The 72089-nt window shown below is 44.6% G+C and overlaps 2 protein-coding genes across 2 annotated transcripts; both read right to left on the bottom strand.

Annotated features, from left to right (window-relative positions):
- Positions 1–3163: 3163 nt before the first annotated feature.
- On the bottom strand, positions 3164–4417 carry LOC133899646 (HMG-Y-related protein A-like). Its single transcript, XM_062340674.1, has 2 exons — positions 4167–4417; positions 3164–3926 (listed from the first exon to the last, which is right to left on the bottom strand). The coding sequence occupies exons 1-2, from the start codon at positions 4215–4217 to the stop codon at positions 3423–3425; spliced, it is 555 nt and encodes a 184-aa protein (XP_062196658.1). The 5' UTR covers positions 4218–4417; the 3' UTR covers positions 3164–3422.
- A 39142-nt stretch (positions 4418–43559) lies between these two features.
- Positions 43560–49171, bottom strand: LOC133898399 (uncharacterized protein At1g66480-like). The gene is made up of 2 exons (XM_062339079.1): positions 48427–49171; positions 43560–44094 (listed from the first exon to the last, which is right to left on the bottom strand). The coding sequence occupies exons 1-2, from the start codon at positions 49054–49056 to the stop codon at positions 44047–44049; spliced, it is 678 nt and encodes a 225-aa protein (XP_062195063.1). The 5' UTR covers positions 49057–49171; the 3' UTR covers positions 43560–44046.
- Positions 49172–72089: the final 22918 nt, after the last annotated feature.

A 72089-nucleotide genomic window follows, 5' to 3' on the forward strand; every position in this document is an offset into this window, starting at 1 on the left:
TTCGGAGGATCAACAAGTTACCGGCGAGTCACCAAAACTCTAAGGCGCCGGTGTACCTCTCGATCACAGTTGGATCACTCTTTGATCGACTCTCTAGGTTGCATCACCTAGCAACACTTCTCTTTAGGTCTATAAGCACTAATCACTCTCTAATCTTATGCTTAATCGCCTTGGATGAACACTTTAATCACTATAATGGTTTGGATGTCTTCTCAAGTGTGTATAAGGTTCTCTGGACTTCAGCACCTTCAAATGACTGAGTGGGTGGGTATATATAGTCTCAAACCGCGAACTAGCTATTGCTCTAACGGCTCAACGTTATTGTGAACACCGGATGATCCGGTGATAACAATGGTACAAGCACCAGACCATTCGATGTGTACATCAGTGGATACTGGTCGTTGGAACCCCACTCAAATACATTTTGAACACTGGATTGTCCGATGTAACCTTCACTTCATAATCAGATTGTCCAATGTGTTGTCTTGCGCCAAGCTGAGCCACTTCTTCTTTGTGCAATTAGTCTGGTGTGTTGATCTTCATCTGCTTTGACATCTTCCTAAAAACACTCTGATGTGTTGACTTCTTTATCATCGGACCATCTGGTGTATTGAAATCTTATATTTTTTTCATTTGCACAGCTTTTGTTAAATGTTCTGGTGTTCACACTCTTTAACACTGGATCATCCGATGTACTTAACTTCAATTTCCTTCGAAAATCAACTATTCTGTTAAATACTCTATTGTGTTTTTGCTCCCATCATCGAACCATTCGGTAAGGTCAATTTACTTCTAAACAGAAAATTATACCCCGGTGAGTACAAACTCCTCTACACCGAACTATCTTGTGAGAACAATTTCTCTAGGACTTCTCCAATTCAATTAAATTTTGTTCTGTTTTCGATGACTTTTTTTATGTATTACATTCATGAGACCTACTAACATATATTCTTAGCAAATATATTAATTCAAATAGTTATATAATCATTAATCATTAAAATCATAATCATAATCTAATAAAACTATTTTCACTACACCTAGACCAACATAGGCCATGACCGCCTTTACTCTCAAGACATTTGATGAAGACACGTTACTCTCAAGACATTTGATGAAGATGTGTCTAATTTCTTCAACAATTCAATATTGTACCGCGACGCTGAGAGTGGGTTGGTTCCCAGCCTAGCTAAGCCGAACCTTGACAACCCGGGCAAGCCGAATTCGCTCGCTCGCTGTAGCGAAGGCAAAACGATGCAAAACTTGGCAGCGTAGGCCACGAGGAGAGCCCGCCTCTCGCCTCGCCTTGCCCGCACGGGTAAGCCAAACCTTGCCCGGGCGGGCAAGTCGAATTCGCTCGCTCGGCAAAACGATGCAAAACTTGGCAGCGCCAGGACCCTGAGGAGAGCTCACCTCGCAACCAATCGCGTTGCCAGCTCTATCCTCAGTAGGCGAGGCGCAGGGTGAATTCACTTTTTTGGCGCATATATGAAAGAAAAAACTGAGGTGTTCCTTAGATAGGAGTTGAGCCCCTCAAACATCATCTTGCGTTGCTGCCGGCGAGGCGAGGCCACCTTTGCCGGAGGAACCAAGCACGCCCTATATCCGCTCAGATCATTCTTTCTTTCAAGCTGCTATCCAAGCTTCACCGCTGCGATCAGTGCCCACTGACTCCAGGTCAGTCCGTCAGTGTGGAACCGGTCGTACACCTGCTCTACCGAAGCCCGGTAGGCTAGGCTTTGACCTGCGTGCCTGTCGGCAAAACAAGCAGCATGCGGCACCCGGACCGCAACGGCCACCGCCGAACTCCAACCCAAGCCAGGCAGGTGGCCCGGCCGGACATGGATTCGCCGCCCATTAGCACTAGTGCCCAGCTCAGCGGCTTGGACCAGCAACATACACACACATCCTTGCGATTTCCTGGCGAAATGAAATCCAGCAGATACCTCGCAGCCAGCTTTCCCCGTTTCTTTTGCAGAAAACAAGTCCAGTCAAACTGATTCGCAGGACTCCTAGTAGTAGTATTTAACAAAGATCATGATGCACAGTAACACAGGCATTTACAGCTAACCCATACCAATATTTTAGGCTGCATGCAGCTCTCCCAGGCTGTAAAGGGGCCGCTTGCCCTTTAGTAAACTGCACCGAACATGGGCTGATGAGAATCACAAGCATTGAGTATGTGACAGTGAAAATGGTGACTAAACCTAGTACTAATTACTCGCGATTCCTAGTGTGAAGACACTTGGTGGCACTGCGAGTAACACCAGCATGAGCAGGCATGGACCAAATGCTATCACTATCATCTCTTCTCGTCATCACACCATGTATGGGAGACCTTAGCTGTTGCTCAGTCTACTTATCTACTATAGGCTAAACGTATTGTTGTTGTATCTGCACTTCGCAACAATTCAAGTCTTCATTTAGAACACAGGAACTTTACAAGTTACCCACCGGAACTAAAACGTTTTGTGCGAAATTCCTACCGACCAAAATGTCCCAAATACTTCCAAATTCCTACCAACTAAAATACGCCGCCAAAACCAGCACACGTATTTCTGACGAATGCCATGAACAAGCTACTTTAGAGAAATTGTAAGAGCATTTCTGACGAAACCAAAACCCCCTAGGCATTGCACAATGCAAACCCAGAACAAGGTCACCTGCGCCGGTGGTAAATATGCACTTCACTACTTCAGCAAGGACCGTTCCTTGATCCGGCACCAGCAGCACCATCATCTCCAACCTGCACGCCATTGAATCGATCATCGGTCACTCGAACACCAACCTGCCCACCTGAACGATGACATCCGCCCTCATCACTCACCACCTCACAGGCCACCATCAAATGCAGAGATACGCGAGATGAGCAAAGCCCCCTCCTGCTCCGACGCAGCTGAAAGCACAGCGCACGCGGCCCGCAGGCTACGCGACAAAACCGGCAGCACAGCACCAGCACGATGCAGGCACACACTGGTGGACTGGCAGGAGCAGGGAACGGACGAGCTCGCCAGTCAAAGCCAGCTGGATAATGACGCTCATTAGCAAACAAACGCAATTAGCACGGCACGATTAGCAGCGTAGGGACAAATTTGGGGCCACTTGGAACCCTTAAATCGTCGTCACATATCATCATCATCCGCTAATCAAATTGTACACATCCACATTAGCTTAATTAATTAATTGATTAACTCTGCAGTTCGATCCCTAGCTCAGCTTAGCTTACAACACCACACCAGCGACGGTACAACAGCACAGCACATAAAATCCTCATAATTAATCCACGAATTGATTAAACGACTAGATTAACACCAGCAGCGACAATTAGAGGAAGGAACCGAAGCGAAGCCTACGATTAACAACACAGCACCAGTTGAAGCACGGACCCGGAAGAAACGACCCTCGCGACGGAGGGACGGAGTCGGTCAAGCGGCCGCCGTCTCGCTCGGCACGGCGGGGCGTACCTTGGGGGGCCTGCCGCGGCCGCGCTTGACGGGGGCGGAGCCGTCGCCGGCAGGGGCGGCGGGGGCCGGGGTGGTCTTGGCCTTCTTGGGCGGGCGGCCGCGGGCCTTGGGCATCCCCGCGGTGGCCTGCGCGACGGCGGCGTCGAGGGGGTCCTTGGTCTTGGGCGGGCGGCCGCGGGGGCGCGGGGAGGCCGGCTTCGGCGCCGGCGCCGGCGCGTTCGAGTCCCGGGGCTTGGGCGGGCGCCCGCGCCCGCGCTTGGGAGGGGCGTCGGGCGCGTCGGCGCGGAAGTAGTTATTCTTGAGGAAGATGAGCTCGCCGGACTCCTTCATGCGCGCAAGGTGCGCGGTCAGCAGCGACGCGTGAGCCGGGGGGAGGTCGCCGTACTTGCCCTCGATGTACTTTGAGATCGCCGACTTGTTCGACCCGTTCTTGTCGTTCAATACCTCGATCGCCGCCAGGATCATCTGCCAACCCAAGAAACACGCACAACCGTCAGCTCACAAGAATCTCACTCCACGGCAACTCCAGGAAAAAACATTTTTTTTCAACAAAAAACCCCAATAACAAAAAAAAAACTCCATCAAGCACCTCCAAACGACAAATCCAAAACCATCCCATCCGAGCACAGAACAGACTTTTCGCCATAACCAACACAAGAACAGCAAAAAAAAAAAAAGCAAAAGAAACGGCGGAGGCAGGGTTACCTCGGGGTAGGGCGGGAGCGGGGACGGCTTGGCGGCATCCTCGGCGGCCATGGCGACGTCGTGGCGGTCCGGCGGGGGAGGGAGACCAGATGCGGTGGGGAATCGTTTTCGTCGGAGGATGATATAAGAAGCGAGGAGGATTTGGATCAGGGTAGATAAGAAATGTGATGGCGAGGGAGATGGATGGGCTCGCTCCGTTTCTTTACTATTTTCCCCTCTGTTTTTCGGCCGTGTGTGTCTCTGTGTGACTGAGGGAGTGTGAGATGGGATCAGATCGGGATGCGGAACGGACCAACGGCTGGGATTTCTCGGGCCGGCGAGATCGGGCGGGGCGAGAGAGGGGAGCACGCGGATCGGTGACGTGGCGAGGGTGGAGTGTTTGGGTGCGCTCGATCGCTTTAGTTTTTGTAATGCTTTTGTCCGGGCCTGCGGCGGCTTTAGATGGGGAGGAAATGACCGGGATGACCTCCCGTTTGGCTTTCTTGGACTCTTTGGTTTTGCAAGTAGATGGCGGTGGTCTGGAATTTTTTGAAACGGAAATTTGGGTCGTTTGGTGGTCTCAACTTTCAGATGCGTGGATGTTTAGCGCCTACGGCTGCGTTTGGTTAGACGTGTTAGCCTCGTGCTAGATAGAATCGTTTAAGATGAGTTCTCGTTTCTATGTTTGCTTTGTTGTATTAATTAAAATATTTTGTACATTGTGGTATAGATTGTAGAAATATTCTATTTAAATACTGAACGGTTCTGTAAAAAAAATCGGCCAAACAATTATGTACAATTTCTGTCAACTCTACTAATCACTTATATTAGTGAATATCAGTGGTTATTAAGGGTTTTTAGTTAAATATTAGTTATAATTAGATATTATTAACCCTAACTAATTATTATTGTGGGTATTTGGTGATGATTATTGACAACTTAAATTATTATTAACTCTTAATAATGATTAGTACTAATTAGCATAATATATGGATAATAACAAATATAAAATTATTATTTTATAAAATAATTAAGTTATATATGGATATCATACATAACACTTAAGCAGTTAAAAATGTTCTCGTATCATCTTATACATCTAACCAAACACATTCTCATATCATCTCATATATCTAACCAAACAACCTACTTATATCATCTTATATAGGATCATCCCGTCCAAGACTATACTATCTAGAACCATCACATCCAATTCAACTTCTTCAACCAACCAAACACTACCTCAGTATGGTCGCAGGAAAAATCTATATAGAGTAACCTTACTTATACTGGTGACCAATATTCATACATATATGATGATTGAACTAAGATTATATTTTGGATCCGGTGATTCCCGTGGAGCTTTGCGCAAAAAAAATGTAATTCCGACAAACCATTTTACAAAATTCCCTTGTTCAAAATGGACTCTAGACCAATTAAGTCTAATGCGGGAAAAACGATAACTTGCTAGCTATATTAACTTTAAGGTCTCTATGAGCTTTAAGATGGGTCCATATGTGCTGGTTTTCGATTGATTTCTTGGGGTTCTTTCTGATACTTAAAATTTCTCTCTAATGTCAAAAAATTATTTGTAGGATCGAGAATGGCGACTATAAGGGGTGAATAGGCGTCTCAACAAATTTTTTACAAAACCAATGACTTTCTCCTATTTGGATTACCCAACGCAACTCAAAACTCAAGCAAAAATAAAAATAGAAAGAAGTTTTAACAAAAGAAAATCGAAGTAATATGATTCCATGGATGGTATATGAACCATAGGTTCTATTTAAGATCAATTCATGTATCTTAACACTCAAAAGATCACAATTTGTAAAAAATAAGAAAAGATGAACACCGAGCAATAAAACTCTTCAAGTTTGACCTTAACAAGAATTTGGTAAGTTGCAACACTGTAATAACGGTCATGCAACGAGCTTGATTTTCTTGATGAGAGATTCCGCTAAACCATTTTAACTATAGACATATGAGACTGAGTGATGAACCTGAATCTAGATTCATATGGCCATATAATAGTCGTTGAAAGCACATAAGAAGAATTTAGTAGTATGTCTATTCAAATGGATTGAATTCGATGGTCAGGATAATGCGTTCGTAATTTAATAATATGAGCAGTTATTTTGGCAAATGCATGGTTGAACAATTGCTTGTGGATTTTTAATAATGTGAGCAGTTATTTAATAATAAGTGTATTGCGGGGAAAACGAAAACTTGCTAGCTATTTTAACTTATACAAATTTCTAGGATTGAACAATTGCCTGTGGACTTTTATTGCAACCATGCTTCTTTTAGACTTGGCATGATTCGGTATTTGGAAAAAAAACTAATTTGTCACTCTTAATAAATGTCAATTTGCCTGCTGAAACTGACATGTGGATCAGTTTGAATCTATACAACTAGGCCTAGGTGACAAATTAGCTATCGTTTAGTATTAAAAATAGCAAATTTGTAAATCACTCATTACATTCGAGACTCATATGAAACTCTAAGGTAGGTTCCATTTAAAAATAAAAAATCTTCACTACTCTGGTTAGTATTGGTTGGTAGGTGATGAAAAGGAGAAAGGAGAATATGTAAAAACTATATTTTATTATTCAAGACCTGATCTCAAGCTTAAAATGGCCATACCAATATAATCCTTAATGTTCCTGACTTCCTTATTGTAATATGTAAAGTCGGGTCTTAAGTCCATTTTTTCCACATATTATGGATGCCCTAGTAAAAGTTACACTATTTTCAACATATTCATGTTAATTTGTTGCGCTCCACACGAATCTGTGGGCGGCAAAACACGGTCAACTGAGGTCGTTACTCGGTCATTTACTGATGCATGCAGTTACTGCGGTAAGGGTAGAACCGTCACTGCGCAGCGTCATCGAGTACACACCCTCGGCTTCGAAATTTGAAATGTATGGCAATGCTGAGCTGTGCTCACTCGAAGAGGGAAGCGCAAAAAAAGCCTTTGTTTTTCCCGTTCAGTTCCAGGCCTACCCACGCTTCATTCAGGCCGCATTTTCTTCCGCCAAACGCCACCCGTCCCGCGATCCTCTCCTCACAAAACTGCTACGGCGACACCCCGCGACCTGCTCGTCCGACAGGTCACGCGAGGACCACTTATGGGTCCCACCCTCAGTGTATGTACTCTCTCGGCACGTGCTCCGTGTGCGCGAAGCAAATACGTCGGGGAGCCGGGTCTGCATGCTGCAGCTGCATGCTTCAGACAGCAGGTCGAAGGCCACTAGGCCAGGACACCGCTGAACCGACACGTGCTCTCCCTGACCTGCGGGGCCAAGATGCTTTTGACCCCACATGTCGGGAGGACGGCGCCAGCTGTAAGCCGTAGCTGAGCGCCGGGGGCTGCTTTTACGAGCTTCTTTTGGGCACGGGAGTAAAGGCTCCCGCCTCGGTGACCGGTCCCCTACACTTGGCTTTTGCTCTGCACTCTAGAGGGACCAGGGACATTGAAGAGCGAATTATTGTCAGCTAAAAAAAGAAATTTTTGGTTTCAGCTTTTATTATTGCTTTTATAATTATTTGGTTTGTGCCACTAATTTTAAAAACTTGTTCAATCCTTACTTATTAATTGGCAGTTAGATCGAAAAACTTGTTTGATTATTACCACTAGTTCCGTACAAGTACAACTATTAACTTGAGCCTAACAAGTTTTAAAATCAATGATATGATTCGAAATATTAAAAATGATGGCAAATGTCAAAATTATAATTGATGCAATAATAAAAACCTAAATTTCCGTAAAAAATGGATCTACGGTGTCCCTGTTCTTTATGCTATGAGGCTCCGTTTGAAACCTGATTTCCTACTTTCGTGGCGACTGGAACTTTCCAAAAGAACTATTTTGTTCTAAATAGTAGAGCCTGAACGTGCGTCTTTCCTACGACTCGGGGCTCTTTTGGCCCAAAAGGAATTTTGAGGAAAAAAAAAGGGAAGTTGCATCCGAAATGAATTTTGAAGAAAGGGGTGTCTGGGACGAGGTTAGCGTCATTTACTGGTATATTTCGTTTGGAAGGTTCGTCTTTCCTATGAATTTAGAGGGAAGGGGAAAATGAGGTGAGACATTGTGAGAAATTTCAATCGATGTTCAAATACAATCGACCCTGTCTCCCTCTGACTGGTGTTTAAATTTCCTTTATTTTCTTGCTACAATCATCCGAACACCGACACATGCAATTTTTCCTTGCATTTAGTATTTGTGAGTTGCATTGATAGCCCTTTACTTCGATTTTGCTATAAACAGACCATCAACTCTGCCAGACAGTACAATTGAAATTGGGCTTAACACGTTTGGGAAAAAAAGTGAAATTTGCCTTAAAATTTTCTTTAGGACCAAGATTATTGTTGAGCAAGAGTTTATCTTGCCTCAGTAAATATGGTGAGAGTTTCTTCTAAAAAGGCTTGGAGACGAAGTTTAGGAGGAATGAACACCACAAATGTATTGATGGTAGAAAAAATGGATCGATCCGGTAGGAGTATCATAGCGTGATTTGATGTATTTTCACCTCTGTATCTTTTTTACTGTCTCACTCGCCCTGCTATCCCAGGCGACCAGGGCTCCTATTTATAGGACCATGCGTAGCTTGGCGTACAAATTATCATAATGTACAAATATCTGGGACCTAACCGAATTACTGGACCTTATCCCGAATAACTACTTTCTACCCTATCTGGGAGACAAATATCCACCACAGTAACTATCGTGGTGCTTGCCCCTTGAAGGCTGTGAGCCGATCGCTAATTGCAGCCTGACGCCGCACTGTTAGAGGTGTCAGGATAGCCTCCATTACGCCGGAGTGTTAGAGCGGCGACCATCAGCCTAGGCATTTAATGCTGGTCACTTCCTTGCAGGCAAAGCATGAACGGTGCTCCCCTTCCGGTGGAACTTTTCTAAGGCCTGCTGACTCACCTTGTAGCCTTCGGGAAGTCGGCCCGAGCAGCTGGAGACAGGGGCCTCGAGAGGCATGGCTCTGGGAGGCAGGACTCCAGAAGGATGGGGCTTCAGGAGGCCGAGGCTTCGAGGGACCGAGGCTTCGGGAGGCCGAGGTCTCGGGGGGCCGGGCTTCGGGAGGCCGGGTTTTGGGAGGCTGAGCCCTCGGGAGGCCGGACCGGTTAAGCTAAGGGAAGGCTGCGCAGGTACGAAGAGGTATCGCGAAGGGACCTAATGACCTCGGAGGTCGAGCCTTTAGCTAAGGGTCCGAAGATCAAGGTTCCGGACGGACCTGGATACTAATCTTCAACCATTATTCTCAGGCTAGTTTATTTCCCCCCAACAGTACCCCCTCATTCTCGGGCCCTGATGTTTCAGAGGGGGAAGAGGATGTAGCGGAAAACCAACCCCAGCCTGGTATAGTATCAAGGATGCCTGATAGCAATTCCCTGTTCTTAAGAAGTTTTTTTATTGGGAACCGTAGGCGTCGATGGCGAGGCCCAAGGCTGATGGCGTACTGGTGGTGGCGATCAGCTCCGGAGCTTGTTGGAGTTGACATGCGCGGTGTTGGGACCCCGTGCCAGAGGAGCGTCGATGGATGTGGTGTACTCCGGGGTTCGTGCCGAGGCCGATACAGGTTATCCGGATTCCTTTGGCATGGTTCTTCCTGCCTTTTGAGGTCGCCAGAGTAGAGGTTACGTGTTGTATTGGGGGACCCTACGTGTTTACCTAGCAGGATGAGACATTCCACTGTCGCGTTCTGACTGGATAATGCGGGGGGTCATTTAGGGTCTTGTGCCCACGCCCTTATCACGCGCCGAAAGGAGTCTGGGTTATTAATGCGACGGGACATCTGTGCGAGAAAATGAGGCATTCGTCGTGGAACGCTGCCACGTGCTGGCGGAACGACCGGGGAATGGTCACGATCCCCTCAGGCATTCAATCGGGGACACCGCGGTGTTGGTTCCACTTCATCTTCCGGGCTTACGCGGCTGCTTGGCCTGGGTATAAAGCTGGGGTCACCCAGCTGGATTCTCCACAGCCCTACGAGCGAGCAGTTATCCTTGACTTGAGTATGGCATCGTCTTCCTCCTTATCCTCTTCGGAGATGTCGATGATCTCGATGGCTTCTTCGAGAGCCAGATCGTTTCGGTCATCGGTAGAGGCACTGATGGCAACACCGCTTCCATCTCTGTAGGGGAGGCGGCTGCCTGTCGCTTCGGCCCGACCCTTGGCTTGGGAGGCCATGCCCGTTGAGATCATCGATATCTCCGATGACGATGAGGAGATCGACTGGGATCTCCTGCAAGGGGAGAGCGAACAGACGTCTGTGGAGATGACGGCGAAGGAGGAGGCCGAGAGAGAAGACCCCGCCGGTGATCTCCTCGGACTCTTCTTCATTCTTCGACAGCTCGGGAGCCGGCTACTGTATCAGCTTCTGTAGCGGCAAGCCACAGATGAGGCGCATACGCTGTCCCATGCGTGGCCCCTGCCGGGACCCTTAGGAGGTAAAGGCGGTCTCCTGGAGGGAGTTCTTGGTGAAGTCGTGAGGCATCTATGTCTCATGGTCAACCATGGCCTTACTGTGGGCTCATGGCTTGACTTAGTCACCTTGTACTCTTTCTCACCCTATTTTGCTCTGTCAGTGCCTATCTTCTTTGTAGCAATTTCTGTACTATCGCTTTTGTATGTGTCCTATGGATGTACTAGTTGTTTAATAATATAACATGGATCTTCGGGGACGGTCGTGTCTCTTTCTGTATCGGAGTGCAAGGGGATCTTTCGAACAGGTGACCGTATGTGTGTGTGCCTTCGTGCCTTCGAGTTGCGCTTCTTTGTCCCCTTCGTAGGCGATGCCTAGTTTTCCGGATGACCGAGGTACCGAGCCTTCGCATAGATCATCACCGGTTTCGCTCCTTCTGTGGGAGAGGTGGCCTCGGGAATCTAGTGACGGTAGATACATAGGGTAACTAAGGACGGTCGGGTGAAGCAGTGGCGACCTCATCATTCCCGGTTATTGTGTACTCTTGAGGCTTGGCACTGGTAGGGCCTTCTTCCAAATTTGTTTCAGATTTCTGACTTAGCGAAGTCCATTTGAAACCTTTGGAGTCAAGCTCCAGAGGTGGTCCTTGACCCTTCGGGTTCGGGAGAGGTGGTCCGCGACCCCCTCGGCCCTTAGCCGCTTTCCCTGTAGGGAGGGGAATTTTATACCCCTTTGATCTATGTATTGTGCCCTTTGGAGGCCAGCGGGTTTTGTACCCCTTCGGCATGGAGGAATTTGCCTTCAAGATGCTGAGGTACTCTTCCCGTTAGGTCCTTTCAGAACCTTTCCGCCCGGAGGAGTTTTCAGAAAACATTCCCATTTACGGGGTTTTTTGGAAGTCTCTCCGTTTTGGCGGAGGTTTAGTAAATTCTTTGTGGTGCATAGGTTTGATAAAGCTCTCCGTTTTCGCCGAAAGTTTTGTAAAACTCTCCATTGTGCTGAGGTTTTTGGAAGTCGCTCCGTTTTGGTGGAGGTTTGGTAAAGTTCTCTGTTTTTGCCGGAGGTTTGGTAAAGCTCTCTATTTTTACCGGAGGTTTTGTAAAACTCTCCGTTGTGCGGAGGTTTTTGGAAGTCGCTCCATTTTTGTCGGAGGTTTTGTAAGATTCTCGGTTTTCGTCGGAGGTTTTGTAAAATGCTCATTTGTGCGGAGGTTTTGTAAGATTCTCCGTTTTGTCGGAGCTTTTGTAAGACACTCCGTTGTGCGGAGGATTTGTAAGATTTCTCCGTTTTGTCAGAGGTTTTGTAAGACTCCTTGACATGTATTAATGCCAAAGGCCCTACACACTATCGGAGTTACGCAATACCTTCCAGGAAACCAAGGAATTCTTGCCTTCTAGGTGACCTAGGCATGCTACGCCCGTGGTGTGTAGACTTTTCGTGCTTCCGAGGAAACGTCCGGGGTGCACTGCAACACTGTCCACCAAGGATGTGCCCTGGCTGTGGCATTTATATAACCGAAGCTATGCAATACATTCCAGAAAACCTAGGCTTGATGCCTTAACGGTGACCTAGGCATGCTGCGCCCGCGGTATATAAGCATGTCGTGCAACGAGAATTCCTTACGACAGCATTTCTCAGAGCACCTCATCCTCACATCAGGGTAGTCCATATGCGGCGTCCACACACTATCGAGGCTACACAATACCTTCCAGGAAACCTAGGCAGTCTTGCCTTCCAAGTGACCTAGGCATGCTACGCCCGCGGTGTGTGGGCTCCACTGCCTACCAAGGCAAAGCCTACCCTCTGGGAAACCTTTTCAGGTGACATTGGGTTTAGTCAAGCAATGCTTACTAGTGTGTGGGCTTGTCATGCCTCCGGAGAAATCCCCTAGGGGCACCGCAACTACATTACCAAGGAAGTCCCGTGATAATCGTCATCTACACACTATCGAGGCTACACAATACATTGCAGGAAACCTAGACAGTCTTGCCTTCCAGGTGACCTAGGCATGCTACGTCCGCGGTGTCTAGGCATGTCGTGCAACGAGGATTCCTTGCGACAGCATTTCTTAGAGCACCGCATCTCCGCCACCGAGGACATCCCCCGGGCGTGGCATCGACACCCGAGGCTATGCAAATGCCTTCCAGGGCACCCTGGGCATAATCTGCCTTCCAGGTGACCTAGGTATAAGCGGCACCCTGGGCATAATCTACCTTCCAAGTGACCTAGGCATAAGCGGTGCCCGCGGTGTGTGAGCCTCGCTGTCTACCGAGACTATGCAATGCCTTCTAGAAAATCTATGCAGTCTTACCTTCCAGGTGGCCTAGGCATGCTACGTCCGTGGTACGTGGGCTTGTCACACCACACGAAGATGTCCTATGGGTGGCGCCGCAAAACGGTCTATCAAGGAAATTCCTTGATACGTGGCAACTACACTTCCGAGGCCGCACAATGCCTTCCTAGAAACCTGGGCAGACACGCCCCCCAGGCGACCTAGGCACGATGTGTCTGCGGGAGTGTAGGGATTTTGCATGGTTATACTAGCTAAGTTTTGCAGTCTAGTGTTGGCAATAAGAAGCTGATTGTAGTATAAAACATAGCTAGGTTATATAACTATTCATGCTAAATGAGGATGTAATTTAAGTTCTACTGCTTCTACCTAGTGGCTATTTATTGCAAAAGACTTCTAACAATAAGGTTGGAGGCCTCCAACATACTCTAACCTTGCTGTATGAAAGACGGATTACTAGGTAAACTACTGATAGTTAACAATCAGCGTACCTTTGTAGGAATAAGGCCTCTATTGTGAGGCTTGGAGGCCTCGAAGCCTGTGGCTAGGCCGAGAGAGGCGGTGCTTGACCCCCTAAGCCCTTGGCCGTTGCCCGGCTCCGGAGGTAATCCGTCTGGAGCCTGATGATGGCATGTTGGAGGTGTAGTCGAAGGATAGTTGATAGATGTGGTCCTCGACCACCTCGGCCCTTAGCCGCTGCCCGGCTACAGACGTACTCCGTTCGGAGCCTGGCGATGACATGTCCCTGACTCAGTTCTCGTTGCTGGATATGGTACTGTTGGTAGTAGTGTCGGTAGTGGTGGTGCAGGGTTGAGGGGCCAGGGCTTTGTCCGGGAGTTTGCCCCAGGCCTCTGAACCCTGCGTCGTCCTTAGTTGGCTCCTTCTGCGGCTAGGTATTCTACTTTTCTTTCGAGGTATTCTTCTCAGAAGGTCATGAGGGTGCGCTAGTCGTTGGTGTTGTGGCCGCGCCCTGGTCCGTGCAGGATGCACCCGGGTGCGTCCGGGGGCACCAGAGCTTGGAGTTGTCATTGGGGTCGCTGCCAAAGGCGGTGTGTCCTGGAGCCTGTGGTTTCCCCAAGGTCTCCTTCCCCTTTGGGAGACCGTTGAGGCTGTCTGATGAACCGGCTTTTGGAGTCGAAGTGGTTCTGACTATGCCTCCCTGGACGAGGTGGGCTTGGGCTTCCCTGCGCGTGGTTGGCGTTGCGAGGGCGACATCAGAGGCACTAGCGGGGTCCACGCACCCCGAAGCCCTTCGTCTCCTTGGAATCCTCTTTCACCTGAGGGGCCCAAGGAGGGCACTAGGTGGATAGACTTTCCGAAGATGTTGGCTCGCTCGGGGTATCCCAGGTGTGGTCGAAGGGGATACTTTGGGACTAAGCCCAGGCGAGAACACTCCTGGGTTGGACTGCCCAGAACCATTGGAAAGCGGCCTGCTTGGCCATGGCTTTGGCCGCGTCCTCTCCTGAGGCAGCGAGGTCTTTGTCGTGCAAAGGCTGGAAGGCCTCCGTGCCGTCTAGAGTTCCTGTACCGACCCAAGGTTCTGGATTGGCCAAGGTCAGAGGAACGCCGTCCCATATGGCAGCGGAGATGGAGCATGCATACGGTGCGCATGGCTGAGACAACCATGCATATGGTTTCATGCTCGCTACAGTGGATATGGCAGTTTTGGCTAGTCCTTTGGTGGTTTTCCTGGTGGATTCCTACCTCTCTTAGCACTTCTGTGTTCAAATCCCCACGGACGGCGCGCTGTTGAGCAAGAGTTCGTCTTGCCCCAGCAAGTATGGTGAGAGTTTCTTCTAAGGAGGAGACGCAAGCTTGGAGATGAAGTTTAAGAGGAAGGAACACACAAATGTATTGATGGTAGAAAAAATGGATCGATCTGGGAGGAGTATCACAGCGTGACTTGGTGTGTTTTCACCTGTGTGTCTTTTTTGCTATCTCGCTCGCCCTGCTAGCCCAGGCGACCAGGGCTCCTATTTATAGGGTCATGCGTAGCTTGGTGTACAAGTTACCATAATGTACAAATATCTGGGACCTGACCGAATTACTGGGCCTTATCCTAGATAACTACTTTCTACCCTATCTGGGAGACAAATATCCACCGTAGTAACTATTGTGGTGCCTTCCCCCTGATGGCGGTGAGTCGGTCTCCAATTGCGGCTCGACGCCGCACTGTCAGAGGTGTTAGGATAGCCTTCATCATGCCGGAGTGTCAGAGTGGCGTTCATCAGCCTAGGCGTTTAATGCCGGTCACTTCTTTGCAGGCAAAGCATGACCGGTGCTCGCCTTTCGGTAGATCTTTTTTAAGGCCTGCTGACTCACCTTGTAGCCACCAGAAAGTCAGCCCGAGCAGCTGGAGACAGGGGCCTCGGGAGGCATAGCTCCGGGAGGTGAAGGCTTCGGGAGGCTGAGGTCTCGGGGGGCTGGGCTTCGGGAGGCCTTGTTTTGGGAGGCTGAGCCCTTGGGAGGCTGAACCGGTTAAGCCAAGGGAAGGCTTCACAGGTACGAAGGGGTACCGCGAAGGGACCTGATGACCTCAGAGGTCGAGCCTTTAGCTGAGGGTCCGAAGATTAACGTTCCGGAGGGACCTGGATAGTAATCTTCAACCATTATCCTCTGGCTGGTTTATTTTCCCCCAACAGTTATGATATGAATAATAGTCTATACATGGTAAGACTAGTGTTAACCTGGATTTATTTTCTACTCAAATGGGGAATCCAATTCCAGTGAAGAGCTCACTACTATAGAAAATGTCATCATTGCTGGTTAAAAAACTACATTACTGCCGATTTTTGAACCCAAAGTGAATAAGAGGCAGTGATAATTCTGCATTCTGCAATTAGAAGCAATTGTATATATCATTGCTAGTTCATTACATGAATTGGTAGTGATACAAATTATCATTGTCGGTTCTTAAGCTTATTCTGCCGCTTTGTATACTAATCACTACCGGTCCTAATTATGAATCAACAGTGATACTCAATCCAGGGAAAAATAAAATAAACTTTTTAAACAGACAAACAATAATTTAACCTAGTTTTATATTAGTAATCTTCAGAATTAGAGCTTTATATCATACTAATATATAATTAAGTCACCAAATCCATCATTGTACACTAAAAATAAACGACATGCACGGTCGCACGCAAAAAACCCTAATCACACGCGTTGCGTCTATTGGTTGGCCACGACAATGAAGAAGTAGTAGTCGTCGTCGTCGTCGCCAGCCTCCTCCTCCTCATCCGAGCTCTGAGCCCTCTCCTCCTTCTACTCGTTGAGGAAGTAGTCCCACACGTCGTTGAAGGAGGGGGACCTCGCCAAATCAGTGGAGTCCGAGCTCTGCACCTCATTCGAGCTCTCTAGCAGGGCCTTCGCTTCATCGTCGAACAACGACACGGGTGTGGGTGGCGTGGCCGGAGAAGGAGGCGGTGGAGGCAATAGTGGAGTAGCCAGAGCAGGAGAAGAAGGTGGCGTATCCATTGAGGCGGCGTCGGTGGTTGTGGAGGGGATAGGGTGGTTGATCGAAGATATGGAGTGTGAGAGTGAGAACGATCAAGTGAGAGCGAGTGAGAGCAATCGAGTGATTTTAAAGGCGTTCGGGAGAAGCTGAGCAAATGAGCACAAGAATTCGTATGGATTTTTGGATATCACTGTCGGTTCGAAAATGCAACCAACGGTGATAGCTATTATCATTATTGGTTATTAAAGGCATGTCTTTTGATAAACTAATATCATTGTCGGTTCTAGCGAAGAACCGGCAGTGATAATTTGAATATCACTACCGGTTCATGTTACTAACTGGCAGTGATACACAATGATGTATCACTACCGGTTCATAGCAAGAACCAACAGTGATAATCACTATTATTGTTGGTTCTTACTGGCCCGGCCTTTTATGTTCACCTTGAGCTTATAAACCAACAACGATATATTATCATTGTCGGTTATTACTCAACCGGTAGTGGGATGGGGACAAAAATGACCCCTTTTGTAGTAGTGTCTCTGTTCTACCTCTTGGCATGATTTGATTAGACAATTTGTGCATGCATGCAGGGATCAATGGTTTTTTATGAAAGGGTATGACTATTTTTTAGGATATGTGAAATTTCAAAAAAAAAAAAACATAATCTTTCCAAGTGCACTAGTAACTGCATATGTGTTTAATACACGCAGAATCAATCTAGGATATAGCAATCTGAAGAAGTGAATATAGAGTAACAAAAGAGAGATTTGGATACACGAAATTCACAATATGATTATGTAATTTTAGTAGGGAAGAGAAGGGCAAGTACCTATACAGGAGGATGAAGGGGGCTGTATTGTCCAGAGTTGACCATTCATAGCAATGGTTTGAGGAGGATCAAGATGATGACCAATTTATGAGGGCATCAAAACAATTCTCTCATAGTATCTTGGTGTAAAGATAGTGTGACAGAGACGATCTCCGTGGCAGATGACAGTGGAGGCGACATGCGGGTTGTGGCGCACCCTCTCCAGAAAGCTGGTGTTGTAGGCGAAGTGCGGGAGGTGGTGCAACATTTGGAGAAACCCGACACTATAGGTGAAGTGCGCGAGGTGGTGCACCCTCAGGAGAAACCCAACGGTGAATGTATGGAAGATAAATATTGGACGTTTAGGTATCGATGATAAATAAGAGGAGATTGAGTGTATTTTTGGAATATATGGAAGACAAATATTGGACGTCTAGGTATGGAAGAAAAATAATGGGAGATTAAATGTATTTTTAGAAGGAGGAACATTGTCTAACTTGCACCATGACCGTTTGATCAACTCGGGTGGACGGTGAAGATCGATCGAATTTGCCACAATTCGTGCATTTTATAGGAGTATAGATAAGTGAATTGACTGCAGTAGTAAGAAAGGAAAACACGTGCATGATGCTTTTTCTATGGCTCCCTCTCTCATTCTTGATGTTACATGTGGCTCTCCACTCTCGAACATCAGTTTAGTTCGCTTGATTCGAACCATATCTGTCGATGTAATGGGTAAGGGGGTGTCCCGCCGAGTGGCTCTCATGTTGCCACGTGCCAAATGGAGGGCAAATACCCTAAAGACTATGGCCTCACCTTGAGACTAGGACAGGACTCCGTCAACCATCCTTCTAGTCGTGGGCAAAACCCTATGACCAGCCCTTGCTGATCGCAAGACAGGTACTCACATAATGAGTCAAATCACATTTAATGCCACGCACTCAAGTGTTTTCTTTCTCAGGCACTCCCTTTCAGCGAGCAAGGTCGTGGGCAGGCATGGTGGTATAGTGACCGGTCTCGTAGCATTCGTAGCATTTAATGCTACGGGATGACTTCACATATGAGCTTGATGGTGCTCGACGATGGGACAGGCATGCATGGTGACTAGAGCAGGGCATGCATGCCTATCTTTTATCATGTTGAGCTAGGAGTAGTTGGCTTTGTAAGGTGTCGGTCTGTCATAGAGTTTGGCACGGTCCATTTGTATGTGCATCTTTTCTCATGTTATATAAAGGGGGAGGACACGGCTTGTAGGACAGCAAAAACATATTATGTAACAAGCTCATCCAATCTTTAAGAAAATACATAGGACATAGGGCTATTATCCTATAGGAGGCCTAAACCTATATAAAATCCTCCGCAAGAAACGTAGATCAATGCACCCATCGACCGATATACCTTGGATTCATTGTTAGGGATTATCCCCTGACAGTTGGCGGGCCAGGTAGGGGCACATTTTTTCAAGCTTCAAAACCATGGTCGGGCTACCCATGTCCAAATCTGCGATGGCCGCAGAGTCCCATTTTGAGGACCATGGCCATTGCGAGGTTTTTCTCATGGGGTCTAACCCAAACGAGTCTAGTGTGCTCCAAGCATGGGACACCGAGATGGAGTCAGAGGATTTCGAGACCGAATGTGAAGATTGCATGGTGACCCATGCAATGATGGGCAACAGAGTTGCTCGTGTCGCGGGAACTGGAGGTGAGCCCCAAGCCGTAGGCTAAGAGGGAAACCATCCTGACGCCAGGCATGAAGGTGGTCCTATATTGCCCCAGCAACTACAACGCTACATGGAGGAGTGCCTACCTGAGGTTGAGACCTTGGCGGTGTCGTCTTCAAGGCCGTTGCACCGCATGCGAAACACGGGTGCTGGGGTCTCCCCTCTCACGATGTCTCAATGCTTTGCGGTTAGCTACTTGACTATGAGGACATGAACCACATGCAGAACCTATAGACTGCACGAGTACTTCTTAGCCACCCATCGGTGGTGGTACCGGAGAGTTCACCGGTAGCGCCATGGCTGCACAATCTCGCCCTCTTGGTAGTGACCGCCCGACGCCAGACCGTGGCATCTGCCACCCCATCCACCACAAGGAGTGATCGAGGTGGAGGTCGGAAGGGTTTGCAGTGGACTCCGCGACTGGAGGGAACCCATGCTCGCTTAGTAATAGGGAGTACGAGGAGACCCCCACCATGTCAGTACAGTCTACCTACTGACCTGCACTACTTGCTTCACCATCGTGACCTCTGCGACGTAATCTGGGGCTAGGGGCCACCCAGAAATAGGAGGACTGCACCTGGCAAGAACAGGAAATGGGCAAGTAGCCCTGTCACTTGCCTTCCCATTGTAGGAAGACGTCAGACTCCTCCGTCCCCTTGCTAGGGCCGCAAGATTGTGGGATCTGTCCCCAATCACGTGAAGTTGCCCATCGGCGAGCGGCTCCCCGTTATAGGACAGGATGTAACACTTTCTCTTCCCATCTGTGAGAGGTGCGTTGATCGAACAAGTTTTGGCTGATCCTAGCTAAAAAATACGATGGCTCGGCTAATCCGGAGGGGTTCCTGCAGATATACACCACCATGGTGCATGCCATGGGAGGCGATGGGAAGGTCATGGTGAACTATTTCCTGACCACCCTGACCGGTTCACCTCGATCATGGCTCATGAACCTCCCCCGTGGGCCAGTTCATTCCTGGGAAGATTTATGGGACCAATCCATTGCTAACTTCTAGGGAACATACGCCCGACCTGGGTTCGAGGATGACCTATACCAGGTTAGGCAGCAACAGGGTGAGTCACTGCCAGCTTACATCCGGTGTTTCACCGAATGCTGAAATATCATTCCAAAGATCACAGGCGAGTCCGTGGTCATCACATTCTAGAGGGGGGGGGGGTCAAAGACCATAAGGTGGTCGAAAAGCTAGCCACCAAGGAGGTCCAGAGCACTACCGAGCTCTTTAAGCTCGCAGACAAGTGCATGCAGGTTACTGAGGCCTGAGAATGTCAACTCGACACGAAGCAACAGCCGACCCCTGGGCAGCCTGCCTCCTTCAAAGGGACCAGTTGGAAGGAGAAAAAGAAGAACAAGCGCAAGGCCGGGCCACCCGACGTCATGACGGTTTAGTAGACTGGCTAGCCATGCCGACGCTTCAAGAAGAAGGGTGGCAAGAAGGGCAGAGGCTACTACCCCGATCAACCGCACCGATGCATACAACTTGTGCAAGGTCGTGTGAGGCATCATCGACAAAGAGCTTAGGGGCCGCAAACTTGGGCGCAAGGATGATGGTGAAAATAGGGCCAACCTCGACCAGTTAGCTCTGGGTTTCCAGCAGGCCAAGCACACGGTCCACCATATCTTTAGGGGTGTCACAACGTATTCCTCAAATAGGAAATACAAATTGGTGATCTGCGAGGTATGCGTGACTGTGCTGGGTCTGAGTCCGCGACTGAAGTGGTTGGAGATACCCCTCACCTAAAGCCTTGTGGACCACCCCGTATGCGTCAAGTGCCCTGAATGTTATCTCATCATGGTTGAGCCCACGGTGCACAATGTCTACATGAGGCGCGTACTGGTCGATAGAGTGAGCTCCATCACCCTCCTCTTCTCCAATGCGCTAGATGCCCTACAAATCCTGAGGAGTGTGTTGAAACCATCTACTCCCTACTTTGGGATCACCCCTGGCTCTTTAGCCAAGCCATTGGGGCAGATCGAGCTGCCTATCACTTTTGATTCGCTGGACAAGTTCAGGGTCGAGACGGTCCTGTTCGACGTGGCAGACTTTAGGACCGCTTACAACACAATCCTAGAGCGACCAACGTTGGCCCAGTTCATGGCCGTCACCTACTATGCATACCATGCAATCAAGATCCCTAGTCCTAAGGGAGCCATCTCCATTTTGGGCAACCAAAAGACAACCCTGCACTGTGACAAGAGGAGCCTTGACATGGTTGAGCTAACTCCCGGGTCGCAACATGAGAATGGTGGGCCCAGTGATCACCCAAATAAGGTCCATGTCATCGATAATGCTGACGTTCGGCTCAAGGTAGTATGCCTAAAGGACACCAACCCATCCAGAACGGTCCAAATCAGGGCCAGTCTGGACCCAAAATAGGAACTCCCGCTCATCATTTTTCTCCAGGCAAACACAGATGTCTTTTCTTGGAGTCCGTCTATTATGGTTGGAGTCCCTAGGGATGTAAGCACGGATAAGTTGTCAATGCAACATGACACACGACCAGTAAAGCAAAAGGCACGTTGGTTCGCATCTGACCGAAAGGAAGCACTTCATGAAGAGAGCAACAAGCTCATAGAAGCAAGCTTCATCTGAGAGGTGTAGTACCTGGAGTGGCTGGCTAACCCCATCATCGTCCGAAAACTCGATGATAAGTTGAGGATGTGCATCCACTTCATTGACCTCAACAAGGGGTGCCCAAAATATGTCTTCCCTCTACCCCAAATCGACCAACTTGTTGACTCGACCACCGGCAACGATCTGCTAAGCTTCTTAGATGCCCATTCAGGGTACCATTAGATTAGCATGTATAGGGTAGATGAGGAGAAAACTACTTTTGTAACACCCTTCGGGGTATTTTACTATGTAAAATGCCTTTTGGTCTGAAAAGCACTGGTGCCACTTACTAGCTATGCATTCAGTTCATCCTTCGACCATATCTCGGTAGAAATATTGAGGTGTATGTTGATGACGTGGTTGTAAAGAGTAGGACCAAGAACGATCTGGTCGCGGACCTCCAGGAAATGTTCAACAACATTCAGAAGTACCGCATGAAGCTGAACCTAGAGAAGTGCATGTTCGAAGTCCCATTAGGGAAGTTGCTCGGTTCCCTCATATCTAGTCGGAGAATAGAAGCAAATCCAGACAAGCTCAGAGCCATCGACCATATGAGATACCTAACTAGGTTAAAGAAAGTCCAGAAACTGACATGGCATGTGGCGGCTTTGAGCAGATTCATCTCAAGGATGGGAGAGAAGTGGCTGTCGCTCTTCAAGCTTCTGAAGAAAAGCGAGCACTTCCTGTGGACACCAGGAGTGGAGGCGACCTTCCATTATCTCAGAAGGTACCTCTTTTCCCCTCTTGTACTAACCACTCATCGATCCGACGAGGAGTTCATGCTCTATGTTGCAGCTACCCCATAGATCACGAGCGTGATCCTGGTCATCGAGCATGAAAGTCTTCAGCGACCAGTTTACTATGTCAGTAAAGTCCTACACGATGTGAAAGCTTGGTACCCATTGGCACAGAAGCTGTAGTACGCCATGCTGATGGCCTCTCATAAGATCATGCACTACTTTCAGGCCCACAAAATCAAGGTAGTCTCCTCGCTCTTGATTAGGGAAATCCTACGCAATAGGGATGCAGTAGGGAGAACAGCAAAGTGGACAATGGAGCTTAGGGAGTTTGATATTCAGTTCATCCCCCGAACGGCCATCAAGTAGAGGGGCTGGTTAATTTTGTGGCTGAGTGGTTGTCCTTTGAGCCTGAACAGGAACAACAACCAGAGGCGGAAGAGCACTGGACCATGCACTATGACGGGTCATTCACGTTGAAGGGAGCGGGGACTCGAGTGGTCTTGACCTCACCAACTAGCGACACCCTCGGTTACATAGTTTAATTATGTTTTTCTTCCACTAACAATATTTTAGAATATGAGGGTCTCTTGTCTAGAATGAGAGCAGCCTCCGCACTTGGTATAAAATGTCTGCTAGCAAAAGGGCACTCGCTATTGGTCGTAAACCAAGTGCAGAAGGAGCTTCAGTGCTCTGACCTAACAACGATAATGTACCTCACTGAAGTGAGAAGGCTAGAGAGATGCTTTATCGGTTTTGAGGTTAAGCATGTCCTGCGTAGGGACAACTTCCACGCTGATGAGCTGGCCTGTCTAGCTTCTGATGGTGATATTCTCTAGAGGCAATCATAGAGATGATTGTATCACTTCTATGTTTATGCACTTCTGAATAATGTGTTATTCCAAGAATGACTACTATTTACATTGATTAACAAGTATGTGACTTGTTCGTAAAACTCTTTGTTTGTATTATTATGTTAGAGAACATGATGTTGCATAGATCCACCTTTAGATACTACTGGAATTGTTATTTATGATGTGCCATCAGTTGTTATCTCAAATGGTGTACCTGTAGGATCCTTATACCTGAGATCATCATTGATTTCCAGAATGTGTAGTGACAAACTTTGGGGTTGCCAAACGCTACTCCGTAATTGGGTAGTCATAAATGTAGTTTTCAGGTTTGCCATGAAACTGGTCGTGGGGTGTGAGTGATCAAGATGGAATTTGCCCCTCCTTGATAACAGGAGAGATATCTCTGGGCCCCTCAATGCTGTTGGATAAGAAAGTGCATGGCCATGCCAATGTGATTAAAGAGTTAATCACGGTTTTGATAATCCATGATTTGATTGAGTGAACGGTTGAGCTATCACAAAGGGTGGCACATATCTCGCATTAAGCTTGACTGATATTGTGAGGCAAAGGGATCAGTGTATGTGTATATCAAGGTTCAGTTGATATGATATTTGTGTATACTCAGAAGTCAACATGTCCTACTAGGGACCGCTAATGATTTCTGTTCGGAAAGGGTTTCTGAGTTGTAGCCGTTTGTACATGAACCTAACAGGTCACACTCTTAATGTGTTGGAACAAAACATACGGATTGGATTCGTATATGGGTTTGATTGGATTATGATCCATGAGGAGTTAGAGTCCTAAAGGGATTCCAACGTGGGAGCCCATTAGCAAGCTTTATATAAGGAAAGGCGTCGGGTGGGGCGTGTATGGTGTGAGCCACTCTGAAACCTTAGCCACTACCTTCCACTTGATCTCCCAAAACCTAACTACGTGTGCGGTGCTAGCACACCGGCGCACGGTAATCCAGCCTAGTACGCGTGGATACCGTAGAGACGCTGCTGCTATTGCGGCGCTGATCTCCTCAGTGAGTAGATCACGATGTGCTGCTCGGAGCTGGTCGCAGGTTGAGATGTGCTACTCTGAACTAGTCGAAGAATCGAGTAGTGCTACTCAAAGGTGGTTGAGGAGCTCGACTGCTGTTCAAAGCTGGTCAAAGATCAAGACACACTTGCTCAATGGTGGTCGAGGAGCGTAAGGCACCTGTTCGGAGGTGGTCGAAAAACATGACGTACCTGCTTGGAGCTAGTCGGAGAGCTGCCTCCTCCATATTGACATGCACAAAGTTGGATCAGTCTACTCCAACTCTTCTTTCATTGTGCTGCGTGTCTAGTGGTAATGATCTATGATCTCCTACTAGCATGGTTTTCTTGGTGAATACGGTAGATTGTTTTAGGCCAGCCTAGCCTGCACATTCCCCTACAGTGGAATATGCATAGTTTTTAATCTGGATCGATCACATATAGATGATATGTGGTAGTAATAGATTAGATCTATTTTTGTTCTTGTTATCGGTTCATGTGATGGATCGGTTAGTTGCACGGTTTATTGTAATTGGGGTCGAACGAGGTGTGAATCGATGGAACCATATGACCCAAAAGATTAGCTTGCTCTCCCACCGAGCCGCGCGTGCGACTTGACCCTACCAGCTGGAATCACCATAAGGGCTAACAGTGCGTGCCGCTGCATGGATGGAAGAATAGCAGATCGAGGTTGTGTGTGTTGTCATCGTTTCCAAAAAACTTCACGTGATGATTAATATGATTGATCCAATTGAATTGAGGCATTGTGAATGACTCAGAATCAGCTTGATATGATCAATTAGATGATATTTTTGTAGCAATTTCATAGATATGATCTATTTATTTCCGAGAAGTTTTCAGGGCACTGCCTTGAACCGCAAGGGATGGCTTCCCCCCTCGACCCCACCCGCTGACCGACCAACGGGAACATGTTCACATCGTGACATTAGAGTTCGATTTTGTGCTTAACTTGTTTTTGCAGAGAATGGTGTGAATACTATGGCCTTTATGTGTATATGATGCATATGTGTAATTTTCATGGCTTACACGTCATGGATATTTATAGCCAAAGGCTGTGATGTTATTTTATAACCACCTGTGTGTCGACATGTTATGCTTTAATTTCTCAAGAAATTTGTTGCTAGCTATAAAGTGTAGTAGTCTAGTGCATGATCGTGGAGACTTCAAGCATGATGACCCGAAGGACATGGATCGTAGCAATGGAGATCACCATATGAAGGGGTCATACTATGTCACAGTAAATATGATTGCTTGTGATGTTTATCGATGTTTCTGTCATGCTATCTTATTCATGTTTTCTATAAGATGGATATATTTACATGATAGAATAGCTTTTCTTATGAAAATTAAGAGTAATTGATGCCCTTCCAATAGCTGTGTCTGCATAGGTTTTGACCATTATTTTGGTAGATCTACCAAAGTAGGGTACCATCATTTATCTTAACTAGATAGGGTGGATGTCGGACATCCATAAGCATAGTGTTGGTTTACTTAACAAAGCTGTCAAAATGGTTTTGGGTTTTAGAGCATGAATTTGGGCGTCGGGGCATTGGATGCAACCCAACAAACAAGAGTCATATATGATATGATTAGCTAAATATTGCTTACCTATGTTATTGGGTTTCTAGTAGTGATGTCAAAGCTCACTAGAACTTAGTTAAATATGAATCTTGACCCACTATATGTCATTAGAGGAAGACAATTTCATATGATGGGAGTATCTTTTGTTAAATTGTCTAATAAAATATTTACATAAACACAGTGCTAAACTTTGCATATCTATTTTCTGTTATAGATCATGACACCTATTGTTAACGTCAATTCTAATTTTAATTTGCATTTGATTCTTGGAAAAAAGTTTTCTGGAACAAACTTTATTGATTGGTATAGAAATATGACAATTGTTCTCAAACAAGAAAAAAAGAGTATATTCTAGAGGTTCCCTATCCTGATAAACCAACTGATAATGCGTATGCCGCTGATCAGAGGGTTTACGAGAAGCACACCAATGATTCACTTGATGTTAGCTATCTCATGCTTGCCACCATGTCCTTTGAGCTTCAAAAGCAATACGAGAACGCGGATGAACATGATATGATTGTGGGCCTCCGAGGCATATTTGAGAACCAAGCTAGGGCTGAGAGGTTCAATACCTCCAAGTCCTTGTTTGCGTGCAGGCGCTACTACAAAACTAGCCATATATATCAGCCCATCACTGTCGGTACCTAATGGGTCGACAGTGATGGGGCATCACTGCTGGTTCATAAACCACGCATGAAGAATCAGCCAATATGGTTTGTGAACTAACAGTGATATAGGGCATCACAGTTGGCTGATGGCTTGAGCCGGCAGTGATGCCCTGCTATAGCTTCACTGCCAGGTGAGGGTACCGGCCGATAGTGATACTTGGACTATCACTACCGATTCTAGCCACAAACCGATATCACTGCCAATTCATGTTATGAACTGGCAATGAAACTTGACTATCATTGTCGGTTCTAGCCATGAATCGGCATTGATAGTATCACTGTCGGTTCATAATGGATGATAGCTTATCTTAAGAAATTCATAACTTTTTCATACAAAGTCAGATGGGGACAAACTTTATATGAAAATTATAGCCGTTGACTAGATCTACAACTTTGTTGTTGAAATGTTTTGCATTTGAGGTCATTTAGATGTCCAAATAATCATTTGAAGTTTCAATCAAAAGAGATCAAAAGGATTGCATATGCTATTGTAATCATTAATACATATGTGGTGGGATGGTAATTACGTATCACGTAAGCTGAGAGGTTCCGGGTTTGAGTCCCACGAACCGCATGTGCGCGTATTTTGTGCAAAAAATAGCGTGACTTGTGACTTGCAACGGTGCGGTCGCAGGGTTCCTCGAGTGCAAAAAAATTGCTGTTTTTTAATCCAAAAAATGCCAATTTGGGACAGACTATCATTGCCCACTGAAGCCTTCAGCCGTCAGTGATAAACGACTATCATTGCTAGTTGAAGCCTTCAGCCAGCAATGATAACCCCTTCACTGCTAGTCTGCGGGTCAACAGTGATAGCCAGGGACTATCACTGTGCACTGCCCACTACCGGCTCCAAAACTGGTAGTGAAGGCCACTTTTGAGCGGACAGTGAAGGAACTTTTTTGTAGTAGTGAGGTTGACAGAAGGCAGTCTAGTCAGTCCTCATGTGATCATGATGATATATTACATTAAGTGCTTGGAAAAACTTGGTTTTCCCCTTACCCTTGAGTTGGCTACGAATGTGATTCTCTAGTCGCTCCCTGCAAGCTTCGAACCATTCATTTTGAATTTTCATATGAATAACATGGATAAGAGCATGGTTGAATTGCATGGGATGCTTAAGACGGTAGAGGAAATCATTAAGAAAAGCTCTAGTCATGTGATGATGGTTCAGAAGGATAGCAAGAAGAGAAAGCGCAAGGCCAAAGCTAAAGCCTCATATGAGATTTCGAGCTCAAAGCCTAAGCCCATTAGAAAGTCCAAGGGTAGACCCACTGCTGCTGATGCATGTCACCACTGCTATAAGCATGGTTATTGGCGGCGAAACTGCAAGCTGTACTTGGAAGAACTCAAGAAGAAGTGAAGCGAGACTTTCGCTTGATGTATAAATGTTATAGAGATTAATCTTGCTACTTGTCCTAATGATTCATAAGTATTCGGTACCGGATTGATGATTCATACTTACAAATCATTGCAGGGACTAAAAAGGACTAGAAAGTGTGTGGGAGGCAAGATGGATGCTCGTGCGGGCAATGGTCGAAAAGTTGCTACATTGGCCATCGGTGTTTATTCCTTATTGCTATCCTCAAGATTAGTTTTGAAATTTAATAATTATTATTACATTCCTGCCTTTGACAAAAACATTATCTCTTCTTCATGTTTGGAAGAAAATGGTTATAAATTAATAATAAAGAACAAGTGTTGTTCGATTTATTTGAATGGTATGCTCTATGATATTTGTCCATTGATGAATAGATTATATATTCTAAATCTTGAGGATGTCCCTATCTATAACATTAATGCAAAGAAGCCTCAGCTTAATGATTTGATTCCCACTTTTGTTTGGCATTGTTGCTTGGGTTATATAAATGAGAAGCGCATGCACAGTCTCCATAAAAATGGTCTTCTAGATTCATTTGATTTTAATCATTTGATACATGCGAATTTTGTTCACTTGCATCTTTGTTTCTTTTTTATGGTTCATTGAGTGGAGATTTGAATTTGAATGTCTCTCAAATTCAAATCTAAATCCTTAGATTCAATTCAACTAAAATCCAAATAAATTCAAATCCTTTGAGTTCAAACCTCTCCCAAAAATTAGGGCTTCAAGTCCAAATCCAAATCCAAATCTAAATTCAAGTAATTCTATTTGAATTAATACCAAACCCTTTCCTAAATAGCAAATACTTTTTCTTTTTCCTAGGGCGCCCTCTTCTTCTTTCTCTTCTACGCAACCCAGCCACATGGCTCAGCCAGTGAAGCCAGCTCAGCCAAGCCTTCTCCTCTCTCTCCCTCACGCTATGGGCCGCGATGCCGCACTGCCTAACTCATGCACGAGTGAACACTAGCCTAACACTGCCACGCTACACCACTTTCCTCTCCCATCAATGTGCGGGACCCACCGTCTAGGGCCTTCCTCCACCTCCAGCTCACCTCCCCTCTCTCAGTTCCTAGTCAAGTCGCCACCGTCGTCGCTTTTCCTCGCCATCAAAGCACGGCGACTTCCACACCCTCACGTCCTCCCTCTCTCATTCCCTCTCACCACCAGCATGCGAGCGACCCGAAGCGGTGTCTGACACAACTTTGAGGCCCACTTTCCCTAGTTGAGTGGTTCCTGCGCGGACACACGACACGGGAATTCTAGTAGGCACTGCTACACTATTCAATTGAGATGCTGTGCTGCACCACCGCCACCTCCTGCTTCCTCTCCCTCTATAAAATGGGCACGCTAACCCATTTTCCCCCTTCTACCCCACCATCTGCATCACGTACCACCACCGCCCAAATCCACCGCCGCCACTACAATGCCGCTATCACCTCTCTCCCATGGGAAGCCGAGAAGGATGTGGAGCTCACCATCCACGTCGTGCTTCCCTTCTTCATTCAGACACCGGGAGGGCGTAGGAGGATGCAAAGCCGAGCTTGCCATCACCACCATCAACTTCGTTGAGCTGCATCTTCCCCGTTACTGTCCATGCCCCTGCCCCACAACTACGGTGAGTGCACAAGCTCCCCTTTTCCCTCGTTGTCATGTTAGCGGTAGTAGTAGTGGCATCATGCCTTGTTTTGCACTAGGAAACCTTGAGCTACCACAATAGTGAATTAGCCACCGTCGGCTTCTCCTCCCTTCTATTTGTATGAACTGACCTTCATGTCGAAGAGTCCCAAATGCGCTACGTCTCTTTTCCTTGCAGGTAGAACACACCAAATATAGGGGAGGTGCTGCCCATTTCTTTTTCGCCGTAGCCCTCATCTTCGGCAGCTGTTAGGGAGTCCACCAGTCACCGCCTGCCAATGATGAACACCTAAACGGATTCCCCATCATGTGTAGATGCCCAGCCCGTAATCCTTGTTGTGAATCTCCTGTGGAAAGGCAAATCTGGTGAGCTTCTTGGTGAAGCGCTGCCGTGAATCCTCACCGTCGCCCCCTCTGCGCATGCTGTTGGGCTTTGGCCAAAGCAGCACGACCGACCAAGGAGGCCGTGGTTGATCCCACTAATGGGATGGCCTACTGGCATTGCTCAAAGGCTTGAGACCATTTTCCCAATGGGCCAGCCTCTTGCCTCGGCCCACTAGCTAATTGGCCCAAGGTTATTTCCCCATGGGCCACCACTATTCACTCCGACCCAAGCCAAAGCCCAGTGTCATGCCCAAGGCAGATCTAGGCCAGGCCTAGATCCAATCCCAGCTCAGTAATGTTTAGTGGGCCCCATAGAGCACTGTTCAATGGGCCCACTTGTGGCCCATCCATGAATAGTAACATTTTGGAATTTCTCAATTTAATTTTAGATTAAATCTTCAGGGAGTCATAACTTCTCCATTCTGACTCTAATTTTGGTGATTCTTTTGGTTTTCTATTTGGTGTTATTTGATTCTTCTGTAGCATAGGCCGTCACTAATCGTAATCATGCTTTGCAGAATCGAAGGAGTTCACGGAGGAATCAGATAATCCTGACTTTGACCAAGAACTAGAGGAAGACTTCAGAGAAGGTAACCCTTGTCTCCTTGATCATTTTAAACCCATGTTTTCAATAATCTAATTGATCAACATGAAACTTGACTTGTCATCGCATGTGATGTATATTGTGCTATTTCAACTGCTTGCAGTAGTTAAATCCTACCAAACAATTGACATGCCTTAAATGTCATTATCCTGAATCCATGTCACCCTAGGATTACCTGTCGTTATCTATATTAACGTCGAACGACACCTTGATATCGTCCATCCTTAGGTTTGAATACACCTATTCAGAGATGTCACTTGTGGAATACATCTCTTCAGAGATGTCGCTTCATTGAATATCAATTCAACACATATGCCATGAATCTTTGATGATTGTGGAATCCTTGATGATCATGCGGGATATGGCAAATGGTGTGTATAATGGGTAAAAACAGATTTGGTGGGAGCAGGTAGGGTAGTCCTCCGGTGAGGATGCTCTTGGAGGCTTGAACTACCAGCGTGGTATTCATTGCCAGCGTTGAAGATGCTTGCTCCAGCCATATAAATACTGAATCATTGTGTCGTCATGCTAAAACACCCTAGTGCAACCATGCATCTTGTTATGGGTAGGAAGACTTTTCTATCTCCCATCCAAGTTAGACATTTTACTAGAAGGCCAGGGGAGCAATGAGACCCAAGCATCTGTTAGGTGCTTCGCGGGATATCCATTGAGCCAAAATCTTTACGAAGGTCCAGGTGGTACCCTGGCATCCCTTACGTAGGCCTAGAGCACTTAAGGTGTCTCGTAGTATAGTCTGACAAGAGAAGGTGAATGAAACATCTTGTTATGCTTCGCTTCTCTGCTTGCAATGGTTAGAAGCTAAGCATATCGTATGGGTACAATGTACAACCTTTGCAGAGTGTAAATCTATTCAAATAGTTGTGTCTGCAGTTATGGATATACAAAGCAATGACCTCCCTTGGTTAGACTTGGGGCATGTGTATATTTGATGAGTGAGTGTGTGGACTAGATATCTGTATGACATGGTTGCTAGTTTGATCCGTCAGGAGCTGAGTGGTACTGAAGGTACACCAGACTTATTGATAGGGACTGTAGAGTCAGGTGTATCCCCTCCCAGGACCGAAAACCCCCAGATATACCATGTTACCTTGTTTAATCTGTTTCAAAGTTAACAGTAGAGAATATAACTGGATATCTTAGTGGAACCAGTGCAGACTTGTTGCTATCGGGAAAGTTAATTAGACCATTTTCTTACAGTTCTTCAGCCACAACCCTCCTGTTTCATCCAAGCACCATATACATCAATTGTAGCCTTTTAAAGTCTTTCTCGATAGGTTAGCAAGAGTAGACCAATCTTGGATTGTTACTAACAAAATTGCACGTAGGGTGAAATGCTCATGTTTGTATTCATCCCACACCTGTACGCCATATTTCCATAGTACAAGGAGATCTTCAAGCAATGGTTGTAGATACACATTGATGCGCGTTTGCCCGATCTTCCGAAGGTAATATGATAATTCGATTAGTGGAGTTTCGACGTTGATGATTCAAAGGCTCTGATCAGAACAGATTAAGAACCCTCGCAACCACTACACCACTACTCCGTAGTTATCAACTGTGCCAAGACGCGATTGACCTCGCCAAAAAGGTTTTTCGTGCAAGTGAATCGAGAACACAAGCAAGAACAGGTAGATGCAATCTGAATATTGCTAATTACCAATGAAGCACTCGAGTTTGGGGTTCAACAAACCGATAAACGACGAAACTGTATTAAACAGAATAATCTAAGCTAAACTCAAGCCTAAACTACGATGGCTATTGTGTATATATAGGGGACGTGAAGAGATCGACCTAGGGTTGTGCAACCATGAAGAGAGGCGTTCACAACCTGGACTCTGACTCCAACACGATTACAAAACCCGACAGGGTTCAAAACGGTGATGTGGCACCTTATTCCTTTGAATCTGACTAAAATATAAGGAATATTTTGCCGAGCTCATATCCATTGGAAAGGGCTCATTGTAAGCTTTTTAGAATATCCAAGATTTCCTAAAACGGATTTCATAAGAGAGAGTTATTCCCGTTTTACTGACGCGTTGTTCTGGAACTCAACTTTGACGACGACAACGACCACGACTAGAGCTTAGCCTTGAGTTCGAGTAGACTTGGACTTCAAGGAGTGACGTCCGAGTAAGGTTGTGGTGCTTCTCCCATGTTCCTATGCAATAAAACATCACAAGAATTTAGTTGTAATCCATCCAAGGAAACATGAACAACAAGGAACGAGTTCACCTGGTGGTCTAATTGTCATGCACGTGCTCTTGTAATTAGACCTTGTATGATTTGAGGATTATTGGTAGTATTAATTGTATCCGAAAGAGCCATGGGCTCATCACACATCGATATCTTTGCCAGGTTGATTCAACCCATTGATCAACAAAGGCATCATAAGGAACGTCCGCTTCATATATAGCCAAGATGGAAGGTTGTAAATATAGAGAGTCACGGGCCAAGTGCTATGACTATTGCTCATGTTGCCGAAAGTATCCATCCCATCTGTACTCAACCCAAACCTTATATTCCTCACTTCAGCTTTGAATTCCTTGTATTTTGTATCGAAGTCCCTCCATTGCATTCCATCAGCAGGGTGTCTAAGCATTTCCTCTTTCTTGATCCCTTAAACATGCCATCGCATCAACTCAGCATTTGCTTTCTTGGCAAATAATTGCTTTAGACCGGAGATTATAGGGAAATACCAAACCATCTTAGCAGGGGATCTTTTGTCCTTACTCTTCTCCCCTACATCATCGCTATCGATGTCGTCAATGTTGCGCTTGTATCATGATGTATCACAAACGCGACACGCTTCTAAGCTTGCATCCCCATTGCGAAACAATATACAGTCGTTTCAACATACATGTATTTTCTCTACTTCCTATCCCAACGGGTAGACAATCTGCTTAGCATAGTACATGTTTTTGGGCAACTCATTGTCCTCTTAAAGCAAGTCCCTAAAGAATCGTAACAACTCATTGAAGCTCTTATCAGACCAACCATTTTTAGACTTCATTTGCAGCAATATCAGCACAACATGCAACTTGTTGTGCTCTTTCTTACAGCCCAGAAATATCTATATTTTATAGTCCTCCATCATACACTAGAACTTTTCGTGTTGCCTATCACTGGTGAAGTCTCCCTCCATATTGTGCAACATTTTATCTAGGTCATCATCATCATTGTCGACAAAAGTATCTTCGAACGTCATATCAATGTCTTCGTCAGCCGTCATATCGTTGCCTCTGTCTTCCTCGACTATGGGTTGCTCTTCATGCACAATCTCCTTATGTTCACCATGCTCGGTCCAACGGATATAGCCAGGCTTGAAACCCCTGTGAAATAAGTGTGCACGGATCTGCTCTATGTCTGAGAACTACTTCTCATTCTTGCAATCAACGCACGGACAATATATATAATGATAATCACACTCATTTGTTGGCTTTTTATACGTTGCGACAGCCCTAAAAAAACATCAACACCATGAAAGAACTCTGGGCCGCGATGGTCAAACTTGTACATCCATGCCCGATCCATCTGCAAAGTTATGATTATCATTACGTTTTAGCAATCAATAAAAAACCAATGAAATGATAACCATGCAATATTTCAAAATGCACATCTAATTTATTGAATTACCTTGCATCTTGATTACTCCATGTTAGATGGCCCATCACCTTCTGACACTTGGTCCGGGTCAGAGGACCCACCTTCTAAATACTGTCATGTCTGCTTGTGACTAGCGGGTGGATTGGCCATCCCTATAGCACAAATTCATATTCAATATGTTGATCTATTTAGAGGTGATTTTAATATTTTTTACTAATTCACTACTAGAAAATTAGAGCTAGGTTTTAATATATTTAGAGGTGATTATAACATTTGTTTCCTTAAATCACTACTAGAAAATTGGAGATCTAGATAACAATGGCATAATCACATACTTTCAATGAGAAAAGTAGCCATAAATGAAAAGTAGATCATCTCTATGTGCCCTACAATGAGAAAATTGTAATTTTTACTCAATTAGAGCTCAACCAGAAAGTAGCACGGTGTTGTGGCACTATTTAACCCGTTGTAGGGGCTTTTTAGTTATTAATGATTTGCTTACGTGTTGTTTTTAATCAATAGTTAAAAAAGGGGATGCAAACTAACTCATATAAAGGGAGGGCTTAACATTGCAATATGTATTTTTCATGTGTAAGGTACATCTAGAGAAGTCTTAAAAACAAAGTTTTTCTATTTTATGTTTTTTATTAAATTATATAGAAATTAATGAAACGTAAAGGGTTAATTAAAGATTTACCAAGAAATTATGTTAATCAACTATTTCATGACTTGATGGTATTTTTTTTATAGAGGATGATAAAAAAAGCTTAACAAAGTTGGTGTTATCATTTTTGGATTTCTCCTTAATTAGTTATGGAATTAATAATTTACAACACAATTAATGGAAAAAAGGAATTTCAGTACACTTTTCAGGAGTGCATGTATGTTTAACATGTAAATTACATCAATGTGAACACAACAAAATTAGTTTCACCTTTTTCCAAGCTCTAATTATTTTCCTACATATTTTATAATATTTTAGTTGATTAAACAGTACAAAAGATATTAATTTCAGCATTTCTTATTATTTCAAAAATCTAATTAACCTCAAATACTTTTCCTACTTAGGTCTATCTTGCCTCTCTCTGTTTTGAGGGTCCCGGGCCCGCGGCTGCGGTCAATCTATAGTAGAGGGGGAGGGGATCGGCTTTGACCTGATTTTGACCAACTGTCAGCGATGAATGGCGGCGAGGTTTTGGCGAGGAGTGGTACCAGGAGGACCAGCGTGAGGAGAGGAAAACATTTGAGGGGTCAGTGGTGACATGCACGCCGGCGAAAGGACTCGTCGACGGCGATGGCGGCGGTGGCATTTTGAGAGGATGGTGGTGGCTTGATCCGGCGAGGAAGAGAGAGAATGGAGGAGCGCATGAGCTTACTGGGAGAAAGGGGGATGTCACCATGGGTTCAGTCTGGTCGGAGAGTGGCCAGAGGTGGCTGTCGGTGTGGAGGCGGAGGAGGAGCTCAAGGTGCCCGGGCGGAGAAGAAGGAGAGAGTGCGGGCGAGCTCCTCATTAGGATTCCGCATGAGGGAGGGGTCAAGGGCGAGGTCCAGGTGCAGCTCCTCGTTATTCACCCAAATTTTGATGTCTCCAAGCGCAAGGTTGAGCTCCTCTCCGTTCTATTCACGTTAAGGGGAGAAGAAGGTGCCTTTTATAGGCTGTAGACTTATTAGTGCTAGCCCGTAATACGAACCCGCACTGATACTGAGTATCAGTGCCGGCTCATGGTTACCAGCCGATACTGAAGTATCAGTGTCAGTTGTTCCAAGAGCTAGCACTGATACTGAGTAACAGTGTCAGTTCAACCTAGCTCTATCGTTGATTGAGCAGGGAAGTTATGAATCGACACTGACAATTCATCAGTGTCAGTTCTATCCTAGCTGGCACTGATGACTCAGCTCGGATGATTTTTTTTGTTGTAGTGTCCCAATATCAAATGTTGGCCAACAATGCATCTCACGGAGGAAGAAATTCCTATCGTGGCTGAGGAGGACGTGGTCGTGGTGATGGTGGCCATGGTGGCAGATGTATTAGTCTAGGCCACAACAGCAACAATAGCCCATCAAACTCCAAACCGATGTGCCAACTTTGCTCCAAAGTTGGACACACGGTTCATAGATGCTGGAAGAGATTCAATACAAGAATTTACACTAGTGAAGAAAAGACCACAAATAGTGTTGTTGCTTCATATGGCGTAAAATACCAACTGGTACACGGACACTGGAGCTATTGATCACATTACAGGGGAATTGGACAAGTTAACCACATGTGAGAAGTACAATGGACAGGATCAGGTCCATATACCTAATGGTACAGGTATGACTATTAAGCATGTTGCTTAATCTACTATTCATACCCTAGTTCATGATCTTCACCTTAACAGTGTTCTTCGTATTCCTAAAGCAAGAAAGAACCTTATTTCTATTCATCGTCTCACTTCTAAAAATAACACTTACCTTGAATTTCATCAATTTCTTTTTGGTAAAGGACCAAGCAATGAAGAAAACTCTTCTACAAGGCAGATGTAGAGGTGGCCTTTATCCCCTTCTAGCATTCAAGGAGTCATACACATCAAGTTACATCTTAGTGTTGTTAAATTGTCATCTGAGTGGTGACATAGTCATTTAGGTCATCCTTCATATGTCATAGTCCAAAAAGTTATTAGTAGCAATAATCTACCTTGCTCTCAAGAGCTCAATAAAGAGTTAGTGTGTGATGCGTGTCAGTAAGCTAAGAGTTGTCAGCTTCCCTATCCAAAGTCATCAAGTGTATCGAGGTTCCCTTTAGACCTTGTTTTCTCTGATGTATGGGGTCCTGAACCTAATTCAGTTAGCATAAATAAATACTATGTAAGCTTCATTGATGATTATAGCAAACTTACTTGGGTCTATGTCCTAAAGAACAAGTTTGATGTTTTCAATAGATTCAAGGAGTTTCAACAGCATGTTGAGCGTCTTTTTAGTAGAATAATTATAACCATGCAAACTGATTGGGGAGGCGAGTATTAAAAACTAAACTCCTTTAGAAGGGCAGGAATCTCTCATCATGTGTCATGTCCTCATGCTCATCAGCAGAATGGGTCTGTTGAATACAAGCACTATCACATTGCAGAAGTTGGCTTAGCTCTTCTTGCTTATTCCTCCATGCCTTTGAAATTCTAGGATGAAGCATTTTCTTCTACTGCCTGTCTCATTAATCGGTTGCCATCTAGAATCATCAATTTTTAGTCACCCATGGAGCATCTTTTTGGTCATAAACCTGAATACTCTCCTTAGTGTTTTTTGGGTGTGCATGTTGGCCAAATCTTCTCCCTTACAACACAAGAAAACTTCAATTTCAATCAATATGATGTCTCTTTCTTGAATATAGCCATCTTCATAAAGGCTATAAATGTCTCAATACCTCAATAGATTGGGTTTATATTTCAAGAGATGTTGTCTTTGAGGAATCTGTTTTTCCCTTTGTGCACCTTCATCCAATTTGGGGTTCTCAACTCAGATATGAAATTCTCCTTCTTCATCCTACGTTGCTAAATTCTAGCCAAACTGGGGGACACACAGTAGATACTAACATTGCTAATGCATCTCTACTGGGGGACACACAGTAGATACTAACATTGCTAATGCATCTCTACTGGGGGACACACAGTAGATACTAACATTGCTAATGCATCTCTTGAGCATGCTTCTGGATTGGTTACTGAACAGATTGACCAAGCAGAAAATGTAGCAGAAGAAATGACAGACATATATGATTTCATGCACTCATCAGGAGCGGATCACACGACCACAACAAATCATGGTGCTGATCCCGAGGGAGATATGCCTGCTGCTGCACCTAGGCTCTCTTTTAGGGCATCTCCAATGGTTGGAGATAGGTGCTACCTTTTAGCTGAGAGAACACACTTCTCAATATTATGACTAGCACGATTCTACATATGTCACAGAGGAGAGAGGGGAGCAAGTCCTAGCTCTTGAAGAGGAGAGATGAAGAGCTAGTACTTGCAAGTTGCCTCAGCGCCTTTCTCCTCTGTGAGGTATGGAGAATTATGAACGATAGGACCCGCATAAATTTTGAGAAATATGCTCTCTTAGCTAAGAAATAGTAGCTATCTATACATGCCCTTACGCTTGTTGCTGCTCCTGCGCTCTTTGCTCGGCATGTAGGCATTGCAGGGGATCAGCATCGGAGTCAGCGCCAGCGTCAGCATTGGTCCTCACCGCCCCAAGATCTTTCGAGTGGTGGAGCACCTCGGGAATAAGTGCAGCCCTCAGCCTCATCAGATTCATGGGAATGAAACCCAATCCCGGTGCATGTCCATGCTCTCATGAAGTTAGAGCCGACAAGATCAGAAGGTATTCCAGGTGAAGTTGAAGTTTCTAGTGCTGCCAATGAGAGTTCTTTTAATTTCAATCTGAATTTGGTTGTGTCACGACCTGTTACTCGTTCTTAGAATAATATTGATAAACCCAAAATATTTACTGATGCTACAATATGATATGAATTTTTTAGTGCAATGGGCGAACTTCAGAATTTACAAGAAGCAATGAGTGGCAATAGGTGGAAGCAAGCTATGGATGAAGAATATACTGCACTAATGAAAAATAAAAATTGGCATTTGGTTCCGGCTAAGAGAGCTAGTAACATTATAGATTGCAAGTGGGTATATAAGGTAAAAAGGAAAGCTGACGGAATAATAGTCAGGTATAAGGCACGCTTGGTAGCAAAAGGTTTTAAAGAGTGGTATGGTATTGACTATGATGATACTTTTAGCTCTGTTGTGAAAGCTACAAGTATTCAAATTGTATTGTCCATTGCAATTTCTAGAAATTGGCGTCTTCGACAGTTAGATGTCAAGAATGCATTTCTTCATGGTATTCTTGAGGAGGAAGTATATGTGAGACAACCACCTAGGTATAAAAATTCTTTCTCTAAATATGTTTGCAAACTTGATAAAGTATTGTATGGCTTAAAACAAGAACATAGAGCTTGGGACTCTAGACCTAGTACAAAGTTACAACAAGTTGGTTCTGATGGTTCAAAGGTAGATACATCTTTATTCATTTATAACAAAAATAGAGTTATCATATATTTACTAATCTATCTAGTTGACATAGTTGTGGCAAGCTCTTCAGAAAGTGCAACTTAAGCTCTTCTTCAAGATTTAAAGCATGACTTTGCATTGAAAGATTTAGGTGATTTGCAATACTTTTTGGGCATAGAAGTGAAGAAGACTAAATTCTATTATTCTCTATGAAGAAAAATATGCATATGAGCTGCTAAGTCGAGCTAGGATGAAACATGCAAGCTTGTAACTACTCCTCTCTCAACTTCAAAAAAACTCTCAATAGTTGAAGGTGAGCCTTTGAGTAATGAAGATTCATCAAGGTACATGAGTATTGTTGGTGCTTTACAATATTTAACGTTAACTCATTCAGATATTGCTTTTTGTGTTAATAAGGTCTACCAATTTCTTCATGCACCAACATCTTTACATTGGACAATAGTAAAAAGAATTCCGTGATATGTTTCTTATATTATACCTTTGGGACTTAAAATCAGTAAGTCTCCTTTTACTTTAGTGAGTGTCTTTTCTGATGCAGACTGGACATGATGTCCAGATGATAGGAGATCAACTAGAGGATTTGTTGTATATTTAGGATCAAATCTTGTATCTTGGAATGCTCGTAAACAAGCTACAACGTCAAGGTTTAGTACTGAAGCAGAGTACAAGTCTCTTTCTAATGCTACAGCTGACATTATCTGGGTACATAAAATTTTAGAAGAACTTGGTATAACTCAATCCAGGTCAGCATGTCTTTGGTATGATAATTTAGGAGCAACTTATTTCTCTGCTAATCTAGTATTTCATGCTCGAACGAAGCACATTGAAGTGATTAGCATTTTGTACGAGAACGAGTGGCAGATAAGTGTCTAGATATACGATTTATATCATCTGAAGATCAAATTGCAGATGGTTTTACTAAACCACTAACTATTCAGAAATTAGAGAATTTTAGATGCAATCTTAACTTAGATAAGTTATGATTGAGGGGGAGTGTTGGAAAGTAAGATTTACATGTGATATGCCGAGATAACCGAGATACTCAAAGATCTGTTTAGTTTGGTATATAGAGATAAGTTGTGATTATAGATTTACATGTCACCGCTATCATCCGTGTTGCCCCATCACTGACGGTTAAGCACAAACCAGCATTGATGAAGTATCAGTGCCAGTTCGTAACATTCTGAGCTCGATCAACGATCGAACTGTATTGAACTGGCACTGATACTCATTATCAGTGCCGGTGCTAGTTTGTAAACATGAACCAGCACTGATATGGGTCTGAACATGAATTCAATTCAATAAGCTTTTAGCTTGTAAGATGTCCGGCTCTCTCCTATCTCCTCTACATCATGCACCCCTCTCTCCTCATCCTCTCTCTCACTATGATCCCCTTTGTCTCATCCCTTTCTCGAACTCTCCTCCTCTCATCTCCTCTCTCTCCCTAGACCGAATCGCTGCTAGGCCAAGCACGCCGCCGTCGAGGTCGAGCAGGTGATGCTGTAGGAGCCAGCACTAGAGCTCAAGATGCACGCGCTTGCCAACCTTAGCTTTTCTTATCGGTGGTCTACGCCCCGTGGAGGTTGACGCTGACGCTGACAGCCCTGTGGCTGCAGCCACGTTGACCCGGTGCGGAAGGAAGAGGGGGCACATGGCATCTCCGAACGTCGTGGAGGTCTGTGACGATGTGAATAGGGACAGGGTGAGAAAGGCGCTTGCCGCAAAGAAAGGTTTGCTCGCAGTCCTCTATACTGGTGGATCTAGTAGTTTGGGATGTTTTTGCTTGTGTTGATGATTGTGCCAAGAAAGGATCGGTTTTCTCCATTCTGTGCCAGGGGATCCATTCTTGTGCTTCCTGCACTTTCAGTGTGGCCAAGATTTCTGCATTTCTAGTTTCTTCTACTAGGGCCTATTTGCTTTGTTATGGTCGAATAATGTGATGTGTGATGTACAGAGGAAGAAGAAACAATGCTGGTACGGGAGCATGGCCTGGAAGGAGAGGGTGGAGGGCTGGATGCAGACTTGTTTGACTACCGCTAGTGCTAGGTTCTTTAGTTAGTTTGGGTGCCGACGGTGTGGTAGAATTAGTATAATTACTGAATTTAACTAATGTTATTTGCTTGCACCAAATATGTCATACTGTGCTAGAGTACATGAATGCTTTCGATTGGTTTGCTGATGTTATTCGATTTGCTTATGTGAAATGATTGTAATATGGTACGATTACTGAATGCTTCCGATTAGTATTATGTATCAGTGCCTGTTTTGATTGGTATGATTACTGAATGCTTTCGATTGCTTTTGTGAGATGATTATAATATGATATGATTACTAAAAACTATGAGCTTTTTCGTTTGGCCCTGTAATATGTATCAGTGCCAGTTACTAATACTAACCGACACTAATAGTGCTAGTATCAGTGCCAATTCTTTGTTAGGAACCGGTACTGATACCGATTATTAGTGTCGGTTATATAAAACCGTCATAGCCAGTATTAGTGTCGGTTCCTAATACTAACCGATACTGATGGTGCCAGTATTAGTGCCAATTCTTTGTTAGAAACTGGTACTGATACTGATTATTAGTGTCGGTTATATAAAACCGTCACTGATTATCATAGATTATCATCGTCGAGTAATCAGTATTGGTTTAAAAATCACCACTGATTACATTTTTAAGCCAACACTGATGACTATTGCTGTAGTAGTACACACAAGTACGACCTCTATCACATACCTACAAATTTAACCACTGAAAGCACGCAACGAAAGTGTTGTAACTGAAAATGATCTTATTTAATTCTGATTTTTAATGTTTTCCCTTATAAATTAGAAAATGGAATTAGCACTCGCCCATAAAAGTAGGGAATTATAAGAAGATGATCTCAAAGGCTGAGTGGGCTCACATGTATGGGCCAACAAGACTCTTCTGCGGATTTTGCCACTAGGTTGTTATGCTGGGCCAATAGCTAGGCAGTGTTTCAAGTTTGCCCCTGTTTTCTTTCTTTCGGGCTAAAAAATGGCCGAGCAACTAACAACAGTTACATTGCTCCAAGTCATAGCAAATTTTAACATAGCTTTTGGTTAAGCTCAATGCAAGCCTTGATTATGCTTACCACTTGGCCAAGCACGAACAGCCATGCTTTGCGATCATCTTTCCGAGAAATTAAGATGTGGTATTACTGAAACTTTTGAAACTTACCACTTGGTCATGCAAATAGCCATAATGAACATTTAGTTATATTTGTGTTCAGTTTTAGGCAAGAGAGTGATCCATTAGGAGCTTTGAACTTTTAAATCCAAAGGGCGAACTTCTTCCTGGAAAAATTTAACTTTTAAGCGCAATTACGGCGTCGGCTGGCTCTCTCTCTCTCTCTCTCTTTTTTTTAAAAACTAAGTCGTTCGCTCGCTCAACTGTTGAGTATCCTGCCTTTGCACGAGGAATGCAGTCTTCTGATTCCAAGGAGAAGAGCTAATTGCCAAACCTCTTGGCTGTCCAATCCAACGGCTGAGATGATACTGCGGTTTCCCCTTGCTGAAATCGACATGGTACCAAATTCAGTTAAATGCTGCTTCTCGATGATGTTCTCCAACAACCAAAACCTAATTCCTGTAATTATCCTAACCACGGGGTCTGACTTCTGATGCAATTCTTTTCAAGATTAATGAGATCTGGGAGTACAAAGGGAGAGTGTTAATGATGGCCAAATCTTCATATGGACCACTGGGATATGACTCCTCCACATGATGGGAGCCATGATGGCTATTATTGAGGCTATCTCCAGTAGCTACATCAAATTTTCATCCTTAAAAATATTATTACAGTATTCTTTATCACTATTACAACATCTCTTATTTTTTCATCTTCGACAGCTACCCTATTTTCTACCTTCTACTCCTTTTTTCTTTCTCCGATCTCACTATCAGCCTCGGTGAGCAGTACTGTAGCATTGGGTACTGATTCTACTGAAGATGCTACAGTACCTGTAAACACTGCAGCACCGAATCTGCAAATCTGAAGGCTCTGTTTGCTACAGTACCCGTAAACACTGTAGCACCCCCGAATCTGCAAATTTGAAGGCTCTGTTTCGGGATTTGGTACAGAAAACAAGGTCCTGTTTGTGTAGCTGGATAATTTTTTTACATTGCAATGTAATGGGTGATAAAAGGGTTTTTGAGTTTTATGTACCAATAACTAGATCTTCAACTTTTTTTTTTCTCAAGGGCGTAGGCGGTGCGATTCGGTGTTTATCCTGTACTGGAGTGCTTGCTAGGAATGTGTGCTGTAACTTTTAAACTTCATATCCGTCTCTTAAAATGAAGTGGCAGAGTTCTTGCCCTTGGTTTAATAAAACCAAAATCGCTAGCTCGTTATGAAGGCAACATTAAGGCTCACAAATATATGTACCTCGATGGCACCATAGAAGTCATGCATGACATGGTAGGCACGGATCGAGAACACCTAACGTCAAAAATGTTATTATTGACATATGGGTTTAATCTCACGTGTCAGTGACGACACATGAGGTCGGGTCGCACAGGGGAAAAGAGAGGAAAAAGAATGGAGGATGCACATGCCAACTAAGCAGCAGCCAATATGTACATGAGTGAGTCTGTGCCCCCCACCCACCACCCAAACACACACATCAAAATGCTATAGGGGCTAGGGAGACAGGAAGGCATCCACACACAGCTTCTCATGCTTCTCATGTTCCCGGTTCAACTAACCCTGACGCAAACACAATCTCTTTCCCATAAATCATGCATCACATAAACTAGAAAGGAGATGAGCATTACAAAACTGTCAGCTCTCTTGCGTGTATGGTCGCAAACCTTGGATCATTCTGGCTTCAGAGACCACGAAACCGCGGCAAATTCGACCGACCGGGGAGTTCCAGTTTCAGCTTAAGAACTTGTTTCGACGAAATTCAGGGGACTTGATCCAATCCCTTCGGTTTGCACTTTGCACTCAAGGATCTAGAACCTGATGATCTCGTCTGGCACGGTCACGAACCTCGCTTTCTTCTGAAAAGAAACAAGTAGAGAATGCAAATTGAAAATTCAGAATGATTTAGTCAAGATAGCTCAACAGATTAAAGCATAATCAGTTTCTCCTTTGCTAGGACATGGAAAAGAAACAGAAAAGTAGTGGTCATGTGTTGCTGCTGTTTCCAATTGTCCAGCGTTGACTTCAAGGCAAATAAATGGTCTTGAGAAGCCGTTCGCATGGGCTAGTGGAAATTCCTATTCCTAGTAATTCATATGGACGCATGGCTTTGTGGGTCAGCTTTGTGCTGCTTTGCTTGAACCGAAAGGTATAGCTAGCATTCGATGGCGATGCACTCTTTCCGACCGAAAGGGAACGGCCGACCATGATTGTCCGGCCGGAGTGGCTGATGATCACGGCACGAGCAACAACCCAACCGACAACAGCAGCCATTGATTGCCGATATGTTAAGCCATATGTGAATGGAATGGAACAATGCATCATCTACGTGATCAAGTCCAACCAAAGGGATTTCATTCAGGTTACATATGTGGACATATGAGAACCCTAGATAGTTCGTATACATGCAGAGAAATGATTCCACAGGCAGGCAAATCTCAAAAGAAAACTGAAGAGTTTCAGGCCACAATTTCCATGCTTAACTAATTTCCGCTAACTATAAATAAGTCCACATATTTTGACAGTTGTTTGAATCTTAGGATGCGCAGAGGCCAGGATATCTTTATATTCCATTATGTAAAATAAACTCCACACGTTATAACCAGGGAAAACATTTCGGCCCAGTATATCCGATATATCCCGTTTACTGGGTCTACTGGTAGACCCCAGTAGAAAAAATTACCATATATGCTTATTGATATTTTGTTTGAATTTTATTTAAATTTGTTTGAGTTTTAGTCCGTTATATATGATAAATCATATTTACCGGTGACATCTGATAAATTTTATTTATCGGTAAAAAAAATACCCTAGTTATAACACAATGAAGTTAGTATTGTAATGCACAGTTTTAATAACAAGGTCGAACGGGAAGATCATATGCATGGTACAGGTTCATCATGTTCAGGTGGCCCTAACACTCGTGATTAACTACAGAAGCATGGGTCGAATCGATGGCCTGAGCTAAGAGTTGTCCTCAGTTAACTAAGTGATAATTAATAGACTTGGAACAAGTCCACGCTTGCATTTAAACCTTGAGTATAATTAGCACGGGTCATCTCGATCGCTACTTACGTGCCTTAATCACCAGCTGCCACATTTCAGAATCTAATCACGTGGTTTATAGCTAAGTAGTAATGGAGGTAGTACTGTACTTGCTCATTTGACCTTCTGGTGCATAATCCATAACTCCCCTCCCCTACTCTACCTCTCCTGCTCGATGTGCTACATCCAAGATTAGTTAAAGCAAACCAAGCTCCTTATCTCTAAATTGGCTTGACTTGCTCTTAATTTTGGTACTAATAATAGGAGTACTAGTAGTAGAGCGGCGTTTAAAAAAATCTAACTCTTACATCCATTCATACAGTCTCATATTCAATCAATTAAATAGAAACTTAGTCTAATATGTCTAGATAGATACAACCATCTAAATATTTTTTTCAACAAATATGGTTCCGCTTAGTCTGCTTATACGATGCAGCTCTACGAAACCTCATTCAGGGAACCGAACACACCCTAAGTGTTGTTACTGCTACTACTAGAACGAGTAGCCACTATAACAAAAAGGGTCATCCGAGTGGGGTCATCAGTGTCAGTTAGGATAGAATCGACACTAATGAAGTATCAGTGTTGGTTCCTAACACCCCGTAGTTGATCAGTGATCAGTACCGGTTTGTAACTTAGTATCAATGCCAGTTCTAATTATCAGCCAACACTGATATTTCAGTGTCGATTTATAATTATTAACCGGCACTAATAATTTGAACAGACCCAAAATTTTACAGAGGTAAAATGAATGAACATGATCCGTCGGCCTTACCTCCTCACCTATTCCTGTTCTATCTCACTCTATCCTCGATCTGCTCTGTCTCTATCCTTTCTTTCTCTCTTTCTCATCGATCTCCTCCCTCGTGGTTGTGGTGGTGACCTCCTTTGCTCGCGCCTCCTCTGAATGACAGCCTCTTCATCGCCCGCACCCCTCTACTGCTCCGCCATGACGGTCTCTTCTATGGCCATGGAGCTACCGCTCTGCGGATCTGGCCAGGAGAAGTGAGCAGAGACCTTCGGTGGCAGAAGACCTGTGGTGCGGCGATGAAGGAGGAAAGGGGTGCGGCGTCACTGTTTGTGGATCCTTCGCCGTGCAACGAGTTGTATAGATCCTTCGTGTCATCCTCCCCGTTTGTATTAGGTGGGTTCTTCTTGGTCGTTTCGGCTTTCCTTTCTCCTGATCAAATCGTTTCTAACCCTTCTTTCTTTGGGATAGGTCTATACAGTGCAGTGTACATCCGTGTGATTGGGGATTGGAATGCGTTCTAAGCTACGAATTCTGATGAATTGGGAAGAAAAATATTTATTTTTTTAGACAAGGACAGGGATGAAAACAATGATTTTTTTATTACTGTTTGCTTAATGTCTTGTTGAGTGGATGCAGTCTCCAGATCTGTGACTAGTTGGTAAATATAGCAAGAATTTGGTTGTGTGCCCTGGAATTTCTATGTTGTAGTATTGGATTGATTTTGTTTCAGTGAGACGTGTATCATGTAAATGTTGTGAGCAAGCTGCATATGTACTGAAATCATTTTTATTTCTAAAATATGAGGGTTTTTTTTTTCCTGTAACATGTATAAGTACCGGTTGGTATTAAGAACCGGCACTGATACTTATTATCAGTATCGGTCTCTATTACGAGCTGATACTGATTATCAGTGCCGAGTAATCAATACCAGCTTAAAAATTATCACTGATGATATTTTAAACCGGTACTAATGATTATTTCTGTAGCAGTGAGCTCAGCCTACCCATGCTACATGTCCCTTTAGTGACCAGAAATGCAAAATCAAATAGGCTCGTGCACATATAACTTATCTCAACTGTTCATCTCTCCTACGAGATACTCATCCATCTCTAGACTCTCCTCACATACCACATAATTTCTTTTACTTCCTTTTCAAACATGAATATCAATGCAAATAAATAATTCTAATAATTTATATGTGCATTGGTAAAAATTTCACTTCACCGCATCAACCAACTCTTCTAGGCCACCAGGCACACGCGTCTTTTTTCCTTTCCTTTTCCTCTGTTTCCTCGTGCATGCATCCTCCCGCCAACTTCCACACTGATGGAGTAAGAAAGATTCACTCGCATCAGTGCACCACCACACCACGTGAAGTTGGAAGCAGCGCCATACTTCTCTGAAGTTGACGTGGCATGGAAAAGTCAACCAAACATGGACAGTTTTTTTCTTTCTTTTTTTGATTCGAGGACACTACGTGTTAGCAGCGAGACGCTAGTTAGCAAGAGGCTGGCTAATCATCATCCAAAACAAAAAGAGTAAAAGAGCGAGTAGTAGGAGTACTTCGTTTTGGAGTTATCTACCAATTATTTTTCGTCGTTATATAGATCAATCACGTATTAATAATAATTCGCATATTTTGTAGGTGAAATGAAGAGGGAAAGTTATTGAGCTACTATGCAATTTTTTGTGTGAATTAATACGCGCGCAGGAGCTAGCCATGCATATCTTTAAAATTAGCGGATGCTATTTATCATACGCTTAAAAATAAGCACTTTCTGATGTGACGACCGTAGCCACGCCATTTTCATCCAATTATTATTCTCTTTCTTCTTCCTTTATGTCTTCTTCCTCCTGCCTGCCTCACCCCGCTCCTCCGTCTCCCGTCCACTTTCAATCATCTCCAACGATATTTCTACTGTCGGATCCACGCTAACCATTTCATTTTCACGCTCTCCTGTCGCTCACCCTGCTCATCGCCCGCCTTCACTTCCAGCCATTTCCTACGATGTTCCTGCTATCAGATCCACGCTAACCATTTCCCTTTCACGTTCTCCTGTCGTTAACCCCGCTCATCACCCACCTACTCTATATGGTACTAAGTGTCAGTGTCACCACCATCGCCTTGCCGCACTGCCAAGCCATCGTCCAGCCATCTCCCTCAACCTCCTTCTAAATCCAACCTCGAACCACCCACTGAAAACTCTCATCTAATTTGACTACGGTGTGTTCACATGGACACCTAAAATTTAAGAAACATGTAAAAATTACTAAATTTCCACTCGAGTTACCACCGGTGACGACGCTCCGAACTGTGTCTGATGTACGAAGCATGCAGGTTTGTAGCGGGAAAAGGATTGTGGTAAAGACTGGAGAAAGGCATGCGTGCGCGCACCTCTTTCTTGCCGCCGGCGGGCTTCTTGTGCGCCGACGTGGTGATCGCTGGCAGCGGCAGCAGGGCGGGCGTGGCCGGATCGGAGCGGTGATCCCTGGCGACGCAGAGCTGCATGATCCTCTCCGCCGCCTCGGCGGCGTCGCGGCTCTCCTTGACGAGCCGCGCGACCTCGGCCTTGGGCAGCTGCACCCGCAGCCGCACCGCGCCGTCCTCCGCGGCCTCCACGGACGACGCGGGCGACGACGACCCCGCCGCCGTCATCGCCTTCACCGCCTCGGCCACGTCCGAGGCCGACCGCCGCGCGAGCATAAGGCCCTCCAGCCGCTCCCAGGCCCCCGCACCGCCGCCGTAGTTGAGCGCGCCGGACCACGTCCTGCGCGGGGCGCGCGACGAGATCCGGGGCAGCTCGACGAGGAAGTAGAGCTTCCCGGGCTTGAGCGGCGCGTCCGGGTCGAGCGGCCGCGCGCGCACGCCGAGCCGCCTGACCTCCTCCGACTCCAGCAGGTGGTGTCCCGGGTGGTCGCGCAGCGCGTCGCACGCCGCCGCCGGGGGGCGGTACTTGTACGTTGTGCCGTCCACCGTCATCACCCTCGCCTTCCGCCGCTTCCCGGCAAGAATGGCGTTGCCCATGAGCTCTCCAACTCTAGTTGGCTCTACCTACAGCTCTCTTAATGTGTAACAAAATGTCTGCACGTATGGAGTGCGCGAGCTCAGTTAACGAAGAACGTGATGAGGTCAGGAGGCAGAGGAGAGAGGAGCTATAAAAGGGCGCATGTGACGTGGGCAAGTCAAATCTTATATCCGCTTACTTAATTGATTAGTTGCTAATCATTTTTTAACCACTGATGTCTTGGTTAGCGTGACATGTTCCTACGTGTTGATTGGGGGTTGCAAATTATTGCGTTTCGCGATCCATGAACAGCGATGACGATGGACTTCCAGGGGACGAAAAACTAGTGAGATGTCTAATCTGACAAGGCCATGTGAGCAGGCCAGGCCATGTGTTAGTGCTGTGCGGAGCCCAACTTTGTTTTAGTCGCTGTTCTAAATTAAGGCAGCTTAATTAATTTATTAATTAATGTGGCAAGTTCGGGAACGAGTGGTTAAAGAGTAGTTACCACCATTAGGACAGAAGATGCATATATTACCAGTTGGTTAGCTATTTGGTGGAATATATGTACATCCGGGTTCGAGTCCTAAACTCAGTACGGATGTTGTCACGTTTTAATTCTGTGATCATGTTGTTAAGTATAATCCTACATTATGAACATCATGTTGAATTGTTAAACATGTGATGAGTGTTTGTTATTCTAAATGACGGTTTAATTTTTGTTTAGAGTTATGAAAATACCTGATTATTGACTTTTATTTTTATTTAACCTCTATTTGCGTTGTGAGTGAATCCATTTAAAATGGGTTCATCTATTATTTTGGATCACATGATGTCCAATTTTGTATTATATCCTTTATTTATGTTATGCATGTTAGTACGTCGTTGTCGGCTTGATGGTTAAATCCTAATTGTTGGATTGCCCTATCTTGATGTTGTTTATCTCTTGATCCACTGTAACCCGGGTTGTCGTTATGTGTTTGTCAAACACTTAGAATGCTTAGGTCATCGGTAGAAGATGAGCAGTGGTTCGATCATCGTTCGCGAGCTTAATGCTTTTATTTGTTCATAAAAACAACGATGATGCTGGGATGTATGAGTTGTGAGGATGAGATGAGATGTGGGCGGTGCTAGGGTAGGTCGGGGGAGGAACCCAGATGCCATAGACAGCTTGCATCGGTTAAGCATCATTCATTTGTTGTAGTTGGCCTTACCACTTTCTGTACTTACCACATGTTGATATAATGGTAAGATAAGTTGAATACATGTTGTAGTTGTGACCTTTTGGCTTATTTTTCTGTGGTGTTATTGGCACAATAGGCTTGTAGAGGTAACATTGTAAAGGTGTTGTGGACATAATAGGCTTATAGAGGTATCTAGTTTGCTCGAGGAGTAGTTCTACCTACCTCCACACCTTTAGGTGTATCTAGGATGCTCTGGGAGTAGCCCTAGTGGGCCTCCACACCTATATGTGTATGTTCAAATGGTCGGAGCTCAATTGAAAAAAGTTGTCACAAGTACCCCTTATGTGTACTTTAGCGAGTAGTAGAGCCGAATGGTCCTCGTATTGTGTGGGTAAAGATGTACCCATGCAGGGTATAAGATCAATTCGAATTATCACGTTCTTGGTTATGAGTATGCTTCTGTCCATTTGCATCAATCGTAGAGTTTCGATATTGGGATATTGTTATGGTATGTTGGGAATGGATGGTGATGTTGGGTGTAAGATCAATTCGAATTGTCGCATTCTTGGTTATGAGCATGCTTCTGTCCATTTGCATCAATCGTAGAATTTCGATATTAGGAGGTTGTCATGATATGTTGGGAATGGATGATGATGTTGATGATGAGTGTAGATGGTTCCAATGATATATGTGTTATGTCAATGATCTCAGAATAGAAGGTTGCTTATGGTTAGGTGTAGGTACTCACACCTTAAGTCAAATTCTGCTTTGCATATGAAATTCATTTAACCTTTATGTTTGGTTCCTTGCTATGCGTGGACGGTCACATCAAACCACTCTCCTCCACGCCTGCCGTTCTGAATACGTCAGTCCCTGCCGCCGCCTGGCAGGAAGGAGTGGGCACAATTAATACGGTAGGTCCTATCGTATGTCCCCTCGCGGGGCCCATGAAGAAAGACGGCTTGAAGATATCTTTGATGGGCTCGAGGCTTATCGCCCTGTTACATCAGACCGCGTCAGACCTACTCTGACCAAACGGGCATGAGAGAGTACTCAGAAGCTGGCCGGTGGGCACCCCTGCGCCTGCTAAAGCTGGAACGCGAAGACCGATGGAACCGTCTGAGAGATATATTTTCAACTCTTTGTAACATCAACTGTAGACCAATGATGGTCACTTTCCATTTATTATTTACGGGAACTTGTGCCCTCGTTCTAGGCACTCCCTGAAGGGCCTCCCCCTGGTAGATAAAGGGGGGGAGCACTTTGTAAAAAAAAAAAGGAGAAAGAGAGAGACGAAAGGAGAGGAGCATTTACAATATACTGGACACACAGGAGTAGGGTATTACGCCTCCGCGCTGCCTGAACCTGTCTAAATTCTTGGTGCATTCATTTCTACTAGCTGATGATCCATCCTGCCTAAGTCCCACTCGCATTAATCTCATGTACGAGGTAGTTTCAGGACCATCCCCCAGCCGAATCTCAAAGGGGGTCCCTCAAGATCCCTGCTCACGGTGTTCATCCACCGACAATAGTGATCGAGCATGCTTTCATTTTCCTATCTTTCAAGATGCACGCATTACATATTGTGGGTTTTAAGGAGCCCAAGCGCATTCATATTGATGTCTCCATTCCTTATCATCCTAATTCTTAATTGTTGTCCCTCTTGTTGTCACTAACTTTGGGATTGACAGCAGGATGAGGACCCGCAGCAATTTGTTGGGTTATCTTCCTGAGGATTCCAATGAGAACAATCCAGTACCATCTCCACCATCAGGCGTCGCGGATGTCTTAATGCAAATTGAGAAAAATCATCAAGCTCAGACCACTCTCCTTGAATCTCTCGTGCTCAATATGGCCCCTCCAGGAGGAGGTGGAGCTAGACACCACGATGACTACTCGGACATTCTCCATACCAGTCCTCCCACCTTCACGCGTGCCGAGGATCCTCTCGACGTGGACCATTGGCTCCGCACCATCAAGCAAAAACTTGCTCTCCTTCAGTGTGAGAACCATGAGAAGGCTCTGTTTGCTGCCCACCAACTTCAGAGTGCTACTAGTGTGTGGTGAACCAACTATCTCTCCATGCATGCCGCTAACCACTGCGTGACTTGGGAAGAGTTCCGATAAGCTTTCCGTGACTATCGCATTCCCAAGGGAATGATGGAAATCAAAAGGTGGGGAATTCTTGGGCCTCCAGCAGAGGGGCAAATATGTTATGGAGTACATGCAGGTGTTCAACCACTTGGGCCAATATGCACCAGAAGAAATCAACACTGACGCAAGGAAGCAATATCGCTTTGTGAACGGTCTCACTTCCAAAATGCAAAACCATCTTTTGGCTTACGGGTTTGCCGACTTTAACAAGTTGGTAAGCACCTTCCTCACAGTCGAGCACAAGATGAAGAATCACAAGTAGGAGAAGAAGCGCAAGAGGGTTCCACTACCTTCTGTGGGTGGGAACTCCCAACGCTCGCGTATATAGAGTCAACCTCCTCCATCTCACATGTCGACTTCGGCTGCTCCACAGCCAATGTGGATAGTGAAAAGACCATACTCCTCATCATAAGGATGGACTCTGAGACTTGCTGGATTGCAGGGGAGTGTGACTAGTGGCCCTAGAGGCCCATGCTACAACTGTGGGCATGTCGAGCATTTTGCGTGGGATTGCTATTTTTTGAAACCCAGAGCTGTTGTGACTACTCCAAGGCCGCCACAATCAGTGCAAACCCTTCAGTAAGCATCCAAGGATACATAAGTTCCCAAGAATGGTTGAGTGAACCACATCACCGCCAAAGAAAATTGAGAGGAAGACAACGTGCTTGTCAGTACACTACTCGTGAACTCTCACCTTGCAGTTTTACTCTTCAATTCTAGAGCATCTCATTCATTCATCAAGGAAGGTTACGTCTTGCATCACCATATGGTCACTGAGATCCTACCTTCTTCTTTACACATTGATGCACTTGATGCTGAGCTTCGATCCAATTGAGTCGTTCCTAAGGCCAAGATCCTCTTTGACGGGGTCTCTTTCTCGGCGAACTTGATCATTCCTAACACTAGGGGAGTTGATGTTTGGCTGACCAAGTATAGTGCTCTTATCAATTGCTCTCGGAGGACCATCTCTTTCAAAAATTCGACCGGTGCCCAGATCCCACTCCACCTGGGAGAGGGTGGTCCCCATCTTTATTTTTTGGAGGGTGCTGCAACCATGAACCTCTTTGGTATCTCTATGGTGTGCGAGTACCTGGACGTTTTTTTGGAGGAATTGCTGGGAATGCCACCCGACCAGGATATTGAGTTTGTCATCGAACTTGCACCTAGAACGGCCCTGGTATCCAAAATACCCTATCATATGTGTCTCAATGAATTAATAGAGTTGAAGAAACAATTGAAGGAATAACTTGATAAGTGTTTCATTCATCCGAGCTCCTCACCTTGGGGATGTCCAGCTATCTTTGTCAAAAAGAAAGATAACACCTTGAGGATGTGCGTAGATTATCATCCTCTCAATGCGATCACCATTAAAAATAAATATCCCCTTCCTCGTATTGACCTCTTGTTTGATCAATTGACCGGTGCTCATTTTTTTTCCAAGATTGATCTAAGGTTGGGTTATCACCAAATAAAAGTCTGATCGGAGGATGTTCCTAAAATGACCTTCTCTACTCGCTATGGACTCTATCAGTATACTGTCATGTCCTTTGGCTAACTAATGCGCCGGTATACTTCATGTATATAATGAACACCTGTTCATGGAGGAGCTGGATTCTTTCATCATAATCTTCCTCGATGATATCCTCGTCTATTCCAAGACCGAAGATGAACATGCCCAACATCTTCGAATCGTTTTTGAAAGACTCTATGAACATTGTCTGTATACTAAGTTTAGCAAATGCGAATTCTGGCTTAAGGAAGTTGCCTTCCTCGGTCATATCCTTTCCGAAAATGGTGTCATAGTCAATCCAAGTAAGGTTCAAGATGTGCTCAATTGGCAACAACCTCAAAGCATCGCAGATATCCAGAGTTTCATTGGACTTGTGGGATACTACCGCCGCTTCATTGAGAATTTCTCCAAAATTGCCAAGCCCATGAGTGAACTCTTGCAGAAGGGCATGAAATTTACATGGTCCGATACTTGTGAGCAAGATTTCCAAACTTTGAAAAATCTTCTCACTACCGCTCCCGTCCTTGCTCAACTTAAGGTGAATAAGGGTTAAGACATTTGTTGGATGCTTCCCGCATAGGCCTTGGTTGTGTTCTCATGCAAGAAGGCCATGTTGTCGCCTATGCTTCTCGCCAATTAAAGCGTCATGAAGAAAATTATCCTAGTCATGATTTAGAGCTTGCAGTTGTTGTGCATGCTTTAAAAATTTGGTGTCACTACCTCATTAGAAATCCTTACAATATCTATACTGATCATAAGAGTCTCAGGTATATCTTCACTCACGCTGATCTGAACATGAGGCAAAGGAGATGGCTTGAATTAATAAACAACTATGAATTGGAGGTTCATTATCATATCGGTAAAGCAAACGTCGTTGCCGATGCCTTGAGCCAAATGGCTCGGAGAAATTATCTTATTGTCAACCCCAGAAATGCCACACTTAGTGATGATTTTCGGAGACTAGGACTTGAGATAGTCTTGGAGGGAATTCTTTCAAATCTGGATATAAAATCCACCCTCCTCGACCAAATCAAGGAAGCACAAAAGGAAGACGCTGGCATGAAGAAAATCCAGGAAAAGATTGAGAAAGGGCAAGCTAGATGCTTTTTCATGGATGATCAAGGCACTTTGTGGTTTGGAAGACGTGTAGTAGTTCCTCAGGTTCCTGAACTAAGAAAGAAAATTTTGGACGAAGCTCATGATTCTTTGTTATCCATTCACCAGGGGAGTACCAAGACCTCAAGTGGAGATTTTAGTGGACCCACATGAAGCGTGAGATCGCTCGTTATGTCACTGAGTGTGATGTTTGCATTAAAGACTTCACCTAAACAACCTATTAGCTAAACGACAACAACTAAACAACGATAGCAGAACAGAAGCATTGGCGACCAAGCAACTCCATAGGCACCGACCGGAAGACACACTCCTAGTACACTAAGTCGTCGTCTTGAAAGTCTTCAAAGTCTTCCAATGAGCAACATATGTATTGTTGGAGATAGCAAGGGTGAGCACATGGAGTACTCAGCAAGTATTTCACAAAAGTTTAGGGGCTAAAGTGTAAAAAGATAGGGGCTCTTTTGTTAAAATAGAGAAGTTCAAAGGCCTATTTGCAAAATTACCAATTATTGGAATATTTGGAATTATTTTTATATTGAAAAACCATGATTTACTGTGTGGCTGTTGATTGGCTTACACGTGGGCTTAACGGCCGATATGGCACTGATGTGGCTAGTGATGTGGCATGTGACAAGGCAAGGGGTGCTGACTGGGATAAGTGATGACACGTGGCGATGTTTGATTGGTGGCTGAAGGGGTATCAGTGGATCTAATTGGGACCACACGTGATAGATCTAACGACTCAGAATGAGGGAGGCGGCCAGAGGGGAATGGGACAGCGGCTCCGAGGGCACGAACGGCGGTGCATGGCCGGAGAATAGCGCATAACACATCGTTGGTGTCGGATCTTGACGGTGAGCAGCGACAAACGAAGAGGAGAGCAAGGGGAGTCCATTTTGAGGCTTAACGAGAGTGGTGCTACACCGGAGGTGTGTCGGTGACGATGAAGGCGATGGAGCACCCGATGGGAAGAGGTCTCTGGTGGCTGGGGAACCAAGGCGAAGGAGGGAGAAGCTTCGACGGTCATGGGTGGCTTTGATGGTGGGCTCGGCTGAAGCTAGAGGGCACCGGAGCGGCGCGACGGCGAGCTTCATCGAGGCGGCAGCGACTATGGCAACGGCAAGATCGATCTCGGTGAATTGCTCTGGAACTCAGTGACTTGGCGATGGGAAAACTTAGAGAGGGTTGCGTGCACTTATATAGGCGGGCGAAGGAGGGATCGGGATGTCTTGGGACTCTTAGGCGGCGTTGGATTTCAAATCAGACTCGGTGGCGGTGGTCGTTTCGGAGACGGAGAAGACGGGCGCGGGGAAGAAGGTAGAAACGACCGGGGCGCGTTCAGCAGGCGACTGAGCGGGCTGGCATAGAGGTGGGTTGGGCTGGGGAGTGGGTCGGCTCAGGCGCGGCCCAGGTGGGAAGGGAAAGGGAGGAGAGGAAGGAAGACTGGGCCGGCTGGCGGGTTAGGCCGGAGAGAGAGGGGAGGGAGGGAGAGAGGGTTGGGTCGGGTTAGGTTTAGGTTTTGGGTTTTTTTTCCTTTTATATTTATAATCCTTTTCTATTCTACTTCTATTTTCCTTTTCTATTGCTATTCTAAAGCAAAACAATTCCGAATAAAAGCCAACAAAAACCAAAAAAACCTACATGCCTATTTCCAGCATGAATGCATTGAAACAAAATATATCGTAAGTTAAAAATGGATTTGGTTATAGAAAATAGATTTTATCCTATTCTATTTGTTTAAACCCTAATTAATTCTAGGAAAATTTTAAGAATTTGATAAATTTGAAAATCAAGGTGTTACATGGACCGGTTGACATAATCTGCTCATTTCCTTCCTGTCAAAACCACGTACTCTGTCAAGCAGTACGCGGAGCTATACCTTGCTCAAATTGTTTGTATTCATGGCGTTCCTGTGAAGATAGTCTCCGAACGTGGTTCTATTTTTGTTTCCCATTTCTGGAAGAGCCTTCATGAAGTCATAGGAACTGAGCATTTACATAGCACTGCCTACCATCCTCAAACTTATGGTCAAATAGATAGGGTGAATCAAATACTTGAAGACATGTTGCGAGCTTGTGCTCTCACATATGGAAATAATTGGGAGATTTGTTTGCCTTTTGCAGAGTTTTCCTCCAACAATAGCTACCAATCCAGTATTAAGATGTCGCCTTTCAAAGCTCTCTATGGAAGGAGATACTGAACACCATTGAATTGATCTAAGTCTAGCGAAAGAGCTTTTCTGGATCTGGATTTGGTCAAAAAGGCGGAAGAGCATGTCTTGACCATTCGCAAGAACCTTCTCACAGCTCAATCTCGTCAAAAGAGCTATGTATATCGCCACCGACATGAGCTTGTGTTCAGTATTGGAGACTTCATCTATCTCAAGGTCTCTCCTCTCAGAGGACCTCAATGTTTTCAAATAAAAGGAAAGTAGGCGCCACCTTATGTTGGTCCTTTTTAGATTATTGCCCGGCGAGGTGAGGTGGCTTATCAGCTGGAGCTACCTTCATTCCTCTCTATTGTGCATGACGAATTTCATGTCTCGTGATTGAAGAAGTGTCTCCGTGTTCAAACCGAAGTTGTGACAATGGGTGACTAAGATCTTCAACCCGATCTTTCTTATTGCGAGCATGCTACCCGCATTCTTGATGAAATCGAATGGAAGACACGACACAATTCAATTAAGTTTCTCATGGTCCAATGGAGCAACCATACTGAAGATGAAGCAATGTGGGAACATGAAGATCGACTTTGTGCCGATTATTAAGAGTTTTTCTTCAATCTATGAGTGTTGCTTTAGTTTCTTTTTCTCGCAACATGGTATCTCAATGTTATCCACATCATTCTGTTGCCACGTAAATCATGAAGTTCCTACATTCACCATACTCTCCCTTAAGCTCACTCGAATCTCAGGACGAGATTCTTTTAAGGGGGGACATTTGTCACGTCCTAATTCCATGATCATGTCATTAAGTATAATCATGTATCATGAGCATTATTTTTAATTGTTAAGCATATGATGAGTGTTTGTTATTCTAAGTAGTGATTTAACTTTTGTTTAGAGTTATGAAAATACCCAATCGTTGAGTTTTATTTTAGTTGTACCTCCGCTTGTGTTGTGGATGAATCCATTTAAAATGGGTTCATCTCGTTTTGTAATCGCGGCACAAAAAATACTAGAATTTTTTAGCATTAGATCACCTCATTTTGGGATATTAAAATAGGGAGAGAAAAGAAGGATTTGCAGCTGAAATGGGCTTTTTCTCTTACATGTGGGACCCACCTAACTGGACCCACCACCTCACCTCTCTCTTTGGGCTGCAGCACCTTTCTCCCTCCCCCTCACCCCCTCACGTGCTCCCTCTCTCCCAACCGAGCTACCCAAAGAACAGCAGTGCTGCTGTTCTCTCTTCCTCCCACAAACTCTCCTTCTCCTAAAAAATCTGCCTTCTAGAAGCAAAAACAAGGTATGCATATGTTGCCATGGTGTTCCCCACCTCTCTAGCTTCCCATCCATCCAATTCATTCTCTCATGCACAAAGATTTGAGTGTTTTCCAAATCGATTTCGTCACTCATCTCCACTGAAATTTTGCAGCAGCACCTTACCTCTCTTCCCCAAGTCATTTTCCCTCCGATTCTTCCCCAACCGACGCTCACCAACCTCCAACAAGACCTGGGGTAAGTCTCCTAGGTTTTCCATGTGAGAAAGCACAATTTTTGGCTTTTGGATAGGTTTTGGAGCTGTGTATGCGTGATTGTGAAGTACCGTTGTTCTTGCCAAAATAGAGCTAATATGAGAATGTTGGATGATTAAGAGCTAGTGAATCGAGTTTGTGGAGTGGGTAAATTAGGTCTAGAACCAATTCTTTAGTGTATATACGTGCTTATGTGGAATAGATTTTGGCATGTGAGTTGAATCGGGAAAGAAACCATCGCAAACTCACGTTCTGCTACAACCCGGAAGTTCCAGGTAATCCTAACTAAAAATACCCGAGAACCCTACCCTGAAGGTCTCGATATAGCTTGGAATTTCCAGATTAATCCGAGCAAGTTTAACCGAGAACTCTTGCTCAAAACCTCACCCGGAAGTTCCGATAACCCGGAAGTTCCGACCTTAACCCGAAACTTCTGGATTTACCCCTCATCATACATTCTTCTTTTTTTCTTCTTTTGTTTACTTTGCTGATAGCTTGTGTATTTCGTAGTTAATTCATACAAACTCCACAAATCATGAAACTAGTTTTTTCAGCTTTGTGTAAGTGTGAAATACATGTTAAAAATGTTGTAACTCAAGAAAATACTTTTTGATAGTTAATTAATTCATTAAATGTGTTTTTAGCTTAATTAAATCACAGTTAATTAATACCATGTCTAAAAATTATGAAGCCACATGGAAAATTCACGTTATGATGAGTTCTTTCTAGGAAAAATATACTTTGGTATGAAAGTATTGTTTAAATTATTGAAGTTCTTTTAATCTTGATAGCTAGCTTAATTAAGGTCTTTTTTTAAAGACCTTAAATAAATCATTTATACAATAAGCTAATGAATTGTAATTCAAGTGATTCTTGTTGCATCATGTTCTTTACTCAGTACCTCATCTCCCATTATATTATCATGGCATTCGGTGCATGTATCATAGAATTTCATAACGTTAATTATGATGCACAATTCTTTCTTTTAGCGATCGATGAACCAGAGAGCGACGAGGGTATTCTAGAGGTGGAACCTGGCTGTGATTTTGTGTGTGAAGCAATCGAGCACCAAGACAAGCATCTAAGCATACTCTACCTATTATTTTGGATCACATGATGTCTAATTTTATAATTTATGCTTTATGTATGTTATGCATGTTAGTTAGTCGTTGTCGGGTTGATGGGTAGATCCTAATTGTTGCATTGTCCTACCTTAATGTTGTTTATCTCTTGATCCATTTTGACCCGGGTTGTCGTTATGTGTTTGTCAAACGTAAAATGAACACGATATGCTTAGAAGGCTTAGGTAATCAGTAGAAGACGAGCGGTGGTTCGACCATCGTTTGCGAGCTTAGAGATTTTATGTGTTCACAAAAACAACGATGATGTTGGGATGTATGAGTTGTGAAAATAAGATGAGATATGGGTGGTTCTAGGGGTAGGTCGGGGGAGGAAGCCGGATGCTATATACCATTTGCATCGGTTAAGCACCGTCTGTTATTGTAGTTGGTCTTAGCAATTTTTGTACTTTCCACATGTCAATATAATGGTAAGATAAGTTGAATACCAGTTGCAGCTGTGATCTTTTGGCTTGTTGGCCTATGGTGTCATGGGCATAATAGGCTTATAGAGGTAATGTTGTAAAGGTGTTGTGGGCATAATAGGCTTGTAGAGGTATCCAGTTTGCTCGAGGAGTAGTTCTAACTATCTCTACAGCTTTAGGTGTATCTAGGTTGCTCTAGGAGTAGTCCTAGTGGACCTTCGCACCTATTGGTGCATGTTCAAATGGTCGAGGCTCAATTGGAAAAGGTTGTCACGAGTACCCCCTTGTGTGTATTTTAGCAGGTAGCACAAGCCGAATGGTCATCGTATTGTGTGGGTAAAGATATATACCCTGTAGGGTGTAAGATCAATTCGAATTACCATACTCTCAGTTATGAGCATACTTCTGTCCATTTGCATCAATCGTAGAGTTTTGATATTAGGACGTTGTCATGGTATGTTGGGAATATATGGTGATGTTGATGACGAGTTGAGATGGTTCCAAAGATAGATGTGTTATGTCAATGATCTCAGGATATAAGGTTTCTTATGATTAGGTGTAGATGCTCACAGCTTAAGTCAAATTCTACTTTGCATATGAATTTCATTTAACCTTTATGGTCAATTCCTTGCTACACATCCTCAAATGCATTCTTTTTGGAGTCGGGTTATTATTAAGTATCCATTATGAATTAAGTCTTGCAAGTACCTTCGTACTCAAGCTGCTTTGCTTTTCAGGTGAGAAAGAGTTAGTGTTCGGTTACTTCACGCCTGCTGACATTGGCGACGGGCAAGAGTAATGCTACCTACTCAGGAGATGTCTTTTGGAGCGGTGCTTAATGGTACATAGCACTACCCATCTATTGTCATTGATGTGTTTTTCCGCTGTGTAGTGACTCTAACCCACTAGGAGATGAAACTGTCTTTTATCCTCCTAGTGTTCGTTATGTAAATTATTGTAGAATTGTAATCACTAAGACTTGTAATCTAATTTTATTACTCTCACTTTATTATATCTTGATATGGTGAATCATGTTGTAATGGTATGTGTTCTGATATTGGGTATAAAACACATACCGAGACTACCGAAATTGGATTCTTGTTAATCATCATGGTCGTAATTGTGTAAATGATCACTCTAATGATTAATAGAATAAAATGTGGACAGTTCCCCACAGGTGTTCAGCGGTCAAAGCGTGTTGCTGCGCTATGTGTGGTTAGATCTCCAATCTGTATAGTCGTGTGCTAGGGCATACCGATGTGTGAGTGTACATATGTGTTAGACTGTACTTAACAGAAATTTGTTGGCTCGTACGTTAGGTAGAGCCCTGCTATTTAGCGTGCACACGAACAGGTTTCCTCACGAACCTTTTGACATCCTCCCGTGTCTTTCCTTTTTTCGAATTTTTTTCCATCCCGTGTCTTTTCTTTTTGGAAAAGTTTACACCAGAAAAGTTTGGCTCAAAAAGTTGTAACAAAAATTTTGCACAAGAAAAGTTCAGGAAAAATTTTGAACGAGAAAAGTTTAGCTCAAATTTTTTTGAGAAAAAGTTAACGAGAAAAGTTTGCTCAAAAGTTTTGAGACAAAGTTTTTAGGAAAAAAATTGAGTGGGCCCCACTCTACAGTCTTCCGCGACTTGGCTGCGCGCGCTCACAGGAGGAAAAGGATTTTTGGGTTAGGTTGTCATCTCTTGTAGAGTGTGAAATCTTTTCAATTTTGCTCTTTTTCAAACTTTTTTTGCAATTAGACCCCTAATGAAACTTTTTCCAAAAATGGACCCTGAGGTCGGCATGTAACAACATAACACCAAGGTACGTGGGTTGGCGCGCAACAATACCACGTAGAGGTGCTGCCGCATAGGACGTGCGTGTCCCTTGCGAGGATTACGTGGCTGTGGGTCGGCATCAAATCCGTTAACACTGAGGTCTGGGCCTATATTTGGCCCACCACCGCATGCTATTGTTCCCCCTTCTTGCTCCCATCACGCCCGAGAGGTCTGAAAGGGACTTCTCTGTTTCCTCTCCCTCCCCAATCCCTAGCCCCCCAAATCCAAGCAATTGGAGCCGGATTTTTGCAAGGGATTGGTCCACCGAGGTAATGTCACTTCCTCTCTCTCAATGTCAATTGGATTTGATTGCAAGGGCCTATTTTTGGTGGAACCCTAGCTTGGAGGTGCACAGTTTGAGGGGGCTAGATCTTGCGGTTAGGGGGGTAATTTTTGATAGGGTTGTTCAATGTAGTTCATGTGTATGGCAATTTCACTTACATGGTACTGCATTACTCAATGAGATGCCAATTTTATGGGATGCAATATGATTAGGTCACTAATTGTGGTTAAGGTGCGTGCAATATGATTATGGGATTCCAAGTTTGTTTAGTTAGATATGTAGTATTATTTGTGACATGGTGCAATGCTAAGGAAAAGTTTGGACTTCATTTTATATAGTTGATGTTTAATCGGTTAATATATGATAGTAGGAGTAAGATGTTTCATTATATTGTTGTATATAGTTAATGTAACTGTTAGATTAAACTAGTAGACTAGTTGGCATGTTGTATGGATGTAGATGGATAAGTTTGTCAAGTTGTACCATGGAGGCAATGTGCTGATGACCGAAGATGATATTGTATTATTTGAGAATATGGCAAAGGAGGTTTTGCTTTTTGGAGAATCCCCATGTTGCTCTATTTTAGTTGATCTAGTGAAGAAGAAGTTGGACTGGATGGAAGGCGTAGATGTTATTTTGGAAGGACGCATTGATGTAGGTTCATGTAAGGAACCACACATAAAAAGGATGGCCCAAATCAGTTGTCAAAGTGACTGGGAGGCTTACAAACAAATAGTGATGGCCTTAGAAGTTCGTTCTCTAGACTTGGTGGTGCAGAAGGAAGTGAGGGAACCATTCCATATGGGCATATATTTGGACCTCAACTATTTGCCTCTACATGAATTTGTTTCAACACAACCTACTCAAGGTACCATGGGACCCGAGGTGCATACTGAGGAGTTGGTTTCAGACATAATCCTTCCCAACGAAGGGACAACAAAGCAGCTTGTGTTAGAGCCAGTTCCTCAGGTGGTCCATTGTGCGCCAGTGCCCCAGTTTTTCCCTGATGACTTTGCTAGGGCATCGAATCAGGTGGATGTAGAAGTATTTGGTAACAATCATAGTTATGAGGACGAGAGAGCAACATACTATGATGATGATCGTTTGGTGGACCAGTTGTCGGCTGAAGATATAGAGGCCTTGAGGAAGGTGTTCCTCGGTCATGATCCCCTTGACCTAGACTTTAGGGACATTAGCCAGGGGCATCGAGTAGTTGCTGATGCTGTTGCAGTCGACAGAGGAATACCCAGAGCTGGATCTAATACTATCATCAGTTCTGGGTTGGTATTTGACAACATGGATGCCATGAAAAACTGGTTGAAGGAGTATTCCATCTTGCTTCACCGGCCATTCATAGTGGTTCACTCGTATGAGAAGAGACGTTACACAGTTCATTGACAAAGGGATTGTGATTAGAAAGTTCATTATCGAAGGATGAAGACAGGGCAGTGGAGGATAACAAGTGTGGTCCAACCTCACATGTGCGGGACAACAGAGCATATGCCCACTAGGTCAGTGTCTGGCCTAATAGAGACGATTTATGTAATCTTCGGGTATTAGGTAAAGTACAACAAAGCTTGGAGGGCAAAGTAATGGGCTTTGAAGCTTATCTATGGAGATTGGGCTAAAGTGTACGAGTGTCTTCATGTTATGTTGAATGCAATGAAGGTGGCTAATACTGGTATGCATTTTGAGTATGTGCCAAAACCTGGTTATGATCGGCAGGGTGACAGCAAAGAGATTTTCTTCCGTGCCTTCTGGACATTTGGTCAATGCATTGAAGCCTTCAAGCATTTGCAGCCAGTGTTCTCAATTGATGGTATGTTTCTAAGGGGGAAGTATGAAGGCACTTTGCTGATTGCTATTGGAATACATGCGGAAGACCAGCTCATGCCATTGGTTTTTGGGTTGATGGAGAAGGAGAACAATTCCAGTTGGTCGTGGTTCCTAAGGTTAGTGAGGATTGTTGTTGTTGGTCCAGGTCATGAGATATGTGACATATCTAATCGATGTGCCGGTATACTTAACGCTGCTAGAGAGGAGATACCGGGGCACCCACGTGTCCACCATCAATGGTGTACACGCCATCTTGCATAGAATATGAGGGCAACCCAAATTAAAGATAACTTCAAGGCATTCGAGGACATGTGCAGCAAAACAAAGCCTAGACTATTTAAGAAGGCTTTAATAGTGCTAAAAAAACACCAATCAGCGAGGCAAAGAATTCCTTTAATAAATGATGCCTTACAAGGAAATTTGGTCACGGGCTTATGACATAGGGTGTAGGAGGTATGGGTTTATGATTAGCAACATGGCTGAGAAATTTAATAGTTTGCTTAGGGGAATTCGTTCTCTACCGGTTACCGCCATTGCTTCCTTCACTTTTTACAAGCGCAACAAGTGGTTTGTTTGCAGATGTGAATTGGCAAATGATTTGCAGCTGTAGAAGAAGGTACGGCCAGAGATGGTTGATGAAGTTATTATAAAGGCCAAGACGATATCAACTTCACAGAAGGCAACTTGCTTCGACATGGAGTTAGCGACATACGAGGTGTTAGAGGGTGGGGCCATAAATATTGGTGGTGAGGACCGTGAAGCGCAAAAACACAAGATCGTGATCACCGAAAATACTAGCACTTGTGGACTTCACACCTTACTTCATCTGCCTTGCGCCAACATGGTCACCGCCTGTAGATCACGTGGAGTTGATGTGGAGGCTAGGGTGAGAGTACCAAAAGAATTCACACTACAATCACTCATCGATACTTGGGAACCTAGGTTTGAGCCATTTTTTTGATGAGGATCAATGGCCAGAGTATGAGGGGCAAACATATGTTGCTGATAAAACAATGTTATGGGAGGAAAAGGGCCTAAGGAGGAGGAAAAGGTATCGAATGGACATGGATCAGTTGCAGCCTGGAAGATCGAAGTGGAGTAGGGTAGGAACTCACTTTGTTGATGACACTGAGAGGAATCGATGTTCCAAGTGCCATCGGTTTGGTCACAACAGTAGAAGCTGCGATAAATTGAAAAAGGAAGGTGTGCCATTAGCAACATTTTTAAGTTAGGATTTTATATAAGTTTAGTTTTTACATATATATGTTCCTTGCCATTTTTTTACATTTCTAGTACGTGTATATGTATTTAACAGTTTAATGTTTCGCATTTAAGGATGGCAGCTTATCCTCTTCTGGAGGAGGAGTACAAGAAGGCTCACCGAGCACAGAGGATTGAACACCCGGTGATCTCGAACTCAGTCCCGTAGTTGCTTACATTTGGGATCGGCCGTCAGCACCATACTCGATGACACATGCCACTTATGTGATGTATACCAATGAGCTAGACACTCTACAGCCTCAGCATGTAAGTGATGGAACCATAAGTTATGCATATTTGGCTTAGTAATTTTCATTCTCATACTAAACTGGTTGTCTTTTTTTGGCAAGTCAATTGGACACTGTATAGGAGGGTGGAGAAGCTGGACTTGCAGCTGAGCACTTTGCGCCATCAGGACGAGGACATATGGATGATGAGGTGCCCACTAATTTGCTTCTTCACCATTGAGTGGCATTTCCCGCATAGGGTCATGCGGCAATTTGGGTAGCGACAACGTACTCCCCCAGAATCTTTCTCCAATAGTGTTCCCCTTCACAAGTGAGTCTATATATGTGTTGGATCAGTTTTTTGAAATTACAAATTGACATTAACACGGGCTTTTAAATTGTATGTTCAATAGAAGATTACAGAAAAAATTGATGACTTTAAGCACCATCATAGGACTTACGCTGATGAGTGGAGGTACATGGAACAAAACGTTGTGCAGAGTGATGAGGAGCATGATGACCGCAACTTCATGGATTACTTGCATTGGCTCCATTCGCACTCTATAATGCACTTGCGTCCAACATGGACACATGAGGACTATGCCTACATACAATCATTCGGGGAGGAGGACAACACGTATGCTACGGGGATTCGAGAAGGAAGACATGTTGAGATAGGTCGACTACTTGATCAAGTGGTAAGTGCAAAGCGCATTACATGTTGATGTAGTAGTGCATGGTCTGAGGAGATTGCATTAAATATGTATATGCCTTCATTACAGGGTAGGTAGATCATGCGGATGGTGCACGAGCACATAAACACACTTAGCATTCCAATTGGACATCCCAATGAGTCCTTAACACTTTGAAAACACATTGATGTGAGTTTCATGAAATAGTTCTCTATGCACCTATAGTGCATATATATGTTACTAATTACTAAGTTGGCATCTTCTGTTGATGCAGTGTGCCTTGTGCCGGCTATAGAAATTTGCTGCCCACTTGGGTTTTTGTTCTCAGGCACTCCCGGATGTGATCCCCCCGCCGTTGCTTCAAGGAGTGTTTCCTGACACTCTGCAAGGGCAATGGGTGCATGTTCATCGTCCCGACCACTACTAGTGTAGGTTCTTCATCACGAGCCACTACAGGATATGCTAGTGATTCCCACACACCCATCTTCGACGATGACAACGATGAGGTATTAGAATGACGATATCTTGTTCATTATTTTCATGTTTTCATCATGTTTCGGACCACAAGTACTTCAAAAGATTGTAATCTGTTATTGTGTAGGACGAGGATGATCACCATGACGAGTTGGGCTCGTCACAACTTGAGGATGCACTAGGTCCAAGCCAGCAATCGCCGCCTCCTCACCGAGGTGTTAGCGCAATGTGAACATTGAGAACATCGTTTACATTTGGCGAAACACTCGTCCATCGGATGCCTTGACCCTGGGCACCAATGCTTTGAAGAGGGCGAAAGTGAAGGGCAAGGGTCCTCGCAAGTGAGCGTTATCGAGTGTGAATGGCAAACCTGATGTATTATTTTGGATGGATGTTGCAATGTGTGACTTCGCACGAACTGTTGTATGGATGCATGCTGAATTCTGTGTTGCTGATGAATTGTGTGATTTTCTAGTCAATTGCTTTAGTTCTGGTTGTGATGTGTTGTATGTGCTATGTTTGTGCTGTGCTGTGATGTGCTCTGTTGTGATATTCTGCTAATTTTGAGTTTTGGTTGTGATGTCGGCGTCATACCTCCGGGTGTTGATGTTCCTTAGGTCGACGTGTCTGTAGAATGACAACATAGTCAGTGATACTAATATATTTGTTAAGTATATATGCTTTAGTAGGTCTCATGGATGCGATGCGTGAAGAAGCCACCGAAGCTAGGATAAAGATTGATTGAATTAGATAAGTCCCAAGAAAAATGTGCACGCTGGATTGTTCAGCAATAGAGGTGTTGTACATGCCAGAGATTTTCAGCTAATGGCATTTGTACATGCTGGATGGTTCGATGCTTGAAGTTGGCAACGTCGGAGTATTTCTATCAGAGGGAAGAAAACCGAAGAACACGCTAGAAGGTCCAACGATTTGAAGTTGAATACGCTGGAGCATTTCTTGCAGAGAAGGCTGTAAGTGTTGAAGAGTGAAGATCAACACGCTGGATGGTCCGACGCTCTGAAGATCAACACGTCGGAGTATTTTGAACAGATTAGAAGTAGCTCAGTCTAGCTCAAGTGTACATGCTGGATGAGCCGTCGATGGAGCTGGTGAACATGCTGGAACATCCGGTGTTCACAGAAGGTTTGAGCGGGGATCTAATGGCTAGTTTTTGAAGGATGTACACGTCGGATGGTCCTGCAAGAACAATGTTATTTACAACAGATAATTCGGCGTATACAATAAAGTTGAGTCATTAGGGCAATGGCTAGTCTATAAGGTTGAGGCTATGAATCCTCCACTTGATCATTTGAAGGTGCTGGAGTCCAGAGAAGCTCACATACACTTGAGAAGATATCTAAGCCACCAAAGTGCTTAAAGTGGTCATCTAAGGCAATTAAGTACATGATTAGAGAGTGATTAGTGTTAATAGATCTAGAGAGAGTTGTGTCTAGGTGTTGCTGCCTAGAGAGGGGATCAAGAAGTGATCCTAGTTTGTATCAAGTGGTACGCCAGCACCTTGGAGTCTTTGTGACTCACCGGTACCTTAGGTTTTGGTGGCTTAAGCTTGTTGACCCTTCGACTTGGTATGGAGCGGCGACAAGACTCTTGTACGGGGGTATGGAGACCTTTGTCTTGTTGGCTCAAGCTCCAAAGTAAAAACATCATCAAGTGACTAGAAGAGAAGCTTATAGTAAGGCCTTGCCTTAGTGGCTCAACTTACTTGAGACCTAGGTGGCTCAAGGGCTGTGACCGGGTACGGTGCGAGAGCTATAGCCTAGGTAGTTTTTCCAACATGGACTAGAGGTGACGTTTATGCCATTGATATCATGGGATAAAAATCTCTTATACCGAGTTTGCTCTCTTTACCTTATTTACGTTTTCGCATTTACATACTCACATTCTCTTTTGGAGTAGACACACTAGATAAAACTAGAGCACATTTAGATAAAAATTGATATAGGTTTATCTTGTGAAATTTTTGGAGCCGATTAGTTTTAAGTGTCATAATTCATCCCCCTCTTAGAACATCACTGATCCCTACAATGCCCGTATAAGATGCTCAGATCTCGGCGTGGTGTCAAAGGATGCTGAGGCGTGCAACCTCGCTGTGGTTTAATAGGATGCCGAGGTTCGAATCCCTTTCCCCGCCCATCAGGTCGCCAAATTGGCCATCGCCAAACTGCGTGACCTCGGTGTTAAAGGATCTGACGCCGAGGTTGGGTCAGTGTTAAAGGATCCGATGCCGATCCTCAGCCACGTAATCCCCACAAGGGACATACGTGCCCTACGTGGTAGCACCTCAACATGGTATCATTGCACGCCGACCCACATACCTCGGTGTTCTATAGTTACACGCCAACCTCAGGGTCCATTTTTGGACAAAGTTTCATCAGGGTCTAATTGCAAAAAGTTTGAAAAAAGGGCCAAATTGAAAAAAAATCACTTGTAGAGGTGGGGAGGCACGGTGGGTATGCAGGCCGACACAGAAGAGAAGAGAGGATCGCTAGGCTACTGGGCTCCTAGCCAAAATGGTGCAGCGTTCGTTGTGCGCAGGGTAGTAGTACACGTAGGGGTGAAAACGGGACGGGTATTTCCCGCCCGCCCGCCCGCCCGTATTATTCTGGGACAAATTCAGGACATAAATCTGGGTACCTGGTTGCTTATACGGGTATCATAGCCGAATTCGGGTATTTTTGGCGGATATGGGTTCGGGTTTGGGAAGACGGTATCCGACGGATACGAAGTATCCGATACATAAAATGGATATTACCCGATAAAATATCCGGATAGTCATCGGTAGTCCTATGTATATTTTGGTTTGATTGTACCCTTGATTATGTGAACTCATGAGGTACTGCTAGAGTACTTAGTGCTTGTTCACTAGGGATTGTGGTAGTGCTAAAAACTACTAATGATGTAACATAGTGAACAATGTTTAGTGATGCACTGATGCTACTACTTTACTACTATTAGGTATTACCTGTTAGCCTGTTATTGATTTACTATACCCTAATGGCCTAATCTAGTTATATAATGGATATATTGCATGGTTCAATGGCTACATACGATGTGGGATATATGGTTGTTGGTTTGACTTGATACCCGGATAAGTATTCGCGTTCGATATTGTACGTATCTAGTTTGGTACGTATTTGTTTTGTATTTGTATCCGACATTATCCAGGTTCGAATCCGTATTCGATACTATCCGTGTCCGATCCAAACCCGATTAGAAAATATGGGTTAGGATATGAAAATGGTGGAATCCGACTGAACCCGACCCGATTTCACCCCTAAGTACACGGCATCACTTTGGCCACGCCGTCGACGACGATCTCGCGGCACCCGGGCGCTTGTCTTGGGGCGGAGAAGATGTTCAGCTGGATGCTTCAATCGTCCGCAGGGTAGGATTCTTAGTCCTTGGGTCTGAAATCTGGTCAGAATCTTGTTTTCGATCGCATTGTGACTCCTAAACTGTTTCCCGTGAAGCTTGTATATGTATGATGAGTAAAAGCTAACAAGTCAATTCCAGACCTGGACATAGATGCCATATATGAGCGCTGTTCAACGGTGAGTAAAAGCTAACAAGTCACAGCCAACCTCCTTGTCCCTCGCACGCACAAGCCTACCATTTTTCGTCCACGTCACTCTGGGTGTGAAAAGTTGCTTTGATCTGCTACACTGCACATACATGTAAGGGAAATACGCACATATAGCTTTTTACGATTATTAATTTATGTCGAGATTCGTATCGAAGAAGTAGGAGAAAAAATAATAGAATAGATAAGAAAAATCATTAAATAAATGAGTATTAGATAGGAAAGATGGACAACTAAAATAAGCTATATATACAAACTCATGGGGTTTTGCATTTCCCGTATACGCAGTCACTTACCGTACATTTGCCCATCCACGGATGTTGCAGGTAGCAGTATTGCTGTGCGGATCTGGAAATGATGCCCGGGCACGCTGGCGGAATGGAGATGGATCGATCTGGTTCACAGATGACATATACGATGTAATGATAAGATAACATGTCGATGAATTGATGTACAGGATCAAATAATCAATTGGCGGCCGGGCCTACTCACCTAGTTAGGTATCGACCCTACTCAGGTCACGCTGACGCACGAATGATGACCCTGCATCGATCTGGAGTACAAATCTAACTCATGCTCTTTGTCCTGTTCAGTGTTGAGGTTCGTCAAGATCGATTGCGCTTGTGTGATGACGAGGCATGCAGCTCGATCGATGGAGACACAGTCCCGCGAGTCACGGGACAGGTAGCCGGGAAGAAGAAATCGACAGCAGAGGAGAGGAAGGGAGGAAAGCAGGTAGTAGTGGCAAGTTCTGTCAGGTTGCGCTGCGTGGCTGGCCTAGCCTGGCCTGGCTGACCGGCCAGTGGCTAGAGCTCTGCCTGCCTGCCCTGCTGCCGTGGCACTGTTAGGCAAACTCAGCTGTCAGCTCCGACGATCTAGCCGCGCGTGTGGTTGGATCGATGCGAAGCTTGCCTCGAGCCACCGACCGGCCGACCGGCCGGCAAATTGTAGTAGTTTGTCGACGCTGATCTGTGTTGTACGTCAGGTCGGCAACCCGTAGGTTAATCGCCCGGTGGCCGGGCCACGTCATGGAATAGTGTCAGGAGTCCACGAAGCCTGCATGGCAGGGCAGTCGGCGAGTCGGCGCTGCGTTTCTGTCTCGCTCCCGGTCGAGTGTGGGAATATATTGGTAAAATTACATGCTTGCTTCAAAATTTAGTAAGATGTTACTGTCGTTGGTTTATCGAAACAGACAACCGTCTCTATAACTAGCGACATCGTGTGGGTTCTATGAAATCTTTAGCCAAAATTTGATATTGTTGATGACCTGGCGGCCACATGGATGTCTCGCTCGTTCATCGAACAAGACTTTGCTCACACCTGTGGAAAGGACGAGATCTCCCTCGCAATGCCTACCGACAATCCCACCCAAAATGTGTTGCTTGTTGTTCGGACAAAACCTTTTAAATATATAATACATTGCCATGAGGAGAAACATCGTCTCCAGCAGGGTATTCTAAGGAGATAGAATATCAAACTTCAAAGGTGTGAGAAATACCTATAAAGACGTGAAGTACTATGTCAGCAAGATTAGGCTAAGCGTGAAGCATAACGTCAACGAAGGGGAGACATTCTCCCTCCACCAAGTAGAAGGGGTTTCCTATGTCAATTTTGTGTTACTCGAAGACATGCAACTATGATAATAAAATTGA

Source organism: Phragmites australis, chromosome 18, assembly GCF_958298935.1.
Source record: "Phragmites australis chromosome 18, lpPhrAust1.1, whole genome shotgun sequence".
Taxonomy (NCBI): Eukaryota; Viridiplantae; Streptophyta; class Magnoliopsida; order Poales; family Poaceae; genus Phragmites; species Phragmites australis.

What these genes read in the sequence shown, in the direction of transcription:
- LOC133899646 (XM_062340674.1), bottom strand. Translation starts at nt 4,217, where the DNA reads ATGGCCGCCGAGGATGCCGCCAAGCCGTCCCCGCTCCCGCCCTACCCC. An exon ending in CGCTCCCGCCCTACCCCGAG is followed by an intron (nt 3,927 to 4,166) that starts GTAACCCTGCCT and finishes TTGGGTTGGCAG; the next exon opens with ATGATCCTGGCGGCGATCGA.
- LOC133898399 (XM_062339079.1), bottom strand. Translation starts at nt 49,056, where the DNA reads ATGGGCAACGCCATTCTTGCCGGGAAGCGGCGGAAGGCGAGGGTGATG. An exon ending in CCGCCGGCGGCAAGAAAGAG is followed by an intron (nt 44,095 to 48,426) that starts GTGCGCGCACGC and finishes GTTTCTTTTCAG; the next exon opens with AAGAAAGCGAGGTTCGTGAC.